The 62,752-nt window shown below is 52.1% G+C and overlaps 3 protein-coding genes across 3 annotated transcripts; all 3 read left to right on the forward strand.

Annotated features, from left to right (window-relative positions):
* Positions 1-621: 621 nt before the first annotated feature.
* LOC140913255 (zona pellucida sperm-binding protein 1) lies at positions 622-12,798 on the forward strand. Its single transcript, XM_078853429.1, has 14 exons — positions 622-653; positions 1,590-1,834; positions 3,589-3,710; positions 3,880-4,014; positions 4,162-4,642; positions 5,854-5,997; positions 6,819-7,003; positions 7,090-7,187; positions 9,980-10,107; positions 10,201-10,390; positions 10,479-10,629; positions 10,841-10,925; positions 11,961-12,086; positions 12,659-12,798. The coding sequence occupies exons 1-14, from the start codon at positions 622-624 to the stop codon at positions 12,796-12,798; spliced, it is 2,262 nt and encodes a 753-aa protein (XP_078709555.1).
* Positions 12,799-22,289: 9,491 nt separating this feature from the next.
* LOC140913261 (zona pellucida sperm-binding protein 1) lies at positions 22,290-34,471 on the forward strand. Its single transcript, XM_073349332.2, has 14 exons — positions 22,290-22,321; positions 23,258-23,502; positions 25,256-25,377; positions 25,547-25,681; positions 25,829-26,309; positions 27,521-27,664; positions 28,484-28,668; positions 28,755-28,852; positions 31,653-31,780; positions 31,874-32,063; positions 32,152-32,302; positions 32,514-32,598; positions 33,634-33,759; positions 34,332-34,471. The coding sequence occupies exons 1-14, from the start codon at positions 22,290-22,292 to the stop codon at positions 34,469-34,471; spliced, it is 2,262 nt and encodes a 753-aa protein (XP_073205433.2).
* A 9,482-nt stretch (positions 34,472-43,953) lies between these two features.
* Positions 43,954-56,100, forward strand: LOC140913803 (zona pellucida sperm-binding protein 1-like). Its single transcript, XM_078853430.1, has 14 exons — positions 43,954-43,985; positions 44,922-45,166; positions 46,921-47,042; positions 47,212-47,346; positions 47,494-47,974; positions 49,158-49,301; positions 50,121-50,305; positions 50,392-50,489; positions 53,285-53,412; positions 53,506-53,695; positions 53,784-53,934; positions 54,146-54,230; positions 55,266-55,391; positions 55,961-56,100. Exons 1-14 carry the CDS (start codon positions 43,954-43,956, stop codon positions 56,098-56,100), a joined length of 2,262 nt encoding a protein of 753 aa, XP_078709556.1.
* Positions 56,101-62,752: the final 6,652 nt, after the last annotated feature.

Below are 62,752 nucleotides of genomic sequence, written 5' to 3' on the forward strand. Positions count from 1 at the left end.
CTACCTCTCGGAGCGGTGGATTTACGACAGCGTTGCTGCAGTATGTCTCAGCACTACAGGGCAGCACTGCAGCTGTGTAGACATAGCCTGATTGAGACTCCATCACTTCCAGTGGTCGTCTGTTCCAAGGGTTAGTCACCCTTCAAAATGTGTGCCTTACGTCTACCTTAGATTTGGCCATGGACGATGGGTGAACCACAGGCTTGGGGAGGCTAGCCCCTGGCCCGGCCCACCCTTCAGCCTGAGGCCCCACCCCAAAGCCCAGAATCCCTCCCTTCCACGGCTACCAGACCCCCCTTCCAATCCCGGGTTGCCCAAGCACCACCAGCCCCAAAGCGCCAGGGCACACACACCCACCCAGAGCACCAGACAGGCTGCCCCATCAGCCCCGCAGCACTGGGTGGGTGGGCTGCTCCCCAGCACCAGACCACTGGGTGGGCGTCGGGCAGCCCTCCTTTTCCCCCCAGCCCTGGAGAACTGGGTGGTGCGGCCCCAGCCACCCCAAGTCCTAGCCGCCCTAGCCCCAGCCCCAGCCCAGCAGGCTTCCCGGAAGAGGAGCAGGCTGCTTGCCTGGGCTGGGGCCAACTACCAGCAGCAGAAGGAGGGGGCCTTGGGCGGAGCATGGGCAGGGCCACGCGGGGCTCTTTGCGGAGGTACAGCCTCCCCAGGCTATTGTACGCATCGTCCATGGATTTGGCTGGCTCCAACTTCCAACCGCTGGATCTTGTTCTACCCTTCTCCACTCGATTAAAGAGCCCTTTAATAGCCAGTCTTTTCGCCCTATGAATGTACTTGGGCACTGTACTTGAGCTACTTCTTGATCTCCTTTTCGATAACCTAAACTGACTGAGCACTGAGAATCTCTTGCTAGCCGGCACTTCTTCCAGCCGGCAAATTGCATTTGTGACTCTTCTCTGTATCCACTCCAGTTTTTCAATTACCTAATCCCACAGAACAAGAAAGAAAAAGGCCTCATTCAATACCATGGCCACCTACACACTGATTCGACCTTGTGCCTGCCCGCCCGCTTCGAATCATAGAATATCAGGCTTGGAAGGGACCTCAAGAGGTCATCTAGTCCAACCCCCTGCTCAGAGCAGGACCAATCCCCAACTAAATCATCCGATCCCAGAAGGATACACTGACTAGACCCCTCGATTCCAGGCAACTTGGCCTTCTGATTTTTGGGGCACTTGGGGTGTGCTTGAGCCCTGTTTTTAAGCTTTTCTCTGCAACTGTGCGGGCAAGAAACTTATTTTTCTTTTGAATGCACACTGAGGTTCTCAGCTAGTTCCTTGTTTCCAGGAGATGGGGCTTGAAATAAAACATCAGTTACCATGGGACTTGCAATAAAATCCTGAGAGCTGGCAACACTGAAAAGGTAGCGTAACAGGAGGCTTCAATGGGAGGGGGGTCTTAGGGCTGAAGGGTTCGATGGTTATGTTTCCCTTTCACCCTGAGCTTTGCACTTTTCATCCGGCCCCTCCCCACCACCAGGCAGCTCCCCAGGTGCTGCCTCTCTGCTCATCTGATTCACACCCCGCCCCCTCCCCACCACTCACTCACCCTACAAAGCCCCGCTCCCACAGCCTCTCCCCTTATGAGAAGTGGCTGCTAGACAGGGCTTCTTTCTTAGCATCTTCAGCCATGGGGCTGGCCTGTAGGTATTTTGTGGGCTTAGTACTGCTCTGGTCCCTAAGGATAGCCCTTGGGCAGGGGGACTTCCACAGGATCAGTTTCTCTGTCTTGCAACATGAGTATGACTGTGGAGACTATGGGATGCAGCTGCTGGTCTTTCCCAGCCAGGGCCGCACCGTCCGCTTCAAAGTTGTGGGTAAGTAGCTGCCTGGCTGCTTCATGAGAAAGCTAAGAAGCCTCCTGCTCGTCTGCCCTCTTAGACATGCAGGCGGGTTTTATGGGTCTCTTGTGGAAACCTCTTACTTCTACAGTATGTAATGAGAGCTTTAGGAAGGGAACAAGAAGGTCCTACTCTAGTGCTTTTTGGTGGCCTGGCTGTTGCCCTCAAATCTTGAGTACCCTGGTCTCCTGAAGTGAGAGTCTGTGGCTTCTGTCCCCTGGAGAAAAGACTGGAGATTGCTACCTGGATTCAACGGTTAGGGCTAAGTCTTTCCTCACAACAGCCTGCTGACCGTGACCCACAAAATAGCAGAGGGTAAAGAGGGAACCCTGCTGGGGGGAGACTGTAAAAGGACATACCAAAATGTGGCTGGGTATCCCAAGCTCTGGTGTAACTCGGCCCTTTGAGCTCCAGACGCCTGGATCCTGCGCCCTCTGTGGGCGATCACCTCCCTGTTGTCATGCCCAAGCATGGGATGGGATGGGATGGCCTGGCCTGGCTCGGCCACTCTCAGCCCTCCTTGTTAGGGGGTTTATTCCTTCACCCACTTACTTCCCTGGTCCTTCTCGCATGAACAGAGAGCAACAATACCCGAAGTCCAAAGATGCAAACAATTCAAAGTTTATTGGGGGGAACTTCCAGCAAGCATGATTGCAGTTTCCTTCCTTAGTGTCCTCCTTCCCAGCTCTGACACCACAGAGCCTTACACCTGTGTCCCTGTTCCCATTCCTGCCCATAGCCAAACATGATTCCAATTTCCTTACCCCCATTCCCTGTTCCCATTTCCCCCTTTAGCAAAACATGATTCCAATTTCCGCACCCCTGTTCCCATCCCCTCCCACCCATGCCCACTCACTTCCTTATTGACTACAGATTATATAGTCAAACTTGAGTTCTGCTTAGCTATACCTTAACCAATCATTTTCCTGAAATGTAACTAACCAATCCTAACACATTGGTACATGATTATGTGCCCAATTATATCCCACCACCTTAATGAGTTTACACCCAGCAAAATTAATTATACAGCAGACAGAAACCATCACAGAACCAGACAGAGATTATACAGACAGACAAACAATAGGAAAGTGGGAACTATAAATGACAAAAACAATACAGGAATGAGGATTTCACATCCCAGCTATTGATGAGTGAGTGCTTGCCAGACAGGATGCTATCAAACTAAGTTTCCTTTTACATTTTCTAGGCACTTCCCTTTCTCTGGAGGTGATAGGAATACAATCCTGTCCTGATAGTGCCTAACAGCCCAATAGCACCTTATTTCAATGTGACTAGTTTGGAATGTGAGGATGTGACCCTTCGCTTCCCAACTTATGGCTGCTTCTGTTGCTTAGCCAAAGGCCTTAGCCTAAGAACAGGGCCTCAGACTGTCACAGTAAGAGAAGGCCCTTACACCAGCAGACAGTGATTTTGATTCTTTCTCTTATACCTCTAGAACTAGCCAAGTGATAAGAATACACCTAAATTCTGAGAGTATAGGCCTTGACAGACAGGCCTGAATATCTATATCCTAACACTCCTGGCTCTAGGTCAGACTTGGTAAATGACGGCCGTCCTGTATCTTTGGAGCTGCTTCCCACCATGCTAAACTCCACTAAACTGAAGGATGTGACAAACCACTGTCGCTGTTCCAAACATGGCTACTTGGCTAAGCTTCATCAAGGGCTTTAACTCTTCCTTACCCACGACCTGTATGACTCTCTCCACAGATGAGTTTGGGACACCCTTCGAAGTTACCAACTGCTCCATTTGTCTCCATTGGGTCACATCTGGCGAGCAAGGAGCGATGATCTTCTCAGCTGGCTACAATGGCTGTCATGTGCAGAAGAAGGTGAGGGGGGTTGGCACGCCTCACCCCAGTGTACCTGAGCAACAACAGAAGCTGGAGATGGGTCCATACCTGCAGTCACAGCAGCCTGTGCAGCTGGGGGGCGCTGCGCTTAGCGCCTACAGAGTCTGTTAGGCCACAATACTGACTGATTGGTGTCTCTTCATTGCAGGATGGGCGTAACCACCTGCAAGTCCGAGTGGAGGAACTGCTGAGCGCCAGGGCCGTCGCTGCCACCTATGATGTGAACATGACCTGCCCCAAGCCCACTGAACGTGACTTAACCCCAGAGGAGACCATGCGCTACGTGCCCCAGCCGCAGCCGGGCCTGGTGCGCCCGGTGCCCCAGCCGCAGCCGGGCCTGGTGCGCCCGGTGCCCCAGCCGCAGCCGGGCCTGGTGCGCCCGGTGCCCCAGCCGCAGCCGGGCCTGGTGCGCCCGGTGCCCCAGCCGCAGCCGGGCCTGGTGCGCCCGGTGCCCCAGCCGCAGCCGGGCCTGGTGCGCCCGGTGCCCCAGCCGCAGCCGGGCCTGGTGCGCCCGGTGCCCCAGCCGCAGCCGGGCCTGGTGCGCCCGGTGCCCCAGCCGCAGCCGGGCCTGGTGCGCCCGGTGCCCCAGCCGCAGCCGGGCCTGGTGCGCCCGGTGCCCCAGCCGCAGCCGGGCCTGGTGCGCCCGGTGCCCCAGCCGCAGCCGGGCCTGGTGCGCCCGGTGCCCCAGCCGCAGCCGGGCCTGGTGCGCCCGGTGCCCCAGCCGCAGCCGGGCCTGGTGCGCCCGGTGCCCCAGCCGCAGCCGGGCCTGGTGCGCCCGGTGCCCCAGCCGCAGCCGGGCCTGGTGCGCCCGGTGCCCCAGCCGCAGCCGGGCCTGGTGCGCCCGGTGCCCCAGCCGCAGCCGGGCCTGGTGCGCCCGGTGCCCCAAATATATCCTCCACCAAGCAACATAGGTGTGTGGGGGTGTCTGTGACCTCTAACTGGTTTGAGTGCATGTGGGTCCCCTCTAATGGAAGGTTTCATGCTCCACTCCTGACTCCTGTGGTGGCCTTCAGAGGAGCTGAAACTAGTCTCTTGCTTGTGGCTGCCATGTTAGAGCTGGTGTTGAAAGTGTTGTAAGCCATAATCAAAAATGAGATTCGTTTAGAAATCATGCTCTTCCCCCACCCGCCCCCAGTTTATTTGAAGGGGAAGGGGTGGCTATTTGCCTTCTGGTTTTTCAAAGTTTAGGGGGAAGGCACTTGCTTCCAAAGTCTGTGAGCTTCTTTGGCTCAAAATCCAGTCACACATGCACCAATGTGTCCTTGCCATTGGCTGCTCAGAGGGGCTTCCCCTGTTCCTCCAGTATCCCAGGGTTTGGGATCTGATGTTGTATCCCTTCGTATCTCACCCCCACATCTGTTTGCAATCTGTCTCCTTCACCCCCCATGTGTCTCTCACAGGCTCTTCACAGCTCTTAGTCCCTCCCTCTCCTAGAGTCCTGTCTAGGCCTCCCCCTAAACCAGAGTGGCATCCACTTTGCCTGTAGGTACAGCTTCAGTCTCATGAAAGAAATTCGCAGCCATGTTTATGAGGGACACTTTCCTCTGATCGGCTATGGGGAAATGGTGGCCAACCTGCTAGCTTCTGCCCCATCGTCCGTAAAGGGAGATGGTGACTTCAATAAAGGAAAAATTCATAGAGCAGGCGTCTGCTCACTATTTCATGAGATGGCTAGAGAAACCCACCTCAGAACTGCTAAGTGATAAATTACAGTTGACCACACTGCTGGCTGTGTTGAGGGGGCTGTAGGGTGTAGGTGGGGACTCTCCTCTGACACAGCAGCAGATCAGGAGCCTGAATTTCCAAGTGACATGTTAAGCCTGCTATCAGAGAAGGGCAACATGCTACATCTGGAGGACAGGGGTGGGGATCTGAGCACAATGCTGTCTGAGGTGGTATGTGGTTTGGGGTTATGGTTGTGGGGGGCAGGGTGAGCTGGGATGGAGGACCACTGTGGGAGCTCTTGCAGCCCTTTGGGGAAGGGGAGGAGGGTTGGACTGGTGTTGAGGTCAGCCACTTGTCCAGAGGTCACTACAGATCTTAAAAAGTCTCTGGGGAAGGGTCTCTCGTGATCTCTTTAGAGGCTCTCTAGCTCTCCTTAATCCACACCCTGCTGTTCTAGGGGCGCATCTCACAGAGGAGCAGTGCCGTGTGGTGGCTGGGAAGATGCCCTGTGCGGATGCCCCAGGCCAAGCTGCTTGCTTCCAGGCTGGCTGTTGTTATGATGAGACTGACCTCACCACTCCCTGCTACTTTGGCAACACAGGTGGGAGACCTGCCCTCATGTCAGGTTATGGAGCCTTTTGTCATCTCTGTCCTGGGAAGCTTGGTGACACACCGTACGTCTCAGATGAGTTTGGTCACCACCTACTAGCATGGTGAACTAGACTTGGATGCAATGTCTTTGTAACTCTCACCCTAGGCTGCAGCTGGCATCAGTTGTGTGCAAAGGGATTCTTCCTACATCACGGTCTCTCCTCAGTTGCCCAATGCCTGGCAGATCTTGAGAGCCAACACCAAATGTGTGGTGGCAGAGGAAGACCCATCAGACGGTACAGGCTGGTGCTCCATCATCAGATCGATGGATAACTTTGCCGGCTTGTGTCTCGTTCCTGCACAACATGAGCTGCAATCATGCTGTCTCAGACAAACCCACTTACCCCCATGGGGCTTCATTTGATAGATTCCAAAGCCAGAAGGGACCATTGTGATCATTAGTCTGTCTGATTTCCTGTATAACACAAGCTATAGGATTTCCCTGAAATAATTCCTCCAGCAGATCTCTTGGCAGACATCCAGTCTTGCCTTGTCAGTGATGGAGAATCCACCATGACCCTGGACAAACCATTCCAAGAGTTAACTACCCTCGCTCTCAGATCTACACCTTATTTAAATACTTAGACTGTAATCAAGTCACCCCTTAACCTTCTCTCTGTCTAAAGAGACAGAATTTGGTCACTACAAGGCCTGTTTTCTAATATTTCTCATGGCTCTTCTCCAATCTATCATCCTGAGTGTGGCATGGAACTCTTGCCCAATTCCTCTACCAGGAACATCTATACTTAATCCTGCTCCTTTGTGTTGCAGTCACTGTTCAGTGCCTCCTGGATGGTCACTTTGTTCTGGTGGTCTCCAGGGACATGTCTGATCACCCCATCATCCTGGAGAGTGTCCGGCTAGCCTATGCCCAGGCAGGGTGTGACCCCATCAGGATGACTGAGGCTTTTGTGATCTTCCGCTTCCCCCTCATGCAGTGCGGCACCACAGTCCAGGTGAGGGGACACCCACGGGAAGCCAGGGTGAGTGCTCTGCTCAGGGGTTTGGGGGACTAACCTGCCCCATGTCTCCACTCTTCCAGGTGATCCATGACAAACTGATCTATGAGAACCAGCTGATCTCTGGCATCGACATCCGGACTGGGCCGGACGGCTCCATCACCCGGGACAGCACCTTCATGTAAGTTGGCCTGCTCTGTTGACTAGCAAGGAAGTGATGGTGAGCAGTCTTCTGGCCTCACGCTTCCACTGTGGAAGGGCTGGGACAGCACCTTCATGTAAGTTGGCCTGCTCTGTTGACTAGCAAGGAAGTGATGGTGAGCACTCTTCAGCCCTTCCACAGTGGAAGCGTGAGGCCAGATCCTTTCCCCTGGCAAAGATCTGATCCATCAATTTTCCAGCAGCCTCTCCTGACCACCAAAGGACTTAGGGGATGTTCTACAGGTATGGATTCCCTGCAGTCACAGACATCCCCTTTTCTGAGTGGGGCAATGCACCTGATCCCTAATGGGGCATGGGGCAAAATCTTGCTTTGTGAAGGGAAGGACACTCTGTGCAGCTGACTGTCCAAGAGTCAGGGTTTTACGTTGTCTGATCAAATGCCAACATTGGTCAGCCTCACCTCAGTCCCTGGAAAAATCCTGCAGCAGGTTGTCAAGGAATCCATTCTGAAGCACTCGGAGGAGAGGAAGGTGATCAGGACCAGCCAAAATGGATTCACCAAGGGCAAGTCGTGCCTGACCAACCTGATTGCTTTTTATGATGAGAACTGGCTCTGCGCATGTGGGGAAAGCGGTGGACATGATATACCTTGACTCTAACAAAGTTTGTTACAGTCTCCCACAGTGTTCTTGACAGCAAGTTAAAGAAGTAGGGGCTGGATGAATGAATTAAAGGTGGCTCGAAAGCTGGCTAGATCATCAAGGTCAACGGGTAGCAATCAACAGCTCTGTCTAGTTGGCAGCTGGTATCAAGCGGCATGCCCCAGGCGTCTGTCCTGGGGTTGGTTTTGTTCATTATCATTAATGATCTGGATGATGGGATGGCTTGCTGAGGGTGTAAGTTAATGGATAACACTAAGTTGGGGGGAGAGATCTAGAAAAATTGAAAATTGGGCTAAAAGAAATCTGAGCTTCAATAAGGACGAGTGCAGAGTCCTGCACTTAGGAGGGAAGAATCCCATTCACTGGTACAGGCTGGGGACCGACTGGCTAAGCAGCAGTTCTACAGACAAGGACCTGGGGATTACAGTGTACGAGCAGCTGGCTACGAATGAATAGTGGGCCCTTCTTGCCAAGAAAGCTACTGGTATATTGGGGTGCATTAGTAGGAGCATTGCCAGCAGATGGAGGGAAGTGATTCCCCTCTCACCAGCAGTGGTGAAGCCCATCCGGAGTACTGTGTCCAGTTTTGGGCCCTCACCAACAGAAAGGATGTGGAAAAATTTGGAGATTGCCCAGCAGAGGGCAACAAAAATGATTAGGGGGCTGGGGCACATAATTTATGAGGAGAGGCTGAGGGACCTGGGCTTATTTAGTCTGCAGAAGAGACAAGTGAGGGGGGATTTGATAGCAGCCTTCAACTACCTGAAGGGGTTCCAAGGAGGATGGAGCTTGGCTGTTCTCGGTGATGGCAGATGACCGAACAAGGAGCAATGGTCTCAAGCTGCAGTGGTGGAGGTCTAGGATGGCTATTGGGGACGGGACTATCCCTCTAGGAGGGTGGTGAAGCACTGGAATGGGTTACCTAGGGAAGTGGCAGAATCTCCATCCTTAGAGGTTCTGAATACCTGGCTTGACCAAGCCCTGGCTGGGATGATTTAGTTGGGGTTGGTCCCGCTTTGAGCAGCAGGTTGGACTAGCTGACCACCTGAGGGCTCTTCCAATCCTAATCTTATGATTGTAAATGCCACTTGCTGTGCGATCTCCAATGACAAGTAGGCACAGCCAGCCTGACCCGAGAAGGGCTCCATGGGGCCACCCTGAGGGACTAATAACTCCCTACAGGGTTGGTAGAAAGAAAGCTTGATGTAGGGACTGTTGCCCCCTTACTAACATTCAGTGAGGTGTACTGGTTGGCTAGCTCCCAGTACTAAAAGGGGAAGGATCTATGGGAAATCAGGACCCTGAGAGTGACAGTCCCCAGGAACAATGGGGAGAGGCCAATGCTCCAGGTCAGCCTGACTGACAGGGTGGGCAGGCTAATCAGAGTCAGGAGGCCAGGGAGGTCCTGTCCTCCATGTGAGCTGGATTTGCCTGGGTCACAGAGTCAGGTCATGTGTTTCCTTTAACCTTTCCCATGTTTCCTTCTTTCTAAAATAGTTGATTAGATAACTTCCATACAAGGTAAAGCAAATGCAATGCTCATGGTTCAGAAGTGCCCAGTGCAGAGAGTACCCCGGAGTGGGGACACCCTAGCCCCAGTCCTAGGTGACCACAGCAGGGTTGGGGGTCGAGCCCCCTCTCCCCCCAAGAATCCTGGGCCTAGCCTTGTTGGGGTTACGAGAACTCTGCCAGACAGGAGAGTGGAGGGGAGCCCTGAAGGGCAGGGAGGCCACTGGATAAAGGAAGTGGGAGCGAGGACTCGGATCCTTTCGCTAGCCCACTTCACCGGGGTAGTGCAGAAGCCAGGAAAGTTCCCCACAAGAGCAGGACTATTCCCCTGCTTACATTGAGAATGCTGCCAAAAGAGATGTGAGGACAAGTAAGCAGGTGCTTCTAGCCTGTCTGAGAAGGCCCCCATGTGGCCGTGCTCAGACACTCCTGCTGAGTCCCTGAGTTGGAGGGAAGAACATCTGAGTTGCTAAAAGGGTTGATCCACTAGCATCCTTGGATGTCTCCCATCCAAGTACTGATAGGGCCTGATCCTGCTTGTCTCGAGCACTAATAAGGTCACTGCCAGACACCACGTGGCCTCAAGCTGAAGTCACAGAGCATCAGCCCCTGTCTCCTCCCTCTGCTCTCTCCTGTGCAGCCTCCATGCTCGCTGCATCTACAATGCCAGTGACTTTCTGCCAGTCCAGGTCGAGGTCTTCTTGCCCCCCACACCTGCTCCAGTCACCCAGGCAGGACCCCTCCGGCTTGAGCTGCGCATCGCCACAGGTAGGTGACCCCTCACTCCAGCACGGAGATCCCATCCCCCTGAAGGACCACAGGTGTCTCAGCTCTGCTCTCCTCCTACCCTCTCCCCCACAGACCCGAGCTACAGATCCTATCTCTCAGAGAGAGACTACCCTGTGGTGAAGGTGCTCAGGGACCCTGTCTACATGGAGGTTCGCATCCTGCACAGAACAGACCCGTCCCTGGTTCTGGTTCTGCACCAGTGCTGGGCCACCCCAAGCGCTAACCCCCTGCAGCAGCCGCAGTGGCCCATCCTGGTGGACGGGTGAGTGGCTGGGATGGAGGGGGAGCATGGCTTGGGGAGGAGGAAGGCGGTTTCCTTGGTCCACCCTTCTCTCATGTCTTGCTCCCAGGTGCCCGTTCCTGGGAGACAACTACAGAACCCAGCTTGTGCCCGTGGGCCCTGCCTCATCTGAGCTGCCCTTCCCGACTCACCACCAGCGCTTCGTCCTCTCCACTTTTGCCTTTGTGGACTCCGCCTCCCAGGTGGCACTTGAGGGAGAGGTGAGAAGGGGCCCACATATAAAGCGGGTGAGGAGGGGGAAGTCGGAGTGCAGGGGCAGGAGCTCCTATTTTAGTCAGGTCCTGACCTCCTCAGTCTCTGCTGAGGCGCTGCACATGCAGAACCAAACCGATAGCTGTGGATCTACTTCCTGCCTCCTACCAGCACTGGCCAGTCACTCACTAACTCCATTCTCACTTGTGTGGATTTTAGGTGTACATTTACTGTAGCGCCTCAGCTTGCTACCCCTCCCGGCTGGAGCCCTGCAGGACCCTGTGCCCATCAGGAGCTGCTACAAGTAAGTCGGAGTGGTCTGAAATCCATGTGGGTTTCTACAAGCTCCCATCCCAAATACCAGAGGACTCATAGTGAACAGAGATCTGCCTGTCCTGCTATATCAGAGGTGGGCAAACTACCACCCACAGGACCATCCTGCCCAGCCCCTGAGTTCCCGGCCGGGGAGGCAAGCCCCCAGCCCCTCCTGTGCTGTCCCTCTCCCTCGCAGCCTCAGCACGCCTCCAGCACTCTGCTCCGGTAGGAGCTGTGAGCTCCCACTGCTCTGAGCAGCATCATAAGGGGGTTGGGATTGGAGAAGGGGCAGAGGGTGTCAGGGGGCAGTCGGGACAGGGGCTGGTTGGATTGGGCAGAGGTTCGGGGGGGCAGTCAGGGGGCATTGGATAGTCATTGGAGTCCAGCAGGGGCTGTCAGGGAGCGGGGGGTTGGATAGGGGTGTGGTCCCATTGGGCAGTTAGGGGCAGGGGTCCTGGGAGGGGGCAGTCAGGAGACAAGGAGTTGGGGGGCAGAGGGGGTTTCTGAGGTGGGCAGTCGGGGGGCAGGAATTGGGAGGGAGCCAGGCTCTTTGGGGAGGCACAGCCTTCCCTACCTGGCCCTCCATATAGTTTTACAGTGCTAATGTGGCCCTCAGGCCAAAAAGTTTGCCCAGCCCTGTGCTATACACTGACTGCAAGGCGTTCAGCCCAGCTCGTTATGTACCTCTACCATGTCCTGTAGCGCTAGCTAGGGTATGATGGGCTAACACGAAGAGGTAAATGGCCTAATCTCCTACAACTGCCCTATGTAGGAGACAATACTAGAAATTGCCTCTGGAGAGTGGAGTGTCTGCTGCTCCTGATGAAATGGCCTTTCTTCCCAACTTCTCCCACACTTCAAATAAGCAATTCAGGAAGATCTAATACCTGGTACCACAACCTGTCAGGAGGCCTGTAAGGACTCATGGTTGAGTCCATGGTGACGCTGCATTTCATCACGATGGGCCCTCTGGTTGTGAGTGCGCTGGACAGACAGCTCCCTAACTCTCCATTCCATCTGCCAGGAGGCCGCCGGTTCCTGGATATCAACAATGGGACAGGAGAGCCCCAGGACCTGGTGAGTTCTCCTGGCCCTGTGATCTTCCAGGAGAGCCCTGAGCCGTGGAGAGAGCACGTCTATGAGAACAAGGGTGAGGTTTCTGTTAAACCCTAGTAGGACAACTGGCATCTTGCACAGTAACCTGGAATACAGCAAGTCAATGCTGTCTAGGGGGTTCTAATATAAATGTTCATGGGGGGAGGGGGGCTACATGCAGAAGTCACTCCTTGATGATCCATATGTAAGCTAATGCTGGCTGACACCATACCTGTGAGTGCTTCCTATGAGTGGGCCAATGTTGGGTTATATCCTTATCCTATGGACATTCATAGGATGTCTCAAAAACCAGCAAACTTGGGGGAAGCGGGGGGGACACTATGGCACCTCAATGGTGACTTGTATGCCCTGAGCCTCTGTGGCACTCAATGCACTGGGGCTAGCATTGCCTCTGCCCTCTATTGGATGGCTATCAATGGGATGGTGGTGCTGGCTCACAGTCTAAAAAGTGAGTTGACAATTCAAGTATCTTTCTGATGAAGGCTGGCCTAAGTGGTAGGGGGAGCACCACTGGGGCAGGGAAGTCTAGGTGTCATCTCCACACTTTAGACCCTACAGAAATCTGGATTGTCTTAACCTCTCCTCCTCCTCCTCCTCCTCCTTCAGACCCTGTCTCCAGACTAGACCTGACCCTGGTGCTTCTGGCCATGCTTTCATTGGTGGCTGTGGCTTCTCTCGTTACTGTGACACTACTCCATAGGAGAAGCAGCTGGATGACAAGGTCCCAAATCTTCCATGGCAGATGACTGTAAAATAAGGGAGAGGAGCAGAAATAAAATCTCTGGAGTGCACTAATGTCTTGTGGTAGCGTGTGTCCCTCTGGGGGAGGGAACAGCAGTTGTTGAGGCCAGGGGTCTGCTACTAGCCTTGTAGCTCTTCCCCATTCAGCAGCAGAACAGACCTCTCTGCAGGGATAGACACCAGAATAGGATGTAGCATAGAGGACAGGAAGAAGACTGCAAGCTAGCACTAGACAAGGTAAATCAAATGGCTTTCTCTCACTCCTGGGGTCCTATCTGGGGGGAGAGGAAGCCACTCAGCCGAACTAGGGACTTTTTGATTAACTTTACTGTGAATAGCTGGATTCTAACTCCCCTGGGCACGCAATAAGAACTACTGGTGCTTGCCAGTCTCACATGAAGTCCATGTGAGCCAGCTGGGGGACACGCCTAAGTCTGGTAACTAGAAACCCTTGTGTCTTCTGTGGGGGCTGTGGCAGGAGGTGGAGAAGATTTCCCCATTGTGTTAGTGACTGGGAAACCTGATGCTTCAAGACCTTAAGCATCCTGCCTGAGAGCTGGGATCTGCCCCATAACTGGTATCCCCTGCTTCTTGACCCTTAAGCTATATCTCTGGGGCACTCCAAAGCATGGCTGTAGTGCGCACACACAGACCCAAGTGAGCTAGCTTTCATCAAGCTAGTTGAAATAACGGTAGTGGAAGCATAGCCTATACAAGACTAGCTGGGACTCTGGGTCGTACTCCAGTGGGTAGCCTGTGCTGCTGTTGCTCTACTGCTTGATCTGGCTAGGCCAAAGCTACCTCGGCTACATCTACGCACTCACCTCTGTCTACACGGCAATCTACCCTTCTCCATTTGCATTAGTTTCCTTCCATCTCGCCTGGGGAAACTACAGCCCTCCAGCTCCTCTCCAAATCCCCTTCCAACAGCTAAAATCCTCTCCCACTGCTCCTACCACATCAACACCCTCCACCTACTGTAGAACCCACAGGGACTGTCACGCTAACGTGGTGTAACTGTTCTAACCCCTCTACTACCATCTTCTAGGGTAGCCTACTGTGGGACCGGATCCTGCAAACACTTAATGTGCAGGTGGTAATGACTTCACGCATGCATGGACTTAAGCACGTGCTGAGGGCTGGCCAAGCAACACAAACTGTTCATTAAATGTCAATGTTCATCCTGCAGTAGGCAAAACCAATGCCTCAAAACTCTTCATGGAAAAAGCAGAAAGGCATGTGTATCCAAGAAATGCATGGGCACTCGCCTGAGATCTAGGAGACATTGGTTTGAGTCCCTGCTCTGCCTGACTGGGTGCACGTGTGTACTCCTGCATCCCAAAATGGAGTGTTGCAAGGTCAGAGTCTTGGACTGTAAGAAGATGGCAGCAGGGATCATGCTTTTTGTTACTCTCTGCAAAAAGCATTGTGTGATGGCTTGGCACAATAATGAATGGAAGCCTGGTGGTTTATAGGCACGAGACAATGAATTTGCCATTTGCTAAGATTTCAAAGTAGTATAAAGATCGTGCTGTAGTTGTAAAGGCCATTGCTTCTGTGCTTAAATCATGTACTTGGAGACTAACCATGAGAATTATTGCTGAAAGCTGGGCACTTATCTCCTAGAAGCAACAGAGAAGGAGAGAGACTTGGGTGTATTACTTGATCACAGGATCGCTCTGAGATTTCACTCTGATGCAGCTGGCAACAAGGCTAACCCAGTCATGGGATACTCGGGTGAGGTATTTCCAGTAGAGAGCGGGAAGTGCTAGTACCATTATACAAGGCACTGGTGAGACCTCATCTGGAATACTGTGTGCAATTCTGGTCTCCCATGTGTAAGATGAATTCAAACTGGACCAGATATGGAGAAGGGCTACTAGTATATCCAGAGAAATGGATAACCTCACTTAGGAGAGGAGACTGAAATACTTTCATTTAGCCTAACCAAAAGAAGGCTGAGGAGAGATAGATGACTGCTCTCTCTAAATGCATCAGAGGGATTACTATCAGAGAGGAATTAACATAAGCACCAACGTGGACACAAGAACAAATGGATATAAACTGGCCATAAGCAAGTCTAGGCTTTAGATTAGACAAAAGTTTCTCTATCAGAGGAGTGAGATTCTGGAGCAACCTTTGAAAGGGAGTGGGGGGGCGGTAAAAAGCGTAACTGGCGTCAAGACTGAGCTTGATAAGTTTATGGAGGGGAGGGTAGGATGAGACTGCCTACAATGGCACACGAGCGCTCTGTGACTGCGAGCTGCAAAGATCTCCAAGGGCTGGTTTAAAGGACACCAGATGGGGAGGGCTCTGAGTTACTATAGAGAATTCTTTCCCCAAGGTATCTAGCTGGTGGGTCTTGCTCACATGTTCAGGGTCTCACTGATCACCATTTTGGGGATTGGGAAGTAATTTCCCCCATATCAGAGACCCTGTCGGTGGGGGTTTGCCGTCCTCTCCAGCACCGGTCACGGGTCACTTGCAGGTTTAAACTAATGTAAATGTGGGGATTCTGTTTAGTTTTGTCTTTATATCATTATTTGAGGACATCGCTAACTCAGACAGAGGTCATGGGTCTATTGCAGGAGTGGGTGGGTGAGGTTCTGTAGCCTGTAATGTGCAGGGGCTCAGACTACTCAGGAGCTCAGGTCCCTTCTGGCCTTAAAGTCTGTGACAGAAGAGAGGGGGTTCCCTGAAAGCTCAATAGTGGCAGCGGACAGCCAACTATAAGCAGTAACGCAACACTGGAGATACAAGTTGCATGCAGCTGGATGGGTGCCTGTGACTTTCCTTCTACCAGCTAAATGATGTGACAATGCAGTCAGCATAGACAATCCTGCACATGAAAGACTTGGTATCATCTTGGCACAGAAGTAAGACATATAATTGCCTTAGGGTACCAGAAACAATCCAAAGGGAATGGTGCAAGCTACAATGTTTGAATGAGGATTGCCAGCACTGATCTGTGCCAGGATAGAACAATAGCAATAAGCTGTTTCCTCCAACAACTCAATGGTGTATTTAAATGATGCAAAACTGGGGGTCAATACTGGCTGATGGGCAGTTATGGGGGTGGGGGGGCAGCAGTGTGCTTTCCAGGACTACAGTGATGGAAGGGGAAGGCTTAGCTAACCAAACTACCCTGGAGCCAATACAATAGGATGGCAGCAGAAGAACAAGTTTCAGACACAAGGGTGTAAGTTCTGTATTTCTGCTACTGCTCCCTATAAAAATCTTTAAACGGAAAAACCTGGCCATCCCTAATTCTAAAGGCAGGGTGAAGAAGAAGGGAGGCCTCAGTAGTCTACTGAAAGGCCAGTTCTGAAGATGTGTAAAATGTCATTGCGTGGGGTTTCTTCCAGACACTGAAGGTGAGGGATGATTTTCCTGTGACAGAAAAGGTCTGCTTCAAAGTCCATGGGAATCCTTCCATTGACTTCTGGGGCAGAGACACCAGACAGGAGAGAGTTGGAGGAGAGGATGAAACTTCTCCACTTAGGGGAAAAGTGCTGAGTATGATAGAAAAATGGCCAAATGTTTCTCCTGCTGAAGTAGGGAGACTTGGGCCTGGTCTACAGTACGCAGTTATTTCAGAATTAGGCGAGTTACCTCGAAATAAAACTGGTTCCATCCACACGACCAAACCAGTTTTTTCAATTTAAAGGGCTCTTTACTCCGATTTCTGTACTCCACCTTGGCAAGTGGAGTAACACTAAAACTGAGATCGCAGTTCCGGGTTAGAGGTACTGTGGACGCAATTTGACAATATTAGCCTCCAGGAGCTATCCCAGAATGCTCCCTTGTGACCGCTCCGGACAACTCTCTGAACTCCAATGCACGAGCCAGGTAGACAGTAAAAGCCCCTGGAACTTTTGAATTTCCTGTTTGGTCACCATCAGCACAGTCCACCAGCACAGGAGACCGTGCAGAGTCCACCATCTCAAGAGACCACGCAGTCCAGGATTCGCAGACAAGCTCCAGCTTGGTCTGAACGGGAGGTACTGGATCTCATTGCATGTTGGGGAGACGAATCTCTTCTGGCACAACTATGTTCCAAAAAAAGGAACGCAAATACGTACATTAAACTCTCCACTGCCATGACGGAAAGAGGCTACTCCAGGGAAACAGAACAGTGTCGTACAAAAAAAATCAAGGAGCTGCAAGCTGAATTCTGTTGCCCGGCCGCATGTGATGGCTTACTCACACCAAAGTGGCAAGCACTTCAGTCTGAGAGGCAAAATGAGACCTTGTACAGAAAGAACACGTGCTGTGTATTATGAATTGCCTGTTTCACTGAGAAACAGCGTCCCCTTTGTTCTCTAAACTGTATCTTTTAAAATACTACCCTCCCTTTTTCTTCTCCTGCAGCAGGCGCAAATGTTTCAATGCAGCCCCTATCTACTCCGTCCCAGATTAGAAGGTGGAAAAATGAACTCGGGACAACGATTGCTGAGCTCTTGCAGTCCTCCCGCATTGATAGGGCCCAGTTGAGTGTATGGAGGCAAACAATTGCAGAGTCGTGTAAAGCGTTACATGAATATGAAGAGAGGAAGGACGTGGGCGATGAGAGCAGGCAGGATGCTATGGTCAAGCTCATGGGGGAGCAAACTGATATGCTCCGCTGTATGGTGGATCTAATGCGGGAAAGGCAGCAAGACCATAGACTGCCACTGCAGCCCCTGGATAACCGCCCTCCCTCCTCCCCAAGTTCGATAGCCTCCTCACCCAGATGCCCAAGAACATGGCGGGGGGGAGGGAGGGAGGCTGCGGGGACCAACACAATCAACCCCAGAGGATTGCACAAGCAGCAGAAAGCTGGCATATCCTAAATTTTGATTTGGTTTCTGGACTAGTCCTTCCCTCCTCCTCGTCCACCCCCCTAACCCAATACCCCCCTCTAGCTTCTGATTTCTCTCAATGTTTTGTGCAACAACTAATACAGAACGGTTTTTAAACAATTGTGACTTTATTTCCTTTCATATATATATATGGGGGGGGGCAGGTAACTTTAAGAGAAACAACAACTCCTCTCACAGCGTACCCTGGCCAGTCATGAAACTGGCTTTCAAAGCTTCTCTGATCTGCAGCGCGCCCTGCTGCGCTCTTCTAATCGCCCTGTTGTCTGGCTGTGTGAAACTTGTCGCCAGGCAAGTTGCCTCAACCTCCCACCCCGCCATAAATGTCTCCCCCTTACTCTCACAGATATTGTGGAGCACACAACAAGCAGCAATTACAATTGGAATATTGGTTGTGCTGAGATCTAACCGAGTCAGTAAACTACACCAGCGTGCTTTCAAACGTCCAAATGCACATTCTGCCACCTTTCTGCACTTGCTCAGCCTAGAGTTGAACTGCTCCTTACTACTGTCCAGGGTGCCTATGTACGGCTTCATGAGCCATGGCATTTAGGGGTAGTCTGGGTCCCCCAAGATAACTATAGGCATTTCAACATCCCCAACAGTAATTTTCGGTCTGGGAAGTAAGTTCCTTCCTGCAGCTGTTCAAACAGACCAGAGTTCCTGAAGATGCGAGTGTCATGCACCTTTCCAGGTCATCCCACATTGATGTCAGTGAAACGTTCCTTGTGATCCACCAGTGCTTGCAGCACCATGGAAAAGTACCCCTTGCGGTTTATGTACTGGCTGCCCTGATGTTCCAGGGCGAAGATGGGGATATGTGTTCCGTCTATTGCCCGCCGCACTTAGGGAATCCCAGCGCATTAAAGCCATCCACAATGGTCTGCACGTTTCCCAAAGTCACTCGCCTTGATAGCAGCTGGTCATTGATTGCATTGGCTACTTGCAGCACAGCAGCCCCCACAGTAGATTTCCCCACTCCAAACTGATTCCCGACTGACCGGTACCTGTCGGGCATTGCAAGCTTCCACAGGGCTATGGCCACTTGCTTCTCAACTGTGAGGGCTGCTCTCATTTTGGTGTCTTTCCGCTTCAGGGCAGGGGACAGCAAGTCACAAAGTTCCATGAAAGTGGCCTTACGCATATGAAAGTTTCGCAGCCACTGGGAATCATCCCATACCTGCAACACTATGCGGTCCCACCAGTCTGTGCTTGTTTCCTGGGCCCAGAATCGGCGTTCCACCGCATGAACCTGCCCCATTAGCACCATGATCTCCCAATCGCCACATGCCATGCCATCTGTGTCCGTGTCCTCATCAGTATAGTAATCATGCTGTCATCACTTCCTTGACCAGTCTTGCAGGTACTGCACATACTGCTGGATAATGCATGAGGTATTTACAATGGTCAAAATGCAGCAGAGATCTGATCGGGCTCCATGGCTATGGTGCTCGCATGGGTAATCCTGGAAAAGGGGTGCGAAACGCAGGAGAGCAGAGTGGCAGCGGAAGCTGTGCTGTTTGGGTCACGGTAGCCGAACAAAGACTGACAATGGTTGTCTTCTGTGGCTTTCACAGAGGTGGGAGCCCAGGACAGACAACATGGAGAAGCTTGCAAGCGTGGCAATAGCGGGAGAGCAGAGTTGGCGGCAGAAGCTGTGTTGCTCGATTCACAATGGCCGAGCAGAGTTGAGTTGGAGAGGTGGATTCATCGTAGCAGGAGAGCAGCGGTGCACCGTCTGCTGAAAGCAGTATGGCGTCTGCATGCCAAAAAGGGGCGAAACGATTGTCTGCCGTAGCTTTCTGGTGACACACACCCAGAAACACCCGCCAGAATGTTTTTACCCCATCATGCTTAACTGGGAGCTTAACAGAGAATTCCAATGGGCGGCAGGGACTGTGGGAACTGTGGGATAGCTACCCACAGTGCACCGCTCTGACATTTGATGCCAGCCTTGGTACTGTGGACGCAATCTGCCAAATTCACCCGCTTTAGTAGGGACACAGAAGACCGAATGTATAAAATAGCTTCCGAAAATTCAAATAGAATAATTTTGAAATAATTTTGTACTGTAAACATACTGAGGGGTAGCAGTGCCATGAGAAAAAGACAGATGGAGCCTAGGAAAACCACCAGGCAAGAGAAGCTCAAGAGGCCTAAGCCTATTGAGGTGTCCTTGCAGCGCATCCTCAGGTTTCACACAGCTCAGGCTGAGGCCTGCCTCGGTCTGTGGAGCTCCATACTTGGCCAGGTTAGGTTTCTTCAAGGCCTGGTATGAGGCCTCCCTAATTTATGACTAGTTTCACCCCTAACTTGCACTCTGCACCGGCCACTAGGGCTAACCCCCTTAATCTTATTTTAAAAGAGCTGTAAAATCATTAACAATCATGGGCCTCAGTTCCACACCTCATCAGAACAATGGCACCTCCATCAGCCCCTGGCACCACGCCAGAGCCCTGTTCCAACACTGACTCAGACAGAACGCAGTGACTCCTAGTGAATTAACACCACTGTTTTCTGGACCTCCAGGGTTTTGCCCACAGATCCCCCTACTCAGCACTGAGGAGGCCTGATCCTTCCAAAGGTATGACATGTAATGTTAGGTCTCAGCAGCTGTCCCTTATGGGGTTGGTGATGGGATAAAGTACCAGGGTGACTAGGGGCCAGGACTACACCTGTACGGAGATGACGATGTCACCCGCATGAGGGGAGCTTGGGGATCTGTTGCTCTCTAGGGGCTGGTTCACATGGATGTTAATGAGTGTGCTACAGCCACTCCCTAGAGATGGTTAGTCCTTTTCGTTCAGAATCGCCTGGTTTTTGCTCTGAAGATCATGGAGTTTAAATCTCAGTGTGGGCCCAAGCAGGAGCAGTTAAAATTGCAAGCCAGAGATTGACATACAGGGCAAGGGGGTGCAGAGCAGTGGGACAGAAGACCAGACTAGCAGCATGTGTGTAGGTCAGAGTTAAGAGTACAAGCAGAGCTGTGGGGGAGGCGTGTTTGGCAGCTGTTAGCATCAGGCTCAGGGGCCCGTTCTCCATTCCCCAGTCACGGGAGCAGTTTCTCTACACACCTTGCTTGCCCTGCCGCAAAGATAAAGCATCTTTGAGTGAGTTTTACATTCCTCCCCCGATGCCCCCCCGCCCCAGTGTTCACAACACAACAGGGAAGTAGGGAAGAAGCAGAGACGGAGTTACCAACTCTCATCATGTTATTGTGAGTGATGCAATACTTTGTGCTTTTCTTAAAGCTCCAGCTCCTGGAGTCAGGTGAACATACCAGAACATCAGCTTTCCTTTTAAAAAAAGGGTTTCAAGCCTCATCTTTTTGTTTTATGTTTGTATGGCGCCTGGCCCAATGGGGTCCTGCTCCATGACAGGAGCTCTTAAGCACTGCAGGAATACAAATACATAATAACTGTAGAGACAGAGAAGCTTCAAAGCATGACCTCCGCAGATTCAAAAGCCAGAAAAGCATTTTAAAATAGCCACAAATTTGTTATTTTTAAAATCTCATGATTTTTAAGGGAAGCTCAGGAGTTTGGGGGGACTCATGATTTTTGAGCGCTCAGGGTTGGCGATATTCTCAGCAGTGAGAAGGGCAGAAAGAGCGAGGGAGATGAGACGGGGAGCCCCAACCCCAAAGAGCCAAAAATCAAGAGATTGCTGCAAAAATCATGAGATTTTTCACACAAAAAATACACTTGAGCGATTTTTTTCATAGGTTCATGGATTTTCAGGCCAGAAGGGACCCTTAGATCAACCAATCTGACCTCCAGCAGAGCACAGACCAGAGAATGTCACCCTGTTACCTCTGCATGGAGCCCGATAACTTGTGTCTAAGTAAAGCGTCTTCCAGACAGGCCGCCTGTGGGCTGGTCTACACTAGAAAGTTAGGTTGACCCAGGTGTGTCCCTCAGGGCTGTGAAAAATTCACCCTCCTGAGAGACGTAGTTAATCCAACCTCTCTCCCAGGGTAGATGCCATGAGCTCACTGGAAGAACTCTGCCATCGTCCTACCTCTCGGAGCGGTGGATTTACGACAGCGTTGCTGCAGTATGTCTCAGCACTACAGGGCAGCACTGCAGCTGTGTAGACATAGCCTGATTGAGACTCCATCACTTCCAGTGGTCGTCTGTTCCAAGGGTTAGTCACCCTTCAAAATGTGTGCCTTACGTCTACCTTAGATTTGGCCATGGACGATGGGTGAACCACAGGCTTGGGGAGGCTAGCCCCTGGCCCGGCCCACCCTTCAGCCTGAGGCCCCACCCCAAAGCCCAGAATCCCTCCCTTCCACGGCTACCAGACCCCCCTTCCAATCCCGGGTTGCCCAAGCACCACCAGCCCCAAAGCGCCAGGGCACACACACCCACCCAGAGCACCAGACAGGCTGCCCCATCAGCCCCGCAGCACTGGGTGGGTGGGCTGCTCCCCAGCACCAGACCACTGGGTGGGCGTCGGGCAGCCCTCCTTTTCCCCCCAGCCCTGGAGAACTGGGTGGTGCGGCCCCAGCCACCCCAAGTCCTAGCCGCCCTAGCCCCAGCCCCAGCCCAGCAGGCTTCCCGGAAGAGGAGCAGGCTGCTTGCCTGGGCTGGGGCCAACTACCAGCAGCAGAAGGAGGGGGCCTTGGGCGGAGCATGGGCAGGGCCACGCGGGGCTCTTTGCGGAGGTACAGCCTCCCCAGGCTATTGTACGCATCGTCCATGGATTTGGCTGGCTCCAACTTCCAACCGCTGGATCTTGTTCTACCCTTCTCCACTCGATTAAAGAGCCCTTTAATAGCCAGTCTTTTCGCCCTATGAATGTACTTGGGCACTGTACTTGAGCTACTTCTTGATCTCCTTTTCGATAACCTAAACTGACTGAGCACTGAGAATCTCTTGCTAGCCGGCACTTCTTTCAGCCGGCAAATTGCATTTGTGACTCTTCTCTGTATCCACTCCAGTTCTTCAATAACCTAATCCCACAGAACAAGAAAGAAAAAGGCCTCATTCAATACCATGGCCACCTACACACTGACTCGACCTTGTGCCTGCCCGCCCGCTTCGAATCATAGAATATCAGGCTTGGAAGGGACCTCAAGAGGTCATCTAGTCCAACCCCCTGCTCAGAGCAGGACCAATCCCCAACTAAATCATCCGATCCCAGAAGGATACACTGACTAGACCCCTCGATTCCAGGCAACTTGGCCTTCTGATTTTTGGGGCACTTGGGGTGTGCTTGAGCCCTGTTTTTATGCTTTTCTCTGCAACTGTGCGGGCAAGAAACTTATTTTTCTTTTGAATGCACACTGAGGTTCTCAGCTAGTTCCTTGTTTCCAGGAGATGGAGCTTGAAATAAAACATCAGTTACCATGGGACTTGCAATAAAATCCTGAGAGCTGGCAACACTGAAAAGGTAGCGTAACAGGAGGCTTCAATGGGAGGGGGGTCTTAGGGCTGAAGGGTTCGATGGTTATGTTTCCCTTTCACCCTGAGCTTTGCACTTTTCATCCGGCCCCTCCCCACCACCAGGCAGCTCCCCAGGTGCTGCCTCTCTGCTCATCTGATTCACACCCCGCCCCCTCCCCACCACTCACTCACCCTACAAAGCCCCGCTCCCACAGCCTCTCCCCTTATGAGAAGTGGCTGCTAGACAGGGCTTCTTTCTTAGCATCTTCAGCCATGGGGCTGGCCTGTAGGTATTTTGTGGGCTTAGTGCTGCTCTGGTCCCTAAGGATAGCCCTTGGGCAGGGGGACTTCCACAGGATCAGTTTCTCTGTCTTGCAACATGAGTATGACTGTGGAGACTATGGGATGCAGCTGCTGGTCTTTCCCAGCCAGGGCCGCACCGTCCGCTTCAAAGTTGTGGGTAAGTAGCTGCCTGGCTGCTTCATGAGAAAGCTAAGAAGCCTCCTGCTCGTCTGCCCTCTTAGACATGCAGGCGGGTTTTATGGGTCTCTTGTGGAAACCTCTTACTTCTACAGTATGTAATGAGAGCTTTAGGAAGGGAACAAGAAGGTCCTACTCTAGTGCTTTTTGGTGGCCTGGCTGTTGCCCTCAAATCTTGAGTACCCTGGTCTCCTGAAGTGAGAGTCTGTGGCTTCTGTCCCCTGGAGAAAAGACTGGAGATTGCTACCTGGATTCAACGGTTAGGGCTAAGTCTTTCCTCACAACAGCCTGCTGACCGTGACCCACAAAATAGCAGAGGGTAAAAAGGGAACCCTGCTGGGGGGAGACTGTAAAAGGACATACCAAAATGTGGCTGGGTATCCCAAGCTCTGGTGTAACTCGGCCCTTTGAGCTCCAGACGCCTGGATCCTGCGCCCTCTGTGGGCGATCACCTCCCTGTTGTCATGCCCAAGCATGGGATGGGATGGCCTGGCCTGGCCTGGCTCGGCCACTCTCAGCCCTCCTTGTTAGGGGGTTTATTCCTTCACCCACTTACTTCCCTGGTCCTTCTCGCATGAACAGAGAGCAACAATACCCGAAGTCCAAAGATGCAAACAATTCAAAGTTTATTGGGGGGAACTTCCAGCAAGCATGATTGCAGTTTCCTTCCTTAGTGTCCTCCTTCCCAGCTCTGACACCACAGAGCCTTACACCTGTGTCCCTGTTCCCATTCCTGCCCATAGCCAAACATGATTCCAATTTCCTTACCCCCATTCCCTGTTCCCATTTCCCCCTTTAGCAAAACATGATTCCAATTTCCGCACCCCTGTTCCCATCCCCTCCCACCCATGCCCACTCACTTCCTTATTGACTACAGATTATATAGTCAAACTTGAGTTCTGCTTAGCTATACCTTAACCAATCATTTTCCTGAAATGTAACTAACCAATCCTAACACATTGGTACATGATTATGTGCCCAATTATATCCCACCACCTTAATGAGTTTACACCCAGCAAAATTAATTATACAGCAGACAGAAACCATCACAGAACCAGACAGAGATTATACAGACAGACAAACAATAGGAAAGTGGGAACTATAAATGACAAAACAATACAGAAGTGAGGATTTCACATCCCAGCTATTGATGAGTGAGTTCTTGCCAGACAGGATGCTATCAAACTAAGTTTCCTTTTACATTTTCTAGGCACTTCCCTTTCTCTGGAGGTGATAGGAATACAATCCTGTCCTGATAGTGCCTAACAGCCCAATAGCACCTTATTTCAATGTGACTAGTTTGGAATGTGAGGATGTGACCGTTTGCTTCCCAGCTTATGGCTGCCTCTGTTGCTTAGCCAAAGGCCTTAGCCTAAGAACAGGGCCTCAGACTGTCACAGTAAGAGAAGGCCCTTACACCAGCAGACAGTGATTTTGATTCTTTCTCTTATACCTCTAGAACTAGCCAAGTGATAAGAATACACCTAAATTCTGAGAGTATAGGCCTTTACAGACAGGCCTGAACATCTATATCCTAACACTCCTGGCTCTAGGTCAGACTTGGTAAATGACGGCCGTCCTGTATCTTTGGAGCTGCTTCCCACCATGCTAAACTCCACTAAACTGAAGGATGTGACAAACCACTGTCGCTGTTCCAAACATGGCTACTTGGCTAAGCTTCATCAAGGGCTTTAACTCTTCCTTACCCACGACCTGTATGACTCTCTCCACAGATGAGTTTGGGACACCCTTCGAAGTTACCAACTGCTCCATTTGTCTCCATTGGGTCACATCTGGCGAGCAAGGAGCGATGATCTTCTCAGCTGGCTACAATGGCTGTCATGTGCAGAAGAAGGTGAGGGGGGTTGGCACGCCTCACCCCAGTGTACCTGAGCAACAACAGAAGCTGGAGATGGGTCCATACCTGCAGTCACAGCAGCCTGTGCAGCTGGGGGGCGCTGCGCTTAGCGCCTACAGAGTCTGTTAGGCCACAATACTGACTGATTGGTGTCTCTTCATTGCAGGATGGGCGTAACCACCTGCAAGTCCGAGTGGAGGAACTGCTGAGCGCCAGGGCCGTCGCTGCCACCTATGATGTGAACATGACCTGCCCCAAGCCCACTGAACGTGACTTAACACCAGAGGAGACCATGCGCTACGTGCCCCAGCCGCAGCCGGGCCTGGTGCGCCCGGTGCCCCAGCCGCAGCCGGGCCTGGTGCGCCCGGTGCCCCAGCCGCAGCCGGGCCTGGTGCGCCCGGTGCCCCAGCCGCAGCCGGGCCTGGTGCGCCCGGTGCCCCAGCCGCAGCCGGGCCTGGTGCGCCCGGTGCCCCAGCCGCAGCCGGGCCTGGTGCGCCCGGTGCCCCAGCCGCAGCCGGGCCTGGTGCGCCCGGTGCCCCAGCCGCAGCCGGGCCTGGTGCGCCCGGTGCCCCAGCCGCAGCCGGGCCTGGTGCGCCCGGTGCCCCAGCCGCAGCCGGGCCTGGTGCGCCCGGTGCCCCAGCCGCAGCCGGGCCTGGTGCGCCCGGTGCCCCAGCCGCAGCCGGGCCTGGTGCGCCCGGTGCCCCAGCCGCAGCCGGGCCTGGTGCGCCCGGTGCCCCAGCCGCAGCCGGGCCTGGTGCGCCCGGTGCCCCAGCCGCAGCCGGGCCTGGTGCGCCCGGTGCCCCAGCCGCAGCCGGGCCTGGTGCGCCCGGTGCCCCAGCCGCAGCCGGGCCTGGTGCGCCCGGTGCCCCAGCCGCAGCCGGGCCTGGTGCGCCCGGTGCCCCAAATATATCCTCCACCAAGCAACATAGGTGTGTGGGGGTGTCTGTGACCTCTAACTGGTTTGAGTGCATGTGGGTCCCCTCTAATGGAAGGTTTCATGCTCCACTCCTGACTCCTGTGGTGGCCTTCAGAGGAGCTGAAACTAGTCTCTTGCTTGTGGCTGCCATGTTAGAGCTGGTGTTGACAGTGTTGTAAGCCATAATCAAAAATGAGATTCGTTTAGAAATCATGCTCTTCCCCCACCCGCCCCCTGTTTATTTGAAGGGGAAGGGGTGGCTATTTGCCTTCTGGTTTTTCAAAGTTTAGGGGGAAGGCACTTGCTTCCAAAGTCTGTGAGCTTCTTTGGCTCAAAATCCAGTCACACATGCACCAATGTGTCCTTGCGATTGGCTGCTCAGAGGGGCTTCCCCTGTTCCTCCAGTATCCCAGGGTTTGGGATCTGATGTTGTATCCCTTCGTATCTCACCCCCACATCTGTTTGCAATCTGTCTCCTTCACCCCCCATGTTTCTCTCACAGGCTCTTCACAGCTCTTAGTCCCTCCCTCTCCTAGAGTCCTGTCTAGGCCTCCCCCTAAACCAGAGTGGCATCCACTTTGCCTGTAGGTACAGCTTCAGTCTCATGAAAGAAATTCGCAGCCATGTTTATGAGGGACACTTTCCTCTGATCGGCTATGGGGAAATGGTGGCCAACCTGCTAGCTTCTGCCCCATCGTCCGTAAAGGGAGATGGTGACTTCAATAAAGGAAAAATTCATAGAGCAGGCGTCTGCTCACTATTTCATGAGATGGCTAGAGAAACCCACCTCAGAACTGCTAAGTGATAAATTACAGTTGACCACACTGCTGGCTGTGTTGAGGGGGCTGTAGGGTTTAGGTGGGGGCTCTCCTCTGACACAGCAGCAGATCAGGAGCCTGAATTTCCAAGTGACATGTTAAGCCTGCTATCAGAGAAGGGCAACATGCTACATCTGGAGGACAGGGGTGGGGATCTGAGCACAATGCTGTCTGAGGTGGTATGTGGTTTGGGGTTATGGTTGTGGGGGGCAGGGTGAGCTGGGATGGAGGACCACTGTGGGAGCTCTTGCAGCCCTTTGGGGAAGGGGAGGAGGGTTGGACTGGTGTTGAGGTCAGCCACTTGTCCAGAGGTCACTACAGATCTTAAAAAGTCTCTGGGGAAGGGTCTCTCGTGATCTCTTTAGAGGCTCTCTAGCTCTCCTTAATCCACACCCTGCTGTTCTAGGGGCGCATCTCACAGAGGAGCAGTGCCGTGTGGTGGCTGGGAAGATGCCCTGTGCGGATGCCCCAGGCCAAGCTGCTTGCTTCCAGGCTGGCTGTTGTTATGATGAGACTGACCTCACCACTCCCTGCTACTTTGGCAACACAGGTGGGAGACCTGCCCTCATGTCAGGTTATGGAGCCTTTTGTCATCTCTGTCCTGGGAAGCTTGGTGACACACCGTACGTCTCAGATGAGTTTGGTCACCACCTACTAGCATGGTGAACTAGACTTGGATGCAATGTCTTTAACTCTCACCCTAGGCTGCAGCTGGCATCAGTTGTGTGCAAAGGGATTCTTCCTACATCACGGTCTCTCCTCAGTTGCCCAATGCCTGGCAGATCTTGAGAGCCAACACCAAATGTGTGGTGGCAGAGGAAGACCCATCAGACGGTACAGGCTGGTGCTCCATCATCAGATCGATGGATAACTTTGCCGGCTTGTGTCTCGTTCCTGCACAACATGAGCTGCAATCATGCTGTCTCAGACAAACCCACTTACCCCCATGGGGCTTCATTTGATAGATTCCAAAGCCAGAAGGGACCATTGTGATCATTAGTCTGTCTGATTTCCTGTATAACACAAGCTATAGGATTTCCCTGAAATAATTCCTCCAGCAGATCTCTTGGCAGACATCCAGTCTTGCCTTGTCAGTGATGGAGAATCCACCATGACCCTGGACAAACCATTCCAAGAGTTAACTACCCTCGCTCTCAGATCTACACCTTATTTAAATACTTAGACTGTAATCAAGTCACCCCTTAACCTTCTCTCTGTCTAAAGAGACAGAATTTGGTCACTACAAGGCCTGTTTTCTAATATTTCTCATGGCTCTTCTCCAATCTATCATCCTGAGTGTGGCATGGAACTCTTGCCCAATTCCTCTACCAGGAACATCTATACTTAATCCTGCTCCTTTGTGTTGCAGTCACTGTTCAGTGCCTCCTGGATGGTCACTTTGTTCTGGTGGTCTCCAGGGACATGTCTGATCACCCCATCATCCTGGAGAGTGTCCGGCTAGCCTATGCCCAGGCAGGGTGTGACCCCATCAGGATGACTGAGGCTTTTGTGATCTTCCGCTTCCCCCTCATGCAGTGCGGCACCACAGTCCAGGTGAGGGGACACCCACGGGAAGCCAGGGTGAGTGCTCTGCTCAGGGGTTTGGGGGACTAACCTGCCCCATGTCTCCACTCTTCCAGGTGATCCATGACAAACTGATCTATGAGAACCAGCTGATCTCTGGCATCGACATCCGGACTGGGCCGGACGGCTCCATCACCCGGGACAGCACCTTCATGTAAGTTGGCCTGCTCTGTTGACTAGCAAGGAAGTGATGGTGAGCAGTCTTCTGGCCTCACGCTTCCACTGTGGAAGGGCTGGGACAGCACCTTCATGTAAGTTGGCCTGCTCTGTTGACTAGCAAGGAAGTGATGGTGAGCAGTCTTCAGCCCTTCCACAGTGGAAGCGTGAGGCCAGATCCTTTCCCCTGGCAAAGATCTGATCCATCAATTTTCCAGCAGCCTCTCCTACCACCAAAGGACTTAGGGGATGTTCTACAGGTATGGATTCCCTGCAGTCACAGACATCCCCTTTTCTGAGTGGGGGAATGCACCTGATCCCTAATGGGGCATGGGGCAAAATCTTGCTTTGTGAAGGGAAGGACACTCTGTGCAGCTGACTGTCCAAGAGTCAGGGTTTTACGTTGTCTGATCAAATGCCAACATTGGTCAGCCTCACCTCAGTCCCTGGAAAAATCCTGCAGCAGGTTGTCAAGGAATCCATTCTGAAGCACTCGGAGGAGAGGAAGGTGATCAGGACCAGCCAAAATGGATTCACCAAGGGCAAGTCGTGCCTGACCAACCTGATTGCTTTTTATGATGAGAACTGGCTCTGCGCATGTGGGGAAAGCGGTGGACATGATATACCTTGACTCTAACAAAGTTTGTTACAGTCTCCCACAGTGTTCTTGACAGCAAGTTAAAGAAGTAGGGGCTGGATGAATGAATTAAAGGTGGCTCGAAAGCTGGCTAGATCATCAAGGTCAACGGGTAGCAATCAACAGCTCTGTCTAGTTGGCAGCTGGTATCAAGCGGCATGCCCCAGGCGTCTGTCCTGGGGTTGGTTTTGTTCATTATCATTAATGATCTGGATGATGGGATGGCTTGCTGAGGGTGTAAGTTAATGGATAACACTAAGTTGGGGGGAGAGATCTAGAAAAATTGAAAATTGGGCTAAAAGAAATCTGAGCTTCAATAAGGACGAGTGCAGAGTCCTGCACTTAGGAGGGAAGAATCCCATTCACTGGTACAGGCTGGGGACCGACTGGCTAAGCAGCAGTTCTACAGACAAGGACCTGGGGATTACAGTGTACGAGCAGCTGGCTACGAATGAATAGTGGGCCCTTCTTGCCAAGAAAGCTACTGGTATATTGGGGTGCATTAGTAGGAGCATTGCCAGCAGATGGAGGGAAGTGATTCCCCTCTCACCAGCAGTGGTGAAGCCCATCCGGAGTACTGTGTCCAGTTTTGGGCCCTCACCAACAGAAAGGATGTGGAAAAATTTGGAGATTGCCCAGCAGAGGGCAACAAAAATGATTAGGGGGCTGGGGCACATAATTTATGAGGAGAGGCTGAGGGACCTGGGCTTATTTAGTCTGCAGAAGAGACAAGTGAGGGGGGATTTGATAGCAGCCTTCAACTACCTGAAGGGGTTCCAAGGAGGATGGAGCTTGGCTGTTCTCGGTGATGGCAGATGACCGAACAAGGAGCAATGGTCTCAAGCTGCAGTGGTGGAGGTCTAGGATGGCTATTGGGGACGGGACTATCCCTCTAGGAGGGTGGTGAAGCACTGGAATGGGTTACCTAGGGAAGTGGCAGAATCTCCATCCTTAGAGGTTCTGAATACCTGGCTTGACCAAGCCCTGGCTGGGATGATTTAGTTGGGGTTGGTCCCGCTTTGAGCAGCAGGTTGGACTAGCTGACCACCTGAGGGCTCTTCCAATCCTAATCTTATGATTGTAAATGCCACTTGCTGTGCGATCTCCAATGACAAGTAGGCACAGCCAGCCTGACCCGAGAAGGGCTCCATGGGGCCACCCTGAGGGACTAATAACTCCCTACAGGGTTGGTAGAAAGAAAGCTTGATGTAGGGACTGTTGCCCCCTTACTAACATTCAGTGAGGTGTACTGGTTGGCTAGCTCCCAGTACTAAAAGGGGAAGGATCTCTGGGAAATCAGGACCCTGAGAGTGACAGTCCCCAGGAACAATGGGGAGAGGCCAATGCTCCAGGTCAGCCTGACTGACAGGGTGGGCAGGCTAATCAGAGTCAGGAGGCCAGGGAGGTCCTGTCCTCCGTGTGAGCTGGATTTGCCTGGGTCACAGAGTCAGGTCATGTGTTTCCTTTAACCTTTCCCATGTTTCCTTCTTTCTAAAATAGTTGATTAGATAACTTCCATACAAGGTAAAGCAAATGCAATGCTCATGGTTCAGAAGTGCCCAGTGCAGAGAGTACACCGGAGTGGGGACACCCTAGCCCCAGTCCTAGGTGACCACAGCAGGGTTGGGGGTCGAGCCCCCTCTCCCCCCCCTCCCCCCAAGAATCCTGGGCCTAGCCTTGTTGGGGTTACGAGAACTCTGCCAGACAGGAGAGTGGAGGGGAGCCCTGAAGGGCAGGGAGGCCACTGGATAAAGGAAGTGGGAGCGAGGACTCGGATCCTTTCGCTAGCCCACTTCACCGGGGTAGTGCAGAAGCCAGGAAAGTTCCCCACAAGAGCAGGACTATTCCCCTGCTTACATTGAGAATGCTGCCAAAAGAGATGTGAGGACAAGTAAGCAGGTGCTTCTAGCCTGTCTGAGAAGGCCCCCATGTGGCCGTGCTCAGACACTCCTGCTGAGTCCCTGAGTTGGAGGGAAGAACATCTGAGTTGCTAAAAGGGTTGATCCACTAGCATCCTTGGATGTCTCCCATCCAAGTACTGATAGGGCCTGATCCTGCTTGTCTCGAGCACTAATAAGGTCACTGCCAGACACCACGTGGCCTCAAGCTGAAGTCACAGAGCATCAGCCCCTGTCTCCTCCCTCTGCTCTCTCCTGTGCAGCCTCCATGCTCGCTGCATCTACAATGCCAGTGACTTTCTGCCAGTCCAGGTCGAGGTCTTCTTGCCCCCCACACCTGCTCCAGTCACCCAGGCAGGACCCCTCCGGCTTGAGCTGCGCATCGCCACAGGTAGGTGACCCCTCACTCCAGCACGGAGATCCCATCCCCCTGAAGGACCACAGGTGTCTCAGCTCTGCTCTCCTCCTACCCTCTCCCCCACAGACCCGAGCTACAGATCCTATCTCTCAGAGAGAGACTACCCTGTGGTGAAGGTGCTCAGGGACCCTGTCTACATGGAGGTTCGCATCCTGCACAGAACAGACCCGTCCCTGGTTCTGGTTCTGCACCAGTGCTGGGCCACCCCAAGCGCTAACCCCCTGCAGCAGCCGCAGTGGCCCATCCTGGTGGACGGGTGAGTGGCTGGGATGGAGGGGGAGCATGGCTTGGGGAGGAGGAAGGCGGTTTCCTTGGTCCACCCTTCTCTCATGTCTTGCTCCCAGGTGCCCGTTCCTGGGAGACAACTACAGAACCCAGCTTGTGCCCGTGGGCCCTGCCTCATCTGAGCTGCCCTTCCCGACTCACCACCAGCGCTTCGTCCTCTCCACTTTTGCCTTTGTGGACTCCGCCTCCCAGGTGGCACTTGAGGGAGAGGTGAGAAGGGGCCCACATATAAAGCGGGTGAGGAGGGGGAAGTCGGAGTGCAGGGGCAGGAGCTCCTATTTTAGTCAGGTCCTGACCTCCTCAGTCTCTGCTGAGGCGCTGCACATGCAGAACCAAACCGATAGCTGTGGATCTACTTCCTGCCTCCTACCAGCACTGGCCAGTCACTCACTAACTCCATTCTCACTTGTGTGGATTTTAGGTGTACATTTACTGTAGCGCCTCAGCTTGCTACCCCTCCCGGCTGGAGCCCTGCAGGACCCTGTGCCCATCAGGAGCTGCTACAAGTAAGTCGGAGTGGTCTGAAATCCATGTGGGTTTCTACAAGCTCCCATCCCAAATACCAGAGGACTCATAGTGAACAGAGATCTGCCTGTCCTGCTATATCAGAGGTGGGCAAACTACCACCCACAGGACCATCCTGCCCAGCCCCTGAGTTCCCGGCCGGGGAGGCAAGCCCCCAGCCCCTCCTGTGCTGTCCCTCTCCCTCGCAGCCTCAGCACGCCTCCAGCACTCTGCTCCGGTAGGAGCTGTGAGCTCCCACTGCTCTGAGCAGCATCATAAGGGGGTTGGGATTGGAGAAGGGGCAGAGGGTGTCAGGGGGCAGTCGGGACAGGGGCTGGTTGGATTGGGCAGAGGTTCGGGGGGGCAGTCAGGGGGCATTGGATAGTCATTGGAGTCCAGCAGGGGCTGTCAGGGAGCGGGGGGTTGGATAGGGGTGTGGTCCCATTGGGCAGTTAGGGGCAGGGGTCCTGGGAGGGGGCAGTCAGGAGACAAGGAGTTGGGGGGCAGAGGGGGTTTCTGAGGTGGGCAGTCGGGGGGCAGGAATTGGGAGGGAGCCAGGCTCTTTGGGGAGGCACAGCCTTCCCTACCTGGCCCTCCATATAGTTTTACAGTGCTAATGTGGCCCTCAGGCCAAAAAGTTTGCCCAGCCCTGTGCTATACACTGACTGCAAGGCGTTCAGCCCAGCTCGTTATGTACCTCTACCATGTCCTGTAGCGCTAGCTAGGGTATGATGGGCTAACACGAAGAGGTAAATGGCCTAATCTCCTACAACTGCCCTATGTAGGAGACAATACTAGAAATTGCCTCTGGAGAGTGGAGTGTCTGCTGCTCCTGATGAAATGGCCTTTCTTCCCAACTTCTCCCACACTTCAAATAAGCAATTCAGGAAGATCTAATACCTGGTACCACAACCTGTCAGGAGGCCTGTAAGGACTCATGGTTGAGTCCATGGTGACGCTGCATTTCATCACGATGGGCCCTCTGGTTGTGAGTGCGCTGGACAGACAGCTCCCTAACTCTCCATTCCATCTGCCAGGAGGCCGCCGGTTCCTGGATATCAACAATGGGACAGGAGAGCCCCAGGACCTGGTGAGTTCTCCTGGCCCTGTGATCTTCCAGGAGAGCCCTGAGCCGTGGAGAGAGCACGTCTATGAGAACAAGGGTGAGGTTTCTGTTAAACCCTAGTAGGACAACTGGCATCTTGCACAGTAACCTGGAATACAGCAAGTCAATGCTGTCTAGGGGGTTCTAATATAAATGTTCATGGGGGGAGGGGGGCTACATGCAGAAGTCACTCCTTGATGATCCATATGTAAGCTAATGCTGGCTGACACCATACCTGTGAGTGCTTCCTATGAGTGGGCCAATGTTGGGTTATATCCTTATCCTATGGACATTCATAGGATGTCTCAAAAACCAGCAAACTTGGGGGAAGCGGGGGGGACACTATGGCACCTCAATGGTGACTTGTATGCCCTGAGCCTCTGTGGCACTCAATGCACTGGGGCTAGCATTGCCTCTGCCCTCTATTGGATGGCTATCAATGGGATGGTGGTGCTGGCTCACAGTCTAAAAAGTGAGTTGACAATTCAAGTATCTTTCTGATGAAGGCTGGCCTAAGTGGTAGGGGGAGCACCACTGGGGCAGGGAAGTCTAGGTGTCATCTCCACACTTTAGACCCTACAGAAATCTGGATTGTCTTAACCTCTCCTCCTCCTCCTCCTCCTCCTTCAGACCCTGTCTCCAGACTAGACCTGACCCTGGTGCTTCTGGCCATGCTTTCATTGGTGGCTGTGGCTTCTCTCGTTACTGTGACACTACTCCATGGGAGAAGCAGCTGGATGACAAGGTCCCAAATCTTCCATGGCAGATGACTGTAAAATAAGGGAGAGGAGCAGAAATAAAATCTCTGGAGTGCACTAATGTCTTGTGGTAGCGTGTGTCCCTCTGGGGGAGGGAACAGCAGTTGTTGAGGCCAGGGGTCTGCTACTAGCCTTGTAGCTCTTCCCCATTCAGCAGCAGAACAGACCTCTCTGCAGGGATAGACACCAGAATAGGATGTGGCATAGAGGACAGGAAGAAGACTGCAAGCTAGCACTAGACAAGGTAAATCAAATGGCTTTCTCTCACTCCTGGGGTCCTATCTGGGGGGAGAGGAAGCCACTCAGCCGAACTAGGGACTTTTTGATTAACTTTACTGTGAATAGCTGGATTCTAACTCCCCTGGGCACGCAATAAGAACTACTGGCGCTTGCCAGTCTCACATGAAGTCCATGTGAGCCAGCTGGGGGACACGCCTAAGTCTGGTAACTAGAAACCCTTGTGTCTTCTGTGGGGGCTGTGGCAGGAGGTGGAGAAGATTTCCCCATTGTGTTAGTGACTGGGAAACCTGATGCTTCAAGACCTTAAGCATCCTGCCTGAGAGCTGGGATCTGCCCCATAACTGGTATCTCCTGCTTCTTGACCCTTAAGCTATATCTCTGGGGCACTCCAAAGCATGGCTGTAGTGCGCACACACAGACCCAAGTGAGCTAGCTTTCATCAAGCTAGTTGAAATAACGGTAGTGGAAGCATGGCCTATACAAGACTAGCTGGGACTCTGGGTCGTACTCCAGTGGGTAGCCTGTGCTGCTGTTGCTCTACTGCTTGATCTGGCTAGGCCAAAGCTACCTCGGCTACATCTACGCACTCACCTCTGTCTACACGGCAATCTACCCTTCTCCATTTGCATTAGTTTCCTTCCATCTCGCCTGGGGAAACTACAGCCCTCCAGCTCCTCTCCAAATCCCCTTCCAACAGCTAAAATCCTCTCCCACTGCTCCTACCACATCAACACCCTCCACCTACTGTAGAACCCACAGGGACTGTCACGCTAACGTGGTGTAACTGTTCTAACCCCTCTACTACCATCTTCTAGGGTAGCCTACTGTGGGACCGGATCCTGCAAACACTTAATGTGCAGGTGGTAATGACTTCACGCATGCATGGAGTTAAGCACGTGCTGAGGGCTGGCCAAGCAACACAAACTGTTCATTAAATGTCAATGTTCATCCTGCAGTAGGCAAAACCAATGCCTCAAAACTCTTCATGGAAAAAGCAGAAAGGCATGTGTATCCAAGAAATGCATGGGCACTCGCCTGAGATCTAGGAGACATTGGTTTGAGTCCCTGCTCTGCCTGACTGGGTGCACATGTGTACTCCTGCATCCCAAAATGGAGTGTTGCAAGGTCAGAGTCTTGGACTGTAAGAAGATGGCAGCAGGGATCATGCTTTTTGTTACTCTCTGCAAAAAGCATTGTGTGATGGCTTGGCACAATAATGAATGGAAGCCTGGTGGTTTATAGGCACGAGACAATGAATTTGCCATTTGCTAAGATTTCAATGTAGCATAAAGATCGTGCTGTAGTTGTAAAGGCCGTTGCTTCTGTGCTTAAATCATGTACTTGGAGACTAACCATGAGAATTATTGCTGAAAGCTGGGCACTTATCTCCTAGAAGCAACAGAGAAGGAGAGAGACTTGGGTGTATTACTTGATCACAGGATCGCTCTGAGATTTCACTCTGATGCAGCTGGCAACAAGGCTAACCCAGTCATGGGATACTCGGGTGAGGTATTTCCAGTAGAGAGCGGGAAGTGCTAGTACCATTATACAAGGCACTGGTGAGACCTCATCTGGAATACTGTGTGCAATTCTGGTCTCCCATGTGTAAGATGAATTCAAACTGGACCAGATATGGAGAAGGGCTACTAGTATATCCAGAGAAATGGATAACCTCACTTAGGAGAGGAGACTGAAATACTTTCATTTAGCCTAACCAAAAGAAGGCTGAGGAGAGATAGATGACTGCTCTCTCTAAATGCATCAGAGGGATTACTATCAGAGAGGAATTAACATAAGCACCAACGTGGACACAAGAACAAATGGATATAAACTGGCCATAAGCAAGTCTAGGCTTTAGATTAGACAAAAGTTTCTCTATCAGAGGAGTGAGATTCTGGAGCAACCTTTGAAAGGGAGTGGGGGGGCGGTAAAAAGCGTAACTGGCGTCAAGACTGAGCTTGATAAGTTTATGGAGGGGAGGGTAGGATGAGACTGCCTACAATGGCACACGAGCGCTCTGTGACTGCGAGCTGCAAAGATCTCCAAGGGCTGGTTTAAAGGACACCAGATGGGGAGGGCTCTGAGTTACTATAGAGAATTCTTTCCCCAAGGTATCTAGCTGGTGGGTCTTGCTCACATGTTCAGGGTCTCACTGATCACCATTTTGGGGATTGGGAAGTAATTTCCCCCATGTCAGAGACCCTGTCGGTGGGGGTTTGCCGTCCTCTCCAGCACCGGTCACGGGTCACTTGCAGGTTTAAACTAATGTAAATGTGGGGATTCTGTTTAGTTTTGTCTTTATATCATTATTTGAGGACATCGCTAACTCAGACAGAGGTCATGGGTCTATTGCAGGAGTGGGTGGGTGAGGTTCTGTAGCCTGTAATGTGCAGGGGCTCAGACTACTCAGGAGCTCAGGTCCCTTCTGGCCTTAAAGTCTGTGACAGAAGAGAGGGGGTTCCCTGAAAGCTCAATAGTGGCAGCGGACAGCCAACTATAAGCAGTAACGCAACACTGGAGATACAAGTTGCATGCAGCTGGATGGGTGCCTGTGACTTTCCTTCTACCAGCTAAATGATGTGACAATGCAGTCAGCATAGACAATCCTGCACATGAAAGACTTGGTATCATCTTGGCACAGAAGTAAGACATATAATTGCCTTAGGGTACCAGAAACAATCCAAAGGGAGTGGTGCAAGCTACAATGTTTGAATGAGGATTGCCAGCACTGATCTGTGCCAGGATAGAACAATAGCAATAAGCTGTTTCCTCCAACAACTCAATGGTGTATTTAAATGATGCAAAACTGGGGGTCAATACTGGCTGATGGGCAGTTATGGGGGTGGGGGGGCAGCAGTGTGCTTTCCAGGACTACAGTGATGGAAGGGGAAGGCTTAGCTAACCAAACTACCCTGGAGCCAATACAATAGGATGGCAGCAGAAGAACAAGTTTCAGACACAAGGGTGTAAGTTCTGTATTTCTGCTACTGCTCCCTATAAAAATCTTTAAACGGAAAAACCTGGCCATCCCTAATTCTAAAGGCAGGGTGAAGAAGAAGGGAGGCCTCAGTAGTCTACTGAAAGGCCAGTTCTGAAGATGTGTAAAATGTCATTGCGTGGGGTTTCTTCCAGACACTGAAGGTGAGGGATGATTTTCCTGTGACAGAAAAGGTCTGCTTCAAAGTCCATGGGAATCCTTCCATTGACTTCTGGGGCAGAGACACCAGACAGGAGAGAGTTGGAGGAGAGGATGAAACTTCTCCACTTAGGGGAAAAGTGCTGAGTATGATAGAAAAATGGCCAAATGTTTCTCCTGCTGAAGTAGGGAGACTTGGGCCTGGTCTACAGTACGCAGTTATTTCAGAATTAGGCGAGTTACCTCGAAATAAAACTGGTTCCATCCACACGACCAAACCAGTTTTTTCAATTTAAAGGGCTCTTTACTCCGATTTCTGTACTCCACCTTGGCAAGTGGAGTAACACTAAAACTGAGATCGCAGTTCCGGGTTAGAGGTACTGTGGACGCAATTTGACAATATTAGCCTCCAGGAGCTATCCCAGAATGCTCCCTTGTGACCGCTCCGGACAACTCTCTGAACTCCAATGCACGAGCCAGGTAGACAGTAAAAGCCCCTGGAACTTTTGAATTTCCTGTTTGGTCACCATCAGCACAGTCCACCAGCACAGGAGACCGTGCAGAGTCCACCATCTCAAGAGACCACGCAGTCCAGGATTCGCAGACAAGCTCCAGCTTGGTCTGAACGGGAGGTACTGGATCTCATTGCATGTTGGGGAGACGAATCTCTTCTGGCACAACTATGTTCCAAAAAAAGGAACGCAAATACGTACATTAAACTCTCCACTGCCATGACGGAAAGAGGCTACTCCAGGGAAACAGAACAGTGTCGTACAAAAAAAATCAAGGAGCTGCAAGCTGAATTCTGTTGCCCGGCCGCATGTGATGGCTTACTCACACCAAAGTGGCAAGCACTTCAGTCTGAGAGGCAAAATGAGACCTTGTACAGAAAGAACACGTGCTGTGTATTATGAATTGCCTGTTTCACTGAGAAACAGCGTCCCCTTTGTTCTCTAAACTGTATCTTTTAAAATACTACCCTCCCTTTTTCTTCTCCTGCAGCAGGCGCAAATGTTTCAATGCAGCCCCTATCTACTCCGTCCCAGATTAGAAGGTGGAAAAATGAACTCGGGACAACGATTGCTGAGCTCTTGCAGTCCTCCCGCATTGATAGGGCCCAGTTGAGTGTATGGAGGCAAACAATTGCAGAGTCGTGTAAAGCGTTACATGAATATGAAGAGAGGAAGGACGTGGGCGATGAGAGCAGGCAGGATGCTATGGTCAAGCTCATGGGGGAGCAAACTGATATGCTCCGCTGTATGGTGGATCTAATGCGGGAAAGGCAGCAAGACCATAGACTGCCACTGCAGCCCCTGGATAACCGCCCTCCCTCCTCCCCAAGTTCGATAGCCTCCTCACCCAGATGCCCAAGAACATGGAGGGGGGGAGGCTGCGGGGACCAACACAGTCAACCCCAGAGGATTGCACAAGCAGCAGAAAGCTGGCATATCCTAAATTTTGATTTGGTTTCTGGACTAGTCCTTCCCTCCTCCTCGTCCACCCCCCTAACCCAATACCCCCCTCTAGCTTCTGATTTCTCTCAATGTTTTGTGCAACAACTAATACAGAACGGTTTTTAAACAATTGTGACTTTATTTCCTTTCATATATATATATGGGGGGGGCAGGTAACTTTAAGAGAAACAACAACTCCTCTCACAGCGTACCCTGGCCAGTCATGAAACTGGCTTTCAAAGCTTCTCTGATCTGCAGCGCGCCCTGCTGCGCTCTTCTAATCGCCCTGTTGTCTGGCTGTGTGAAACTTGTCGCCAGGCAAGTTGCCTCAACCTCCCACCCCGCCATAAATGTCTCCCCCTTACTCTCACAGATATTGTGGAGCACACAACAAGCAGCAATTACAATTGGAATATTGGTTGTGCTGAGATCTAACCGAGTCAGTAAACTACACCAGCGTGCTTTCAAACGTCCAAATGCACATTCTGCCACCTTTCTGCACTTGCTCAGCCTAGAGTTGAACTGCTCCTTACTACTGTCCAGGGTGCCTATGTACGGCTTCATGAGCCATGGCATTTAGGGGTAGTCTGGGTCCCCCAAGATAACTATAGGCATTTCAACATCCCCAACAGTAATTTTCGGTCTGGGAAGTAAGTTCCTTCCTGCAGCTGTTCAAACAGACCAGAGTTCCTGAAGATGCGAGTGTCATGCACCTTTCCAGGTCATCCCACATTGATGTCAGTGAAACGTTCCTTGTGATCCACCAGTGCTTGCAGCACCATGGAAAAGTACCCCTTGCGGTTTATGTACTGGCTGCCCTGATGTTCCAGGGCGAAGATGGGGATATGTGTTCCGTCTATTGCCCGCCGCACTTAGGGAATCCCAGCGCATTAAAGCCATCCACAATGGTCTGCACGTTTCCCCAAGTCACTCGCCTTGATAGCAGCTGGTCATTGATTGCATTGGCTACTTGCAGCACAGCAGCCCCCACAGTAGATTTCCCCACTCCAAACTGATTCCCGACTGACCGGTACCTGTCGGGCATTGCAAGCTTCCACAGGGCTATGGCCACTTGCTTCTCAACTGTGAGGGCTGCTCTCATTTTGGTGTCTTTCCGCTTCAGGGCAGGGGACAGCAAGTCACAAAGTTCCATGAAAGTGGCCTTACGCATATGAAAGTTTCGCAGCCACTGGGAATCATCCCATACCTGCAACACTATGCGGTCCCACCAGTCTGTGCTTGTTTCCTGGGCCCAGAATCGGCGTTCCACCGCATGAACCTGCCCCATTAGCACCATGATCTCCCAATCGCCACATGCCGTGCCATCTGTGTCCGTGTCCTCATCAGTATAGTAATCGTGCTGTCATCACTTCCTTGCCCAGTCTTGCAGGTACTGCACATACTGCTGGATAATGCATGAGGTATTTACAATGGTCAAAATGCAGCAGAGATCTGATCGGGCTCCATGGCTATGGTGCTCGCATGGGTAATCCTGGAAAAGGGGTGCGAAACGCAGGAGAGCAGAGTGGCAGCGGAAGCTGTGCTGTTTGGGTCACGGTAGCCGAACAAAGACTGACAATGGTTGTCTTCTGTGGCTTTCACAGAGGTGGGAGCCCAGGACAGACAACATGGAGAAGCTTGCAAGCGTGGCAATAGCGGGAGAGCAGAGTTGGCGGCAGAAGCTGTGTTGCTCGATTCACAATGGCCGAGCAGAGTTGAGTTGGAGAGGTGGATTCATCGTAGCAGGAGAGCAGCGGTGCACCGTCTGCTGAAAGCAGTATGGCGTCTGCATGCCAAAAAGGGGCGAAACGATTGTCTGCTGTAGCTTTCTGGTGACACACACCCAGAAACACCCGCCAGAATGTTTTTACCCCATCATGCTTAACTGGGAGCTTAACAGAGAATTCCAATGGGCGGCAGGGACTGTGGGAACTGTGGGATAGCTACCCACAGTGCACCGCTCTGACATTTGATGCCAGCCTTGGTACTGTGGACGCAATCTGCCAAATTCACCCGCTTTAGTAGGGACACAGAAGACCGAATGTATAAAACAGCTTCCGAAAATTCAAATAGAATAATTTTGAAATAATTTTGTACTGTAAACGTACTGAGGGGTAGCAGTGCCATGAGAAAAAGACAGATGGAGCCTAGGAAAACCACCAGGCAAGAGAAGCTCAAGAGGCCTAAGCCTATTGAGGTGTCCTTGCAGCGCATCCTCAGGTTTCACACAGCTCAGGCTGAGGCCTGCCTCGGTCTGTGGAGCTCCATACTTGGCCAGGTTAGGTTTCTTCAAGGCCTGGTATGAGGCCTCCCTAATTTATGACTAGTTTCACCCCTAACTTGCACTCTGCACCGGCCACTAGGGCTAACCCCCTTAATCTTATTTTAAAAGAGCTGTAAAATCATTAACAATCATGGGCCTCAGTTCCACACCTCATCAGAACAATGGCACCTCCATCAGCCCCTGGCACCACGCCAGAGCCCTGTTCCAACACTGACTCAGACAGAACGCAGTGACTCCTAGTGAATTAACACCACTGTTTTCTGGACCTCCAGGGTTTTGCCCACAGATCCCCCTACTCAGCACTGAGGAGGCCTGATCCTTCCAAAGGTATGACATGTAATGTTAGGTCTCAGCAGCTGTCCCTTATGGGGTTGGTGATGGGATAAAGTACCAGGGTGACTAGGGGCCAGGACTACACCTGTACGGAGATGACGATATCACCCGCATGAGGGGAGCTTGGGGATCTGTTGCTCTCTAGGGGCTGGTTCACATGGATGTTAATGAGTGTGCTACAGCCACTCCCTAGAGATGGTTAGTCCTTTTCGTTCAGAATCGCCTGGTTTTTGCTCTGAAGATCATGGAGTTTAAATCTCAGTGTGGGCCCAAGCAGGAGCAGTTAAAATTGCAAGCCAGAGATTGACATACAGGGCAAGGGGGTGCAGAGCAGTGGGACAGAAGACCAGACTAGCAGCATGTGTGTAGGTCAGAGTTAAGAGTACAAGCAGAGCTGTGGGGGAGGCGTGTTTGGCAGCTGTTAGCATCAGGCTCAGGGGCCCGTTCTCCATTCCCCAGTCACGGGAGCAGTTTCTCTACACACCTTGCTTGCCCTGCCGCAAAGATAAAGCATCTTTGAGTGAGTTTTACATTCCTCCCCCGATGCCCCCCCGCCCCAGTGTTCACAACACAACAGGGAAGTAGGGAAGAAGCAGAGACGGAGTTACCAACTCTCATCATGTTATTGTGAGTGATGCAATACTTTGTGCTTTTCTTAAAGCTCCAGCTCCTGGAGTCAGGTGAACATACCAGAACATCAGCTTTCCTTTTAAAAAAAGGGTTTCAAGCCTCATCTTTTTGTTTTATGTTTGTATGGCGCCTGGCCCAATGGGGTCCTGCTCCATGACAGGAGCTCTTAAGCACTGCAGGAATACAAATACATAATAACTGTAGAGACAGAGAAGCTTCAAAGCATGACCTCCGCAGATTCAAAAGCCAGAAAAGCATTTTAAAATAGCCACAAATTTGTTATTTTTAAAATCTCATGATTTTTAAGGGAAGCTCAGGAGTTTGGGGGGACTCATGATTTTTGAGCGCTCAGGGTTGGCGATATTCTCAGCAGTGAGAAGGGCAGAAAGAGCGAGGGAGATGAGACGGGGAGCCCCAACCCCAAAGAGCCAAAAATCAAGAGATTGCTGCAAAAATCATGAGATTTTTCACACAAAAAATACACTTGAGCGATTTTTTTCATAGGTTCATGGATTTTCAGGCCAGAAGGGACCCTTAGATCAACCAATCTGACCTCCAGCAGAGCACAGACCAGAGAATGTCACCCTGTTACCTCTGCATGGAGCCCGATAACTTGTGTCTAAGTAAAGCGTCTTCCAGACAGGCCGCCTGTGGGCTGGTCTACACTAGAAAGTTAGGTTGACCCAGGTGTGTCCCTCAGGGCTGTGAAAAATTCACCCTCCTGAGAGACGTAGTTAATCCAACCTCTCTCCCAGGGTAGATGCCATGAGCTCACTGGAAGAACTCTGCCATCGTCCTACCTCTCGGAGCGGTGGATTTACGACAGCGTTGCTGCAGTATGTCTCAGCACTACAGGGCAGCACTGCAGCTGTGTAGACATAGCCTGATTGAGACTCCATCACTTCCAGTGGTCGTCTGTTCCAAGGGTTAGTCACCCTTCAAAATGTGTGCCTTACGTCTACCTTAGATTTGGCCATGGACGATGGGTGAACCACAGGCTTGGGGAGGCTAGCCCCTGGCCCGGCCCACCCTTCAGCCTGAGGCCCCACCCCAAAGCCCAGAATCCCTCCCTTCCACGGCTACCAGACCCCCCTTCCAATCCCGGGTTGCCCAAGCACCACCAGCCCCAAAGCGCCAGGGCACACACACCCACCCAGAGCACCAGACAGGCTGCCCCATCAGCCCCGCAGCACTGGGTGGGTGGGCTGCTCCCCAGCACCAGACCACTGGGTGGGCGTCGGGCAGCCCTCCTTTTCCCCCCAGCCCTGGAGAACTGGGTGGTGCGGCCCCAGCCACCCCAAGTCCTAGCCGCCCTAGCCCCAGCCCCAGCCCAGCAGGCTTCCCGGAAGAGGAGCAGGCTGCTTGCCTGGGCTGGGGCCAACTACCAGCAGCAGAAGGAGGGGGCCTTGGGCGGAGCATGGGCAGGGCCACGCGGGGCTCTTTGCGGAGGTACAGCCTCCCCAGGCTATTGTACGCATCGTCCATGGATTTGGCTGGCTCCAACTTCCAACCGCTGGATCTTGTTCTACCCTTCTCCACTCGATTAAAGAGCCCTTTAATAGCCAGTCTTTTCGCCCTATGAATGTACTTGGGCACTGTACTTGAGCTACTTCTTGATCTCCTTTTCGATAACCTAAACTGACTGAGCACTGAGAATCTCTTGCTAGCCGGCACTTCTTTCAGCCGGCAAATTGCATTTGTGACTCTTCTCTGTATCCACTCCAGTTTTTCAATAACCTAATCCCACAGAACAAGAAAGAAAAAGGCCTCATTCAATACCATGGCCACCTACACACTGACTCGACCTTGTGCCTGCCCGCCCGCTTCGAATCATAGAATATCAGGCTTGGAAGGGACCTCAAGAGGTCATCTAGTCCAACCCCCTGCTCAGAGCAGGACCAATCCCCAACTAAATCATCCGATCCCAGAAGGATACACTGACTAGACCCCTCGATTCCAGGCAACTTGGCCTTCTGATTTTTGGGGCACTTGGGGTGTGCTTGAGCCCTGTTTTTATGCTTTTCTCTGCAACTGTGCGGGCAAGAAACTTATTTTTCTTTTGAATGCACACTGAGGTTCTCAGCTAGTTCCTTGTTTCCAGGAGATGGGGCTTGAAATAAAACATCAGTTACCATGGGACTTGCAATAAAATCCTGAGAGCTGGCAACACTGAAAAGGTAGCGTAACAGGAGGCTTCAATGGGAGGGGGGTCTTAGGGCTGAAGGGTTCGATGGTTATGTTTCCCTTTCACCCTGAGCTTTGCACTTTTCATCCGGCCCCTCCCCACCACCAGGCAGCTCCCCAGGTGCTGCCTCTCTGCTCATCTGATTCACACCCCGCCCCCTCCCCACCACTCACTCACCCTACAAAGCCCCGCTCCCACAGCCTCTCCCCTTATGAGAAGTGGCTGCTAGACAGGGCTTCTTTCTTAGCATCTTCAGCCATGGGGCTGGCCTGTAGGTATTTTGTGGGCTTAGTGCTGCTCTGGTCCCTAAGGATAGCCCTTGGGCAGGGGGACTTCCACAGGATCAGTTTCTCTGTCTTGCAACATGAGTATGACTGTGGAGACTATGGGATGCAGCTGCTGGTCTTTCCCAGCCAGGGCCGCACCGTCCGCTTCAAAGTTGTGGGTAAGTAGCTGCCTGGCTGCTTCATGAGAAAGCTAAGAAGCCTCCTGCTCGTCTGCCCTCTTAGACATGCAGGCGGGTTTTATGGGTCTCTTGTGGAAACCTCTTACTTCTACAGTATGTAATGAGAGCTTTAGGAAGGGAACAAGAAGGTCCTACTCTAGTGCTTTTTGGTGGCCTGGCTGTTGCCCTCAAATCTTGAGTACCCTGGTCTCCTGAAGTGAGAGTCTGTGGCTTCTGTCCCCTGGAGAAAAGACTGGAGATTGCTACCTGGATTCAACGGTTAGGGCTAAGTCTTTCCTCACAACAGCCTGCTGACCGTGACCCACAAAATAGCAGAGGGTAAAGAGGGAACCCTGCTGGGGGGAGACTGTAAAAGGACATACCAAAATGTGGCTGGGTATCCCAAGCTCTGGTGTAACTCGGCCCTTTGAGCTCCAGACGCCTGGATCCTGCGCCCTCTGTGGGCGATCACCTCCCTGTTGTCATGCCCAAGCATGGGATGGGATGGCCTGGCCTGGCCTGGCTCGGCCACTCTCAGCCCTCCTTGTTAGGGGGTTTATTCCTTCACCCACTTACTTCCCTGGTCCTTCTCGCATGAACAGAGAGCAACAATACCCGAAGTCCAAAGATGCAAACAATTCAAAGTTTATTGGGGGGAACTTCCAGCAAGCATGATTGCAGTTTCCTTCCTTAGTGTCCTCCTTCCCAGCTCTGACACCACAGAGCCTTACACCTGTGTCCCTGTTCCCATTCCTGCCCATAGCCAAACATGATTCCAATTTCCTTACCCCCATTCCCTGTTCCCATTTCCCCCTTTAGCAAAACATGATTCCAATTTCCGCACCCCTGTTCCCATCCCCTCCCACCCATGCCCACTCACTTCCTTATTGACTACAGATTATATAGTCAAACTTGAGTTCTGCTTAGCTATACCTTAACCAATCATTTTCCTGAAATGTAACTAACCAATCCTAACACATTGGTACATGATTATGTGCCCAATTATATCCCACCACCTTAATGAGTTTACACCCAGCAAAATTAATTATACAGCAGACAGAAACCATCACAGAACCAGACAGAGATTATACAGACAGACAAACAATAGGAAAGTGGGAACTATAAATGACAAAAACAATACAGGAATGAGGATTTCACATCCCAGCTATTGATGAGTGAGTGCTTGCCAGACAGGATGCTATCAAACTAAGTTTCCTTTTACATTTTCTAGGCACTTCCCTTTCTCTGGAGGTGATAGGAATACAATCCTGTCCTGATAGTGCCTAACAGCCCAATAGCACCTTATTTCAATGTGACTAGTTTGGAATGTGAGGATGTGACCCTTCGCTTCCCAACTTATGGCTGCCTCTGTTGCTTAGCCAAAGGCCTTAGCCTAAGAACAGGGCCTCAGACTGTCACAGTAAGAGAAGGCCCTTACACCAGCAGACAGTGATTTTGATTCTTTCTCTTATACCTCTAGAACTAGCCAAGTGATAAGAATACACCTAAATTCTGAGAGTATAGGCCTTGACAGACAGGCCTGAATATCTATATCCTAACACTCCTGGCTCTAGGTCAGACTTGGTAAATGACGGCCGTCCTGTATCTTTGGAGCTGCTTCCCACCATGCTAAACTCCACTAAACTGAAGGATGTGACAAACCACTGTCGCTGTTCCAAACATGGCTACTTGGCTAAGCTTCATCAAGGGCTTTAACTCTTCCTTACCCACGACCTGTATGACTCTCTCCACAGATGAGTTTGGGACACCCTTCGAAGTTACCAACTGCTCCATTTGTCTCCATTGGGTCACATCTGGCGAGCAAGGAGCGATGATCTTCTCAGCTGGCTACAATGGCTGTCATGTGCAGAAGAAGGTGAGGGGGGTTGGCACGCCTCACCCCAGTGTACCTGAGCAACAACAGAAGCTGGAGATGGGTCCATACCTGCAGTCACAGCAGCCTGTGCAGCTGGGGGGCGCTGCGCTTAGCGCCTACAGAGTCTGTTAGGCCACAATACTGACTGATTGGTGTCTCTTCATTGCAGGATGGGCGTAACCACCTGCAAGTCCGAGTGGAGGAACTGCTGAGCGCCAGGGCCGTCGCTGCCACCTATGATGTGAACATGACCTGCCCCAAGCCCACTGAACGTGACTTAACCCCAGAGGAGACCATGCGCTACGTGCCCCAGCCGCAGCCGGGCCTGGTGCGCCCGGTGCCCCAGCCGCAGCCGGGCCTGGTGCGCCCGGTGCCCCAGCCGCAGCCGGGCCTGGTGCGCCCGGTGCCCCAGCCGCAGCCGGGCCTGGTGCGCCCGGTGCCCCAGCCGCAGCCGGGCCTGGTGCGCCCGGTGCCCCAGCCGCAGCCGGGCCTGGTGCGCCCGGTGCCCCAGCCGCAGCCGGGCCTGGTGCGCCCGGTGCCCCAGCCGCAGCCGGGCCTGGTGCGCCCGGTGCCCCAGCCGCAGCCGGGCCTGGTGCGCCCGGTGCCCCAGCCGCAGCCGGGCCTGGTGCGCCCGGTGCCCCAGCCGCAGCCGGGCCTGGTGCGCCCGGTGCCCCAGCCGCAGCCGGGCCTGGTGCGCCCGGTGCCCCAGCCGCAGCCGGGCCTGGTGCGCCCGGTGCCCCAGCCGCAGCCGGGCCTGGTGCGCCCGGTGCCCCAGCCGCAGCCGGGCCTGGTGCGCCCGGTGCCCCAGCCGCAGCCGGGCCTGGTGCGCCCGGTGCCCCAGCCGCAGCCGGGCCTGGTGCGCCCGGTGCCCCAGCCGCAGCCGGGCCTGGTGCGCCCGGTGCCCCAAATATATCCTCCACCAAGCAACATAGGTGTGTGGGGGTGTCTGTGACCTCTAACTGGTTTGAGTGCATGTGGGTCCCCTCTAATGGAAGGTTTCATGCTCCACTCCTGTGGTGGTCTTCAGAGGAGCTGAACCTTGTCTTGAGCTGGTGTTGACAGTGTTGTAAGCCATAATCAAAAATGAGATTCGTTTAGAAATCATGCTCTTCCCCCACCCGCCCCCAGTTTATTTGAAGGGGAAGGGGTGGCTATTTGCCTTCTGGTTTTTCAAAGTTTAGGGGGAAGGCACTTGCTTCCAAAGTCTGTGAGCTTCTTTGGCTCAAAATCCAGTCACACATGCACCAATGTGTCCTTGCGATTGGCTGCTCAGAGGGGCTTCCCCTGTTCCTCCAGTATCCCAGGGTTTGGGATCTGATGTTGTATCCCTTCGTATCTCACCCCCACATCTGTTTGCAATCTGTCTCCTTCACCCCCCATGTGTCTCTCACAGGCTCTTCACAGCTCTTAGTCCCTCCCTCTCCTAGAGTCCTGTCTAGGCCTCCCCCTAAACCAGAGTGGCATCCACTTTGCCTGTAGGTACAGCTTCAGTCTCATGAAAGAAATTCGCAGCCATGTTTATGAGGGACACTTTCCTCTGATCGGCTATGGGGAAATGGTGGCCAACCTGCTAGCTTCTGCCCCATCGTCCGTAAAGGGAGATGGTGACTTCAATAAAGGAAAAATTCATAGAGCAGGCGTCTGCTCACTATTTCATGAGATGGCTAGAGAAACCCACCTCAGAACTGCTAAGTGATAAATTACAGTTGACCACACTGCTGGCTGTGTTGAGGGGGCTGTAGGGTGTAGGTGGGGGCTCTCCTCTGACACAGCAGCAGATCAGGAGCCTGAATTTCCAAGTGACATGTTAAGCCTGCTATCAGAGAAGGGCAACATGCTACATCTGGAGGACAGGGGTGGGGATCTGAGCACAATGCTGTCTGAGGTGGTATGTGGTTTGGGGTTATGGTTGTGGGGGGCAGGGTGAGCTGGGATGGAGGACCACTGTGGGAGCTCTTGCAGCCCTTTGGGGAAGGGGAGGAGGGTTGGACTGGTGTTGAGGTCAGCCACTTGTCCAGAGGTCACTACAGATCTTAAAAAGTCTCTGGGGAAGGGTCTCTCGTGATCTCTTTAGAGGCTCTCTAGCTCTCCTTAATCCACACCCTGCTGTTCTAGGGGCGCATCTCACAGAGGAGCAGTGCCGTGTGGTGGCTGGGAAGATGCCCTGTGCGGATGCCCCAGGCCAAGCTGCTTGCTTCCAGGCTGGCTGTTGTTATGATGAGACTGACCTCACCACTCCCTGCTACTTTGGCAACACAGGTGGGAGACCTGCCCTCATGTCAGGTTATGGAGCCTTTTGTCATCTCTGTCCTGGGAAGCTTGGTGACACACCGTACGTCTCAGATGAGTTTGGTCACCACCTACTAGCATGGTGAACTAGACTTGGATGCAATGTCTTTAACTCTCACCCTAGGCTGCAGCTGGCATCAGTTGTGTGCAAAGGGATTCTTCCTACATCACGGTCTCTCCTCAGTTGCCCAATGCCTGGCAGATCTTGAGAGCCAACACCAAATGTGTGGTGGCAGAGGAAGACCCATCAGACGGTACAGGCTGGTGCTCCATCATCAGATCGATGGATAACTTTGCCGGCTTGTGTCTCGTTCCTGCACAACATGAGCTGCAATCATGCTGTCTCAGACAAACCCACTTACCCCCATGGGGCTTCATTTGATAGATTCCAAAGCCAGAAGGGACCATTGTGATCATTAGTCTGTCTGATTTCCTGTATAACACAAGCTATAGGATTTCCCTGAAATAATTCCTCCAGCAGATCTCTTGGCAGACATCCAGTCTTGCCTTGTCAGTGATGGAGAATCCACCATGACCCTGGACAAACCATTCCAAGAGTTAACTACCCTCGCTCTCAGATCTACACCTTATTTAAATACTTAGACTGTAATCAAGTCACCCCTTAACCTTCTCTCTGTCTAAAGAGACAGAATTTGGTCACTACAAGGCCTGTTTTCTAATATTTCTCATGGCTCTTCTCCAATCTATCATCCTGAGTGTGGCATGGAACTCTTGCCCAATTCCTCTACCAGGAACATCTATACTTAATCCTGCTCCTTTGTGTTGCAGTCACTGTTCAGTGCCTCCTGGATGGTCACTTTGTTCTGGTGGTCTCCAGGGACATGTCTGATCACCCCATCATCCTGGAGAGTGTCCGGCTAGCCTATGCCCAGGCAGGGTGTGACCCCATCAGGATGACTGAGGCTTTTGTGATCTTCCGCTTCCCCCTCATGCAGTGCGGCACCACAGTCCAGGTGAGGGGACACCCACGGGAAGCCAGGGTGAGTGCTCTGCTCAGGGGTTTGGGGGACTAACCTGCCCCATGTCTCCACTCTTCCAGGTGATCCATGACAAACTGATCTATGAGAACCAGCTGATCTCTGGCATCGACATCCGGACTGGGCCGGACGGCTCCATCACCCGGGACAGCACCTTCATGTAAGTTGGCCTGCTCTGTTGACTAGCAAGGAAGTGATGGTGAGCAGTCTTCTGGCCTCACGCTTCCACTGTGGAAGGGCTGGGACAGCACCTTCATGTAAGTTGGCCTGCTCTGTTGACTAGCAAGGAAGTGATGGTGAGCAGTCTTCAGCCCTTCCACAGTGGAAGCGTGAGGCCAGATCCTTTCCCCTGGCAAAGATCTGATCCATCAATTTTCCAGCAGCCTCTCCTACCACCAAAGGACTTAGGGGATGTTCTACAGGTATGGATTCCCTGCAGTCACAGACATCCCCTTTTCTGAGTGGGGGAATGCACCTGATCCCTAATGGGGCATGGGGCAAAATCTTGCTTTGTGAAGGGAAGGACACTCTGTGCAGCTGACTGTCCAAGAGTCAGGATTTTACGTTGTCTGATCAAATGCCAACATTGGTCAGCCTCACCTCAGTCCCTGGAAAAATCCTGCAGCAGGTTGTCAAGGAATCCATTCTGAAGCACTCGGAGGAGAGGAAGGTGATCAGGACCAGCCAAAATGGATTCACCAAGGGCAAGTCGTGCCTGACCAACCTGATTGCTTTTTATGATGAGAACTGGCTCTGCGCATGTGGGGAAAGCGGTGGACATGATATACCTTGACTCTAACAAAGTTTGTTACAGTCTCCCACAGTGTTCTTGACAGCAAGTTAAAGAAGTAGGGGCTGGATGAATGAATTAAAGGTGGCTCGAAAGCTGGCTAGATCATCAAGGTCAACGGGTAGCAATCAACAGCTCTGTCTAGTTGGCAGCTGGTATCAAGCGGCATGCCCCAGGCGTCTGTCCTGGGGTTGGTTTTGTTCATTATCATTAATGATCTGGATGATGGGATGGCTTGCTGAGGGTGTAAGTTAATGGATAACACTAAGTTGGGGGGAGAGATCTAGAAAAATTGAAAATTGGGCTAAAAGAAATCTGAGCTTCAATAAGGACGAGTGCAGAGTCCTGCACTTAGGAGGGAAGAATCCCATTCACTGGTACAGGCTGGGGACCGACTGGCTAAGCAGCAGTTCTACAGACAAGGACCTGGGGATTACAGTGTACGAGCAGCTGGCTACGAATGAATAGTGGGCCCTTCTTGCCAAGAAAGCTACTGGTATATTGGGGTGCATTAGTAGGAGCATTGCCAGCAGATGGAGGGAAGTGATTCCCCTCTCACCAGCAGTGGTGAAGCCCATCCGGAGTACTGTGTCCAGTTTTGGGCCCTCACCAACAGAAAGGATGTGGAAAAATTTGGAGATTGCCCAGCAGAGGGCAACAAAAATGATTAGGGGGCTGGGGCACATAATTTATGAGGAGAGGCTGAGGGACCTGGGCTTATTTAGTCTGCAGAAGAGACAAGTGAGGGGGGATTTGATAGCAGCCTTCAACTACCTGAAGGGGTTCCAAGGAGGATGGAGCTTGGCTGTTCTCGGTGATGGCAGATGACCGAACAAGGAGCAATGGTCTCAAGCTGCAGTGGTGGAGGTCTAGGATGGCTATTGGGGACGGGACTATCCCTCTAGGAGGGTGGTGAAGCACTGGAATGGGTTACCTAGGGAAGTGGCAGAATCTCCATCCTTAGAGGTTCTGAATACCTGGCTTGACCAAGCCCTGGCTGGGATGATTTAGTTGGGGTTGGTCCCGCTTTGAGCAGCAGGTTGGACTAGCTGACCACCTGAGGGCTCTTCCAATCCTAATCTTATGATTGTAAATGCCACTTGCTGTGCGATCTCCAATGACAAGTAGGCACAGCCAGCCTGACCCGAGAAGGGCTCCATGGGGCCACCCTGAGGGACTAATAACTCCCTACAGGGTTGGTAGAAAGAAAGCTTGATGTAGGGACTGTTGCCCCCTTACTAACATTCAGTGAGGTGTACTGGTTGGCTAGCTCCCAGTACTAAAAGGGGAAGGATCTATGGGAAATCAGGACCCTGAGAGTGACAGTCCCCAGGAACAATGGGGAGAGGCCAGTGCTCCAGGTCAGCCTGACAGGGTGGGCAGGCTAATCAGAGTCAGGAGGCCAGGGAGGTCCTGTCCTCCGTGTGAGCTGGATTTGCCTGGGTCACAGAGTCAGGTCATGTGTTTCCTTTAACCTTTCCCATGTTTCCTTCTTTCTAAAATAGTTGATTAGATAACTTGCATTTGCTTTACCTTGTATGTAATGCTCATGGTTCAGAAGTGCCCAGTGCAGAGAGTACCCCGGAGTGGGGACACCCTAGCCCCAGTCCTAGGTGACCACAGCAGGGTTGGGGGTCGAGCCCCCTCTCCCCCCCTCCCCCCAAGAATCCTGGGCCTAGCCTTGTTGGGGTTACGAGAACTCTGCCAGACAGGAGAGTGGAGGGGAGCCCTGAAGGGCAGGGAGGCCACTGGATAAAGGAAGTGGGAGCGAGGACTCGGATCCTTTCGCTAGCCCACTTCACCGGGGTAGTGCAGAAGCCAGGAAAGTTCCCCACAAGAGCAGGACTATTCCCCTGCTTACATTGAGAATGCTGCCAAAAGAGATGTGAGGACAAGTAAGCAGGTGCTTCTAGCCTGTCTGAGAAGGCCCCCATGTGGCCGTGCTCAGACACTCCTGCTGAGTCCCTGAGTTGGAGGGAAGAACATCTGAGTTGCTAAAAGGGTTGATCCACTAGCATCCTTGGATGTCTCCCATCCAAGTACTGATAGGGCCTGATCCTGCTTGTCTCGAGCACTAATAAGGTCACTGCCAGACACCACGTGGCCTCAAGCTGAAGTCACAGAGCATCAGCCCCTGTCTCCTCCCTCTGCTCTCTCCTGTGCAGCCTCCATGCTCGCTGCATCTACAATGCCAGTGACTTTCTGCCAGTCCAGGTCGAGGTCTTCTTGCCCCCCACACCTGCTCCAGTCACCCAGGCAGGACCCCTCCGGCTTGAGCTGCGCATCGCCACAGGTAGGTGACCCCTCACTCCAGCACGGAGATCCCATCCCCCTGAAGGACCACAGGTGTCTCAGCTCTGCTCTCCTCCTACCCTCTCCCCCACAGACCCGAGCTACAGATCCTATCTCTCAGAGAGAGACTACCCTGTGGTGAAGGTGCTCAGGGACCCTGTCTACATGGAGGTTCGCATCCTGCACAGAACAGACCCGTCCCTGGTTCTGGTTCTGCACCAGTGCTGGGCCACCCCAAGCGCTAACCCCCTGCAGCAGCCGCAGTGGCCCATCCTGGTGGACGGGTGAGTGGCTGGGATGGAGGGGGAGCATGGCTTGGGGAGGAGGAAGGCGGTTTCCTTGGTCCACCCTTCTCTCATGTCTTGCTCCCAGGTGCCCGTTCCTGGCAGACAACTACAGAACCCAGCTTGTGCCCGTGGGCCCTGCCTCATCTGAGCTGCCCTTCCCGACTCACCACCAGCGCTTCGTCCTCTCCACTTTTGCCTTTGTGGACTCCGCCTCCCAGGTGGCACTTGAGGGAGAGGTGAGAAGGGGCCCACATATAAAGCGGGTGAGGAGGGGGAAGTCGGAGTGCAGGGGCAGGAGCTCCTATTTTAGTCAGGTCCTGACCTCCTCAGTCTCTGCTGAGGCGCTGCACATGCAGAACCAAACCGATAGCTGTGGATCTACTTCCTGCCTCCTACCAGCACTGGCCAGTCACTCACTAACTCCATTCTCACTTGTGTGGATTTTAGGTGTACATTTACTGTAGCGCCTCAGCTTGCTACCCCTCCCGGCTGGAGCCCTGCAGGACCCTGTGCCCATCAGGAGCTGCTACAAGTAAGTCGGAGTGGTCTGAAATCCATGTGGGTTTCTACAAGCTCCCATCCCAAATACCAGAGGACTCATAGTGAACAGAGATCTGCCTGTCCTGCTATATCAGAGGTGGGCAAACTACCACCCACAGGACCATCCTGCCCAGCCCCTGAGTTCCCGGCCGGGGAGGCAAGCCCCCAGCCCCTCCTGTGCTGTCCCTCTCCCTCGCAGCCTCAGCACGCCTCCAGCACTCTGCTCCGGTAGGAGCTGTGAGCTCCCACTGCTCTGAGCAGCATCATAAGGGGGTTGGGATTGGAGAAGGGGCAGAGGGTGTCAGGGGGCAGTCGGGACAGGGGCTGGTTGGATTGGGCAGAGGTTCGGGGGGGCAGTCAGGGGGCATTGGATAGTCATTGGAGTCCAGCAGGGGCTGTCAGGGAGCGGGGGGTTGGATAGGGGTGTGGTCCCATTGGGCAGTTAGGGGCAGGGGTCCTGGGAGGGGGCAGTCAGGAGACAAGGAGTTGGGGGGCAGAGGGGGTTTCTGAGGTGGGCAGTCGGGGGGCAGGAATTGGGAGGGAGCCAGGCTCTTTGGGGAGGCACAGCCTTCCCTACCTGGCCCTCCATATAGTTTTACAGTGCTAATGTGGCCCTCAGGCCAAAAAGTTTGCCCAGCCCTGTGCTATACACTGACTGCAAGGCGTTCAGCCCAGCTCGTTATGTACCTCTACCATGTCCTGTAGCGCTAGCTAGGGTATGATGGGCTAACACGAAGAGGTAAATGGCCTAATCTCCTACAACTGCCCTATGTAGGAGACAATACTAGAAATTGCCTCTGGAGAGTGGAGTGTCTGCTGCTCCTGATGAAATGGCCTTTCTTCCCAACTTCTCCCACACTTCAAATAAGCAATTCAGGAAGATCTAATACCTGGTACCACAACCTGTCAGGAGGCCTGTAAGGACTCATGGTTGAGTCCATGGTGACGCTGCATTTCATCACGATGGGCCCTCTGGTTGTGAGTGCGCTGGACAGACAGCTCCCTAACTCTCCATTCCATCTGCCAGGAGGCCGCCGGTTCCTGGATATCGACAATGGGACAGGAGAGCCCCAGGACCTGGTGAGTTCTCCTGGCCCTGTGATCTTCCAGGAGAGCCCTGAGCCGTGGAGAGAGCACGTCTATGAGAACAAGGGTGAGGTTTCTGTTAAACCCTAGTAGGACAACTGGCATCTTGCACAGTAACCTGGAATACAGCAAGTCAATGCTGTCTAGGGGGTTCAAATATAAATGTTCATGGGGGGAGGGGGGCTACATGCAGAAGTCACTCCTTGATGATCCATATGTAAGCTAATGCTGGCTGACACCATACCTGTGAGTGCTTCCTATGAGTGGGCCAATGTTGGGTTATATCCTTATCCTATGGACATTCATAGGATGTCTCAAAAACCAGCAAACTTGGGGGAAGCGGGGGGGACACTATGGCACCTCAGTGGTGACTTGTATGCCCTGAGCCTCTGTGGCACTCAATGCACTGGGGCTAGCATTGCCTCTGCCCTCTATTGGATGGCTATCAATGGGATGGTGGTGCTGGCTCACAGTCTAAAAAGTGAGTTGACAATTCAAGTATCTTTCTGATGAAGGCTGGCCTAAGCGGTAGGGGGAGCACCACTGGGGCAGGGAAGTCTAGGTGTCATCTCCACACTTTAGACCCTACAGAAATCTGGATTGTCTTAACCTCTCCTCCTCCTCCTCCTCCTTCAGACCCTGTCTCCAGACTAGACCTGACCCTGGTGCTTCTGGCCATGCTTTCATTGGTGGCTGTGGCTTCTCTCGTTACTGTGACACTACTCCATAGGAGAAGCAGCTGGATGACAAGGTCCCAAATCTTCCATGGCAGATGACTGTAAAATAAGGTAGAGGAGCAGAAATAAAATCTCTGGAGTGCACTAATGTCTTGTGGTAGCGTGTGTCCCTCTGGGGGAGGGAACAGCAGTTGTTGAGGCCAGGGGTCTGCTACTAGCCTTGTAGCTCTTCCCCATTCAGCAGCAGAACAGACCTCTCTGCAGGGATAGACACCAGAATAGGATGTAGCATAGAGGACAGGAAGAAGACTGCAAGCTAGCACTAGACAAGGTAAATCAAATGGCTTTCTCTCACTCCTGGGGTCCTATCTAGGGGGAGGGGAAGCCACTCAGCCGAACTAGAGACATTTTGATTAACTTTACTGTGAATAGCTGGATTCTAACTCCCCTGGGCACGCAATAAGAACTACTGGCGCTTGCCAGTCTCACATGAAGTCCATGTGAGCCAGCTGGGGGACACGCCTAAGTCTGGTAACTAGAAACCCTTGTGTCTTCTGTGGGGGCTGTGGCAGGAGGTGGAGAAGATTTCCCCATTGTGTTAGTGACTGGGAAACCTGATGCTTCAAGACCTTAAGCATCCTCCCTGACAGCTGGGATCTGCCCCATAACTGGTATCTCCTGCTTCTTGACCCTTAAGCTATATCTCTGGGGCACTCCAAAGCATGGCTGTAGTGCGCACACACAGACCCAAGTGAGCTAGCTTTCATCAAGCTAGTTGAAATAACGGTAGTGGAAGCATGGCCTATACAAGACTAGCTGGGACTCTGGGTCGTACTCCAGTGGGTAGCCTGTGCTGCTGTTGCTCTACTGCTTGATCTGGCTAGGCCAAAGCTACCTCGGCTACATCTACGCACTCACCTCTGTCTACACGGCAATCTACCCTTCTCCATTTGCATTAGTTTCCTTCCATCTCACCTGGGGAAACTACAGCCCTCCAGCTCCTCTCCAAATCCCCTTCCAACAGCTAAAATCCTCTCCCACTGCTCCTACCACATCAACACCCTCCACCTACTGTAGAACCCACAGGGACTGTCACGCTAACGTGGTGTAACTGTTCTAACCCCTCTACTACCATCTTCTAGGGTAGCCTACTGTGGGACTGGATCCTGCAAACACTTAATGTGCAGGTGGTAATGACTTCACGCATGCATGGAGTTAAGCACGTGCTGAGGGCTGGCCAAGCAACACAAACGGTTCATTAAATGTCAATGTTCATCCTGCAGTAGGCAAAACCAATGCCTCAAAACTCTTCATGGAAAAAGCAGAAAGGCATGTGTATCCAAGAAATGCATGGGCACTCGCCTGAGATCTAGGAGACATGGGTTTGAGTCCCTGCTCTGCCTGACTGGGTGCACGTGTGTACTCCTGCATCCCAAAATGGAGTGTTGCAAGGTCAGAGTCTTGGACTGTAAGAAGATGGCAGCAGGGATCATGCTTTTTGTTACTCTCCGCAAAAAGCATTGTGTGATGGCTTGGCACAATAATGAATGGAAGCCTGGTGGTTTATAGGCACAAGGCAATGAATTTGCCATTTGCTAAAATTTCAAAGTAGCATAAAGATCGTGCTGTAGTTGTAAAGGCCTTTGCTTCTGTGCTTAAATCATGTACTTGGAGACTAACCATGAGAATTATTGCTGAAAGCTGGGCACTTATCTCCTAGAAGCAACAGAGAAGGAGAAAGACTTGGGTGTATTGCTTGATCACAGGATGACTCTGAGATTTCACTCTGATGCAGCTGGGAACAAGGCTAACCCAGTCATGGGATACTCGGGTGAGGTATTTCCAGTGGAGACCGGGAAGTGCTAGTACCATTATACAAGGCACTGGTGAGACCTCATCTGGAATACTGTGTGCAATTCTGGTCTCCCATGTGTAAGATGAATTCAAACTGGACCGGATATGGAGAAGGGCTACTCGTATATCCAGAGAAATGGATAACCTTGTTAGGATATAGATATTCAGGCCTGTCTGCAAAGGCCTGTACTTTAAGAATTTAGGTGTATTTGCTAGGGGGCTTATTCCTTCGCCCACTTACTTCCCTGGTCCTTCTCGCATGAACAGAGAGCAATAATACCCGAAGTCCAAAGGTGCAAACAATTCGATGTTTATTAGGGTGAACTTCCAGCAAGCATGATTCCAGTTTCCTCCCTTAGTATCCTCCTTTCCCAGGTCTGACACCACAGAGCCTTACACCTGTGTCCCTGTTCCCATTCCTACCCTTAGCCAAACATGATTCCAACTTCCTTACTCCCATTCCCTGTTCTCATTTCCCCCTTTAGCAAAACATGATTCCAATTTTCTTACCCCCATTCCCTGCTCCCATTTCCCACACCCCCATGCCCACCCACACCCACACCCAGTCACTTCCTCATTGACTACAGATTATATAGTAAAACTTGAGTTCTGCTTAGCTATACCTTAACCAATCATTTTCCTGAAATTTAACTAACCAATCCTAACATATTGTAACATGATTATGTAACCAATTATATCCCACCACCTTAATTAGTTTACACCCAGCAAAATTAATTATACAGCAGACAGGAACAATCACAGAACCAGACAGAGATTATACAGACAAACAATAGCAAAGTGGGAACTACAATGACAAGACAACACAGAAGTGAGGAAAGGAGTACTTGTGGCACCTTAGAGACTAACCAATTTATTTGAGCATAAGCTTTCGTGAGCTACAGCTCACTTCATCGGATGCATACCGTGGAAACTGCAGCAGACTTCATATATACACAGAGAATATGAAACAATACCTCCTCCCACCCCACTGTCCTGCTGGTAATAGTTTATCTAAAGTGACCATCAGGTGGGCCATTTCCAGCACAAATCCAGGTTTTCTCACCCTCCACCCCCCCCCCCCCCACAAATTCACTCTCCTGCTGGTGATAGCCCATCCAAAGTGACAACTCTTTACACAATGTGCATGACAATCAAGTTGGGCTATTTCCTGCACAAATCCAGGTTTTCTCACATCCCCCCCACCCCCATACACACACAAACTCACTCTCCTGCTGGTAATAGCTCATCCAAACTGACCACTCTCCAAGTTTAAATCCAAGTTAAACCAGAACATCTTGGGGGCGGGGTAGGAAAAAACAAGAGGACACAGGCTACCTTGCATAATGACTTAGCCACTCCCAGTCTCTATTTAAGCCTAAATTAATAGTATCCAATTTGCAAATGAATTCTAATTCAGCAGTTTCTCGCTGGAGTCTGGATTTGAAGTTTTTTTGTTTTAAGATAGCGACCTTCATGTCTGTGATTGCGTGACCAGAGAGATTGAAGTGTTCTCCGACTGGTTTATGAATGTTATAATTCTTGACATCTGATTTGTGTCCATTTATTCTTTTACGTAGAGACTGTCCAGTTTGACCAATGTACATGGCAGAGGGGCATTGCTGGCAAATGATGGCATATATCACATTGGTGGATGTGCAGGTGAACGAGCCTCTGATAGTGTGGCTGATGTTATTAGGCCCTGTGATGGTGTCCCCTGAATAGATATGTGGACACAGTTGGCAACGGGCTTTGTTGCCAGGATAAGTTCCTGGGTTAGTGGTTCTGTTGTGTGGTATGTGGTTGTTGGTGAGTATTTGCTATTACCAGCAGGACAGTGGGGTGGGAGGAGGTATTGTTTCATATTCTCTGTGTATATATGAAGTCTGCTGCAGTTTCCACGGTATGCATCCGATGAAGTGAGCTGTAGCTCACGAAAGCTTATGCTCAAATAAATTGGTTAGTCTCTAAGGTGCCACAAGTACTCCTTTTCTTTTTGCGAATACAGACTAACACGGCTGTTACTCTGAAACCTGACAGAAGTGAGGATTTCACATCCCAGCTATTGATAAGTGAGTTCTTGCCAGACAGGATGCTATCAAACTAAGTTTCCTTTTACATTTGCTAGGCACTTCCCTTTCTCTGGAGGTGATAGGAATACAATCCTGTCCTGATAGTGCCTAACAGCCCAATAGCACCTTATTTCAATGTGACTAGTTTGGAATGTGAGGATGTGACTGTTCGCTTCCCAGCTTATGGCTGCCTCTGCTGCTTAGCCAAAGGCCTAAGCCTAAGCACAGGGCCCAAACTGTCACAGTAAGAGAAGGCCCTTACACTCGCAGACAGTGGTTTTGATTCTTTCTTTTATACCTCTGGAACTAGCCAAGTGATAAGAATGTTGGGGACACTGGGGCATGGCCACTAGGTAACTCGAGGGGATGGAAGACCACGAGTGTCGATAAAGCCCCCTCGTACTAGGCCCAGGTGTCCTTGGCCCCCCTCCTGCCTGGAGGCACTTGCAGCAGCTCTGCGTACTAGGCCCAAGTGTCCTTGGCCCCCCCGCCTGGAGATCATGCAGAGTCCACCATCTCAAGAGACCACGCAGTCCCAGATTCACAGACGAGCTCCAGCTTGGTCCGAACAGGAGGTACTGGATCTCATTGCGTGTTAGGGAGACGAATCTCTTCTGGCACAACTATTTTCCAAAAAAAGGAACGCAAATACGTACATTAAACTCTCCACTGCCATGACGGAAAGAGGCTACTCCAGGGACACAGAACAGTGTCGTACAAAAAATCAAGGAGCTGCAAGCTGAATTCTGTTGTCCGGCCGCATGTGATGGCTTACTCACACCAAAGTGGCAGGCACTTCAGTATGAGAGGCAAAATGAGACCTTGTACAGAAAGAACACGTGCTGTGTATTATGAATTGCCGGTTTCACTGAGAAACAGCGTCCCCTTTGTTCTCTAAACTGTATCTTTTAAAATACTACTCTCCCTTTTTCTTCTCCTGCAGCAGGCGCAAATGTTTCAATGCAGCCCCTAGTTCCTTCCTACAGCTGTTCAAACAGACCAGAGTTCCTGAAGATGCGAGCGTCATGCACCTTTCCAGGTCATCCCACATTGATGTCGGTGAAACGTTCCTTGTGATCCACCAGTGCTTGCAGCACCATGGAAAAGTACCCCTTGCGGTTTATGTACTGGCTGCCCTGATGTTCCAGGGCGAAGATGGGGATATGTGTTCCGTCTATTGCCCGCCGCACTTAGGGAATCCCAGCGCATTAAAGCCATCCACAATGGTCTGCACGTTTCCCAAAGTCACTCGCCTTGATAGCAGCTGGTCATTGATTGCATTGGCTACTTGCAGCACAGCAGCCCCCACAGTAGATTTCCCCACTCCAAACTGATTCCCGACTGACCGGTACCTGTCGGGCATTGCAAGCTTCCACAGGGCTATGGCCACTTGCTTCTCAACTGTGAGGGCTGCTCTCATTTTGGTGTCTTTCCGCTTCAGGGCAGGGGACAGCAAGTCACAAAGTTCCATGAAAGTGGCCTTACGCATATGAAAGTTTCGCAGCCACTGGGAATCATCCCATACCTGCAACATTATGCGGTCCCACCAGTCTGTGCTTGTTTCCTGGGCCCAGAATCGGCGTTCCACCGCATGAACCTGCCCCATTAGCACCATGATCTCCCAATCGCCACATGCCGTGCCATCTGTGTCCGTGTCCTCATCAGTATAGTAATCGTGCTGTCATCACTTCCTTGCCCAGTCTTGCAGGTACTGCACATACTGCTGGATTATGCATGAGGTATTTACAATGGTCAAAATGCAGCAGAGATCTGATCGGGCTCCATGGCTATGGTGCTTGCATGGGTAATCCTGGAAAAGGGGTGCGAAACGTAGGAGAGCAGAGTGGCAGCGGAAGCTGTGCTGTTTGGGTCACGGTAGCCAAACAAAGACTGACAGTGGTTGTCTTCTGTGGCTTTCACAGAGGTGGGAGCCCAGGACAGACAACATGGAGAAGCTTGCAAGCGTGGCAATAGCGAGAGAGCAGAGTTGGCGGCAGAAGCTGTGTTGCTCGATTCACAATGGCCGAGCAGAGTTGAGTTGGAGAGGTGGATTCATCGTAGCAGGAGAGCAGCAGTGCACCGTCTGCTGAAAGCAGTATGGCGTCTGCATGCCAAAAAGGGGCGAAACGATTGTCTGCCGTAGCTTTCTAGTGACACACACCCAGAAACACCCGCCAGAATGTTTTTGCCCCATCATGCTTAACTGGGAGCTTAACAGAGAATTCCAATGGGCAGCAGGGACTGTGGGAACTGTGGGATAGCTACCCACAGTACACCGCTCTGACATTTGATGCCAGCCTTGGTACTGTGGACGCAATCTGCCAAATTCACCCGCTTTAGTAGGGACACAGAAGACCGAACGTATAAAATAGAATAATTTTGAAATAATTTTGTACTGTAAACGTACTGAGGGGTAGCAGTGCCATGAGAAAAAGACAGACGGAGCCTAGGAAAACCACCAGGCAAGAGAAGCTCAAGAGGCCTAAGCCTATTGAGGTGTCCTTGCAGCGCATCCTCAGGTTTCACACAGCTCAGGCTGAGGCCTGCCTCGGTCTGTGGAGCTCCATACTTGGCCAGGTTAGGTTTCTTCAAGGCCTGGTATGAGGCCTCCCTAATTTATGACTAGTTTCACCCCTAACTTGCACTCTGCACCGGCCACTAGGGCTAACCCCCTTAATCTTATTTTAAAAGAGCTGTAAAATCATTAACAATCATGGGCCTCAGTTCCACACCTCATCAGAACAATGGCACCTCCATCAGCCCCTGGCACCACGCCAGAGCCCTGTTCCAACACTGACTCAGACAGAACGCAGTGACTCCTAGTGAAT

Source organism: Lepidochelys kempii, chromosome 6, assembly GCF_965140285.1.
Source record: "Lepidochelys kempii isolate rLepKem1 chromosome 6, rLepKem1.hap1, whole genome shotgun sequence".
In the NCBI taxonomy this organism is placed as follows: domain Eukaryota; kingdom Metazoa; phylum Chordata; order Testudines; family Cheloniidae; genus Lepidochelys; species Lepidochelys kempii.

Coding starts and splice junctions, on each gene's coding strand:
- LOC140913803 (XM_078853430.1), top strand. CDS start 43,954: ATGGGCAGGGCCACGCGGGGCTCTTTGCGGAG. Junction 45,167..46,920: donor CGTCCGCTTCAAAGTTGTGG/GTAAGTAGCTGC, acceptor CTCTCTCCACAG/ATGAGTTTGGGACACCCTTC. Junction 55,392..55,960: donor GCACGTCTATGAGAACAAGG/GTGAGGTTTCTG, acceptor CTCCTCCTTCAG/ACCCTGTCTCCAGACTAGAC.
- LOC140913261 (XM_073349332.2), top strand. CDS start 22,290: ATGGGCAGGGCCACGCGGGGCTCTTTGCGGAG. Junction 26,310..27,520: donor TCCTCCACCAAGCAACATAG/GTGTGTGGGGGT, acceptor CTGCTGTTCTAG/GGGCGCATCTCACAGAGGAG. Junction 32,303..32,513: donor AGGTGGCACTTGAGGGAGAG/GTGAGAAGGGGC, acceptor TGTGGATTTTAG/GTGTACATTTACTGTAGCGC.
- LOC140913255 (XM_078853429.1), top strand. CDS start 622: ATGGGCAGGGCCACGCGGGGCTCTTTGCGGAG. Junction 10,630..10,840: donor AGGTGGCACTTGAGGGAGAG/GTGAGAAGGGGC, acceptor TGTGGATTTTAG/GTGTACATTTACTGTAGCGC. Junction 12,087..12,658: donor GCACGTCTATGAGAACAAGG/GTGAGGTTTCTG, acceptor CTCCTCCTTCAG/ACCCTGTCTCCAGACTAGAC.